Source organism: Anolis carolinensis, chromosome 1 (genome assembly GCF_035594765.1).
Source record: "Anolis carolinensis isolate JA03-04 chromosome 1, rAnoCar3.1.pri, whole genome shotgun sequence".
NCBI classification, from domain to species: Eukaryota; Metazoa; Chordata; class Lepidosauria; order Squamata; family Dactyloidae; genus Anolis; species Anolis carolinensis.
In genome coordinates this window covers 364,962,463-365,034,551 of record NC_085841.1, presented here as the reverse complement: position 1 = coordinate 365,034,551, position 72,089 = coordinate 364,962,463, and the positions used below count along the sequence as shown (strand labels likewise).

The window sequence follows — 72,089 nt, the reverse complement described above, 5'->3', positions numbered from 1 at the left end:
GCAAATAGTCAACATGGATTTATCAAAAACAAATCATGCCAGACTAACCTGATCTCTTTTTTTGATAAAGTCACAAGCTGGGTAGATGGATGTAGCGTATCTGGATTTCAGTAAGGCCTTCGACAAGGTCCCCCATGACCTTCTGGCAAACAAGTTAGTCAAATGTGGGCTAGGCAAAACTACGGTTAGGTGGATCTGTAATTGGCTAAGCGAACGAATGAAAGAAGTCACGAGTGGAGTGCCGCAGGGTTCCATCCTGGGCCCGGTTCTGTTCAACATCTTTATTAACGACTTAGACGAAGGGTTAGAAGGCACGATCATCAAGTTTGCAGACGACACCAAACTGGGAGGGATAGCTAACACTCCAGAAGACAGGAGCAGAATTCAAAATGATCTTGACAGACTAGAGAGATGGGCCAAAACTAACAAAATGAAGTTCAACAGGGACAAATGCAGGATACTTCACTTTGGCAGAAATGGGGGACGATGCCTGGCTCGACAGCAGTACGCGTGAAAAAGATCTTGGAGTCCTCATGGACAACAAGTTAAACATAAGCCAGCAATGTGATGTGGTTGCTAAGAAAGCCAACGGGATTCTGTCCTGCATCCATAGGGGAATAGCGTCTAGATCCAGGGAAGTCCTGCTCCCCCTTATTCTATTCTGCCTTGGTCAGACCACTTTACCTGGAATCACACTGTGTCCAATTCTGGGCACCGCAGTTGAAGGGAGATGTTGACAAGCTGGAAAGCGTTCAGAGGAGGGCGACTAAAATGATCAAAGGTCTGGAGAACAAACCCTATGAGGAGTGGCTTAAAGAGCTGTGTATGTTTAGCCTGCAGAAGAGAAGGCTGAGAGGAGACACGATAGCCACGTGAGGGGAAGTCATAGGGAAGTCATAGGGAGGAGGGAGCAAGCTTGTTTTCCGCTGCCCTGCAGACTAGGACACAATGGAACAAGGGCTTCAAACTACAGGAAAGGAGATTCCACCTGAACATCAGGAAGAACTTCCTCACTGTGTGAGAGAGAGCTGTTCAGCAGTGGAACTCTCTCCCCTGGACTGTGGTGGAGGCTCCTTCTTTGGAGGCTTTAAAGCAGAGGCTGGATGGCCATCTGTGGGGGTGCTTTGAATGCGATTTCCTGCTTCTTGGCAGGGGGTTGGACTGGATAGCCCATGAGGTCTCTTCCAACTCTACTATTCTATGATTCTATGATTCTAAGTCAAACTCTCTCAGCCAAGAAAACCCCATAATAGTTCATCTTGGGGGGTCACCATAAGTTCCAAATGACTTGAAGGTGTTGTCAAACAACACCCCTCTGAGATGTATAGTTCACCAAGGACACCTAGGTCAAATTACATGAAGTGATTTCTTTTCTGGGTTGTGAGTTTTTTGAGCTGTATGGCCATGTTCCAGTAGCATTCTCTCCTGATGTTTTGCCTACATCCAGCAGAGGCTGGATGGCCATCTGTCGGGGGTGCTTTGAATGAGATTTTCCTGCTTCTTGGCAGGGGGCTGGACTGGATGGCCCATGTGGTCTCTTCCAACTCTGCGATTCTATGATTCTATGATTCTAGAAGTTAAGAGTGACATCTGAAGATGGTCCATGTTTTGCAGGCAAACAACAGAGTTGGGAAGTCAAGCATCTTAGTATCCCTAATAACATTCCAATCCTCAAACACTCTCCGCTTTATTTGAGAAAATGCTGCACTTGCAGAGCTCAGATGATGTTGCATTTTGGTGTCAATGTCAACTTTTGTGGAGAGGTGGCTGCCTAAGTAGTGGAAAGGGTCGGAATTTTCTAGCACTACACTATAAAGCTTTCTTTCTGGCATTGCAGAGGGCTGAATTTGTGGATATCTTGTGGCTCATCCATGGCAACATGATGACAACAGTCTTGGAGAGCAAAGGGTCCCAAAGTGACCCATTGAAGGTGCAATCAGGTGTCAAACAGGGATGATATGTTATTGCCCCAACCTTATTCTCCATCTTCATTGCTATGATACTGCACATTGTTGATAGGAAGCTTCCCACCAGTGTGGAAATCATCTATCAGACAGATGGCAAACTATCTAACCTTAGCAGATTGAAAACCATAGAACTGTTATAGAACTCCAATACGCCGATGATAGTGTAGTCTGTGCTCATTCAGAAGAAGACCTGTAAGCCACTTTAAAGACCTTTGCAGAAGCATACTAAAAGCTTGGCCTCTCATTGAACATTGAGAAAACCAAAGTACTCTACTAGCAAAGGGCACAAACCAATCTTCCACACAACACAATTATAACAATATGATTCCATTTTAACTGCCATAAGCGCATGTTATGGAATCCTGGGATGCATAATTAGGGTATGCACTACAGCAGTGGTTCTCAACTTGTGAGTCCCCGGGTATTTTGGCCTACAACTCCCAGAAATCCCAGCCAGTTTACCAGCTGTTAGCAATTCAAGGCTTCTTACACCAAAGTACAACAACCAAGACTCCATAGGAGGGAGCTATGGCAGTCAAAGTGATATCAAACTGCTATAACTTTGCTGTGTAGATGCCTCCCTGTTTGCACCGTTCCTCTTATAAGCCAAATCCGTCACTACTGCTAACTAGGTGATTCCCGATTGTCAAGTTTGTCCTTGTTTATCTTCGGCACACTTTCCCCTGGCAGCTGCTGCTCAGCCGAATCATTGACTGTGACGGAAAATCAACCAGAGACATTTAAGGAAAATTGGGCAGACGCCGCTTGGTTGCCGCTGACCGGCCTGGAAAACAAGATATTCCTGCAGCCTCTTCATTGAACGGCTCCTAATTACGGTGTCACCCGGAGCCCATTTGTTCCCAAGCAGAATGACATCTGTTTCATCGACAGCCGCCGCTTCTCCTGCGTAATTGAAATTACTGTTTTTAGTGTACATTGTCAGAAACACACAAAAATGACATTCCTGCCACAGTGAAAGAAGCGGCTTAGATTCACTGCAAAGCTAAACAGGCATTGTCAGTCTCACTAAAAAGGCAAGCTGGGCCTCTTTTTTGTCCTTTGCAAATAGAAAAGGCTCATTATCAGTAACAGTAATGAATGGCTGTCTAACGTTGGAGAAGAGCAGCAGCAAATGGTTGTGCAGATACTGGGGAAATTTGTTAAGTATTTTAAGTTCACAGCAGGCAGGTCAAATGATTGTGTGTGTATACATGTGTGTGTGCAAGTGTATCCCTGTTGCATCCTTTCACTCAGACACCCTTTCACTCAGTACCTCACCACAGGCCAGTAATCCAGTAACAAAATGTTTATTGCAGAAATAATTTAAAAAGGGGGAAAATCCAAATAAGACAGTCAGGATATAATATGCAATATACAAAATAAGCCAGAATTCAATAAGCTGTAATTCAAAAGTGCCAGGAAAGATCTCAGAACCCAGAAATCCAAAAACATAGAAATAATCCAAGGTGATTTCCATGGACATGAACATAGGAATCTCTCTCAAGTAAATTCTTCAAAGGTACACAGGCAAAGACAGGAACACAAAACAAGAATCTTGACAATTCAAAAACCAGGAACTTGGAAAAAGGAACAGGCAACGCTGTCTCTTCTGAGATGCTTGAAGCCAAAGCAGTTAATTTAAGCCCATCCAGGCTCCCATGAGATCATGTCTAACGCACCTGGATCTCAGGACCTTATCTAGGACCAAGTTTGCCTGCTTTTCATGCCCTGCATTCTCAAATCTAATTTACACTCCCTTGAAACCTCCTCAACCTCTTCATCTTCCCAAGGGCTTTTCTCCAGGGAAACAATATTTTCAGTTTCCCCGGTTGCCTGGCAAAGCATCAATCAGGTCAACCTGACCTGTCTGCAATTCTCTCTGAACACTCTCAGACACTTCATTTTGAAACCCCTCATCCTTTGAATCCTCTGATGCTTGCCAGACTACACAATCTCACTCTTTAGCCACAAAGGCTGTGAAAGCAGCTTATAAATGACTAGCTGTGCCCGGCCACGCGTTGCTGTGGCGAAGTCTGGTGGTATGGAAAATAAGGTATTGAGGAATTGGTGGTAGTTAAGGTCAAGGGTAAAGGTTTTCCCCTGACATTAAGTCCAGTCATGTCTGACTCTGGGGGTTGGTGCTCATCTCCATTTCTAAGCCGAAGAGCCGGCGTTGTCCGTAGACTCCTCCAAGGTCATGTGGGATGACTGCATGGAGTGGCGTTACCTTCCCGCCGGAGCAGTACCTATTGATGCATGTTTTTGAACTTCTGGGTTGGCAGAAGCTGGGGCTAACAGTGGGGGCTGTCTCCGCTCCCCCAATTTAAACCTGTGGCCTTTCGGTCCAGAAGTTCAGCAGCTCAGCGCTTTAAGAGGCTGCGCCATCAGGGGATATTATTTCCTAAAGGTTGTGAATATACAATATTTCTGATTGTTTTGGGTTTTTTTTTTGTCTCTTGGAGGCAAGTATGAATGCTGCAATTAGGAAAAATGATTAGGATGTAATGGCCTTGCAGCTTTAAAGCCTGGCTGTTTCCTCCCTGAGTGATTTTTTTGTTGGGAGGTGTTAGCTGGCCCTGATATTTTCCTGTTTGGAATTCCCTTGTTTTCAGAGTGCTGGTGTTTGTGAGGGTCCTGGATCTGTCCCTGGGCCTAGGCATGAGGAAGCTGTGACTTCTTCTCTCTTTCCATGGCCAGGATAGTGGCAGTTGGGATGGAAAGAAGACTTTCCATCTGCTTCTGGGCCTTGGCATGATAGGACTGTCCCTGCCTCTTCTTCTCTCCTTCCAAAACAAGGGCAGTGGCAGTTGGGATGCAGGGAGGGTGTTTCATCTGTTTCTGGAAATGAATGAAAATGTTCCTGGTGGTGCCGGAAATTTCCAGAACAACAGAAATGACATTTGGTTGCTTTTTAAAACCCTGAAAACTACAAATCCCACAGCTTTGGCAACATGTACCTGGAGGATTCTAACGTTGCCTGAAAGCAGTCAGGATGCCGGTGTTCCCGTCCTCTTGCAAAGCGTGTGCATCCAAGCAGCCACCCGCACGCTTTTCCACATTTGTCACAGAACTGATTTATTAACCCTCTGCTGAGATCAATCAGCCTGTCAGCTTTCTGCAGCCGCTTTCCTCTGCATCCATTTATTACATCAAAACAGAAAGATAAACAAACCTTCTCTCTTCCTTCATGACAAGAGTCAGATCTCTGCAAATGAGCCCACTCCCCTCCTCGAGATTGAGGTGGCTTTGAAGACGGGAGGCTCTTTCTGCTGACAATTGCGATAAAAGTGCCGGGAAAAGAGAAAGGGGCCGGCTATTTCTCTCTTATTTATAGGCCCCTTTTTGAAACATGAGTCCTGGCCCATTCTAGTGTTTTTTCCCCCATGGTTTCTTGAAAAGGAATCCTATCTTCTCTTTCTCTTCCGGATGGCTCCGGCTCCAATGCGTCTTGACAAAGGCTTGACGGCTCCAAGACTTGAATCCATTTCAAACCCTGCACTCCAAAGCAATTGAGAAGGTGGGAGCCAGAACATTTGCATGACAATTTTTAATCATTTTTGATGAACGGAACCCCCTGGTGGTAATTTCTCTTCCATTCTTGGCCTCGTGCATTTGAGGGAAGGAGAGAAAAACTCTATAAAAATTGGTGATCAAATTGCTCCTGATAGCTGAAAAGGCGGCTGTTCTTCAATTTTGCATGATCTCATCCCCTTTGTAAAAGGAACGTCGGGCGTGATAGGCACCCAGAAGCCACACTTTCTGCCTCACTTTTCTTTTTCCATTTCTTTGATAGCTGTTAGAATAATTTCTTTGGAAATGGATGAATCTCCCCGTCTTCGTTGTTCCCATCTTTGGGTGAGATCGAACATAGGGCTGGGCGATTTTCCACACACTGAGATGTGCATGTGCAATGCAATACTTTGCTGAATGCTAATGAAGTATATCCAATGTGCAATCAAGGCACAACCATGTGCACATGTGCATCCATGTGCAATGCTTCCAGGAAGCATTGAATGCAGACATTCGCATCTAACCATATATATCTGTGAACTATCCAGGGTGCAAGAAGGAATCCTTGCCTTTGTGTAAAACAAGTGTGAATGTTGAAAGTAGCAAGATTGAATAGGATTGAGTTGCCATGAAGCTGCAAAGTCAATCAGTGAGGGAATCTGCATAGAGGTAGCCTGGCTGTTGTGGCCTGGAGGCATCCTCTGTTTGGGAGGTGTTATCAAACAAACAATCAATCAAGGGCGGGTTAACACCTCCCAAACAGAGAATGCCTCCATGCAACAGAGACCAGGCTACCTCTATGCAGATATCCTCACTGATTGACTTTGCAGCTGCAAGGCTACTCAATCCTATTCAAGCTTGCTCATTGCAAAATTCATATTTGCTTCAAACAGACAAGGGTTCTATCTCCCACTCTGGACATTATTACATAAGTATATATACAATCCACTTGCTATCTCTATGCAGATACCCTCACTGATTGACTTTGCAGCTGCAAGGCTACTCAATCCTGTTCAAGCTTGCTCATTGCAACATTCATAGTTGCTTCAAACAGACAAGGGTTCTTTCTCCCACCCTGGACATTATTCCACAGGTATATACACACTCCACTTGCTTCACTCCCAACAGACCTCTGAAGATGCCATTAGCCACACATGTGAGCAAAATATCAGGAGAGAATGCTGCTGACATATGGCCAGACAGCCTGGAAAACTCACAGCAACCCAGTGATCCTGGCCTTAAAAGCCTTCGACGACACGTTGAAGGTATTATGCTTTGGAAATAATTTAAGATGGCATGGTTCATTGCAAAAGATAATAATGCTGAATGGATCCATCCAAGTCCTTCTGACAGAAGGTCACCCAGTCTCTGCTTCAAAAACTCCAGAGAAGGAGATTCCACTCTACTCTCAGGCAGAAGAATATTCCACTGCCAAACATCTCTTACTGTCAGGAAATTCTTCCTGATGTTTTAATGTGATCTCTTTTTGTCCTGTTTTGTCTTTCAAGAACAGCCCTAAGACACTGTGGTAAGTAAATGAAAGCTGCTTTACTTCAGCAAAACATAATGTACAGCACACTCAGGGGAATGATGCAAAAGGAAGCAAGGAAGTCTTAGAGCAAATGCAGTTCCTAGTCTCTGATACAGTCCCAAATCAAATAGCAGTCTTACTTCAAACAAAGAAACAGCAATAAATCCAGATGCAGACTTGGAGCAGGCACACAGGGAGCAAAGGCATTAGAGTCAGTTTGTTACCAGCAAGAGCTGGCTGCTTCTGCTACTGCTTTATAGCCCTGAGTCCCCTCACAGCTGCTCACTTCTCCCAGACTCACTTCTCCCAGCAAATTAGAGATAAGGAGCGGGAAGGCAGGTGCGGAAGAAATGATGTCATGGGAGGAATTCTGGCTTTTTAAAAGTGGTTCATGCTGGTACAATCTTTGTGTGAGCAACACTGCATTCAGGTGAAGAGCGCTCAGTTTTTGGGGAGCTATGTTCTTGGAATTCATATATTCAAGTTTCAAACTGTTCTTTCTTTTAGTTCATGTGTGGCATAGTTTGCCTGCCTTGGATTCATGTTATCTTGCCTTTGGAAATCTTGGGAAATTGCTGCTGGGGACTTTCTTTGAATGGATTTTTGAACTCTTGGCTTTCATGGAAATAACTTTTTGAACTTTGATTTTCTCTTTTGCATTTGCTTGCTTTTTATATACTCTGCTTTTTATAAACTTTTACTTATTGGATTGCCTGGACAGTGTGTGGTTTGCGGTGAAAGGAGGTTTCAAGACCCTAGTGCAACTCATGATGAGAATTGTATCATTTCCTGTGGTTCCTGTCAGTATAAAAGTGAGTGGCAGGCATGTACATGATCTCCATGGTGATGTCTAGCTATGAGTTGTATTGTAGCTGTGAGTATATACTTGTATATAAGGTAAAGGTTTTCCCCTGATGTTAAGTCCAGTCATGTCTGACTCTGGGTGTTGGTGCTCATCTCCATTTCTAAGCCGAAGAGCCGGCGTTGTCCGTAGACACCTCCAAGGTCATGTGGCCGGCATGACTGCATGGAGCGCCGTTACCTTCCCGCCGGAGCGGTACCTATTGATCTACTCACATTGGCATGTTTTCCAACTGCTAGGTTGGCAGAAGCTGGTGCTAACAGCGGGCGCTCATTCCGCTCCTGGGATTTGAACCTGCGATGTTTTGGTCCGCAAGTTCAGCAGCTCAGTGCTTTAACACACTTTGCCACTGGGGCTCCTATATATTTGTATATACAGATGTGTAAATAGCTGTATATAAGCAATAATTGAAGATTAAAACTGCCAAAGGAGTTTGGATGAAAGCCAGAGCTCAAGTGTATTATTAATGAAGTGAGCTGCAAACAAGGTCAAAGGCTGTGCCATAAATCTCTGCTAACTACAGATAAAGACTCTGCTGTGTTTTGGTTTGACCTAACTGCTTGCCTTGAGACAATCAGTCCTATGCTCAGCTCAGGAAGGATGTGAGGGGAAGGAATTAATTCACGAACCTACACAGCAGGTGTTTTGACTGACACAGCTCAAGCCTTCCTGACAGATGGCCATAGGCAAACTTGGGCCCTCCCGGTGTTTTGGACTCCAACTCCCACAATTCCTAACAGCCTACCGGCTGTTAGGAATTGTGGGAGCTGAAGTCCAAAACACCTGGAGGGCTGAAGTTGGCCCAGGCCTGATCTACACTCAGCATCCTAATCAGTGAATCCGCTCTAGGTTCAATCCAAGGTCCTAAATAATTTCGCCTTTAATAAAACCTGGACTCGCTACCCTGCAAAGAGGAGAGCCGACAGCTAGCAATACTCTGGACTCATTCTGTGAGCAAAGCTTTGGTAAAAGTATTTTATCTTTCTCTCTCTCTTTTTCCCATTCTTTCCCCATGAAGGTACTACTCCCCCCCCCTTTTTCAATTCGTACCTGCCCGAAACGCTCTTTTGTGCTAATCTAGCTTTGATTTCTGCCAACGCCATTAATTGCAAATATCCTTTGGTCCCTTCTAAAGAATTGAATATGCATTTGCCCATAATTCAGCAATTTGGAGGAATTCAGACTACACTTGGGCTCATTCCGAGCCTGTCACTTTGACATTACTGCATCTATAATAATCTGGCCACCGATCAGATCTCGCCTGAATTGCTGAAATTGTTCGGGTAATTATGCAAGTGACTTCCCCCATTTTTTCCCCTTCTATCAGCAATTCTCCGGGGGAAGACTTCTCTTTAGAAGGGTAAATGCAAATGACGGTGGGGCTGAAGCTTGGCCTTGATCTTGTGCAATGCTATTAGACATTATGCCTTCCTTTTCCCACTTGGAAGTTGGTGGGTCCCTTGACATGCGGGCAATGCATTCCCTTAGGGTTTGTAGTGGAATATCTCTTTCAGGCTGATCTGATTTCATCACATCTGAAGAGTATTCATAGAATCATAGAAGCATATCATAGGGTCATGGGATCATAGACCTCTGACCCCGAGGAAGCTCTTCCTGATAATGGGGTGGAATCTCTTTTCCATCAGCTTGAATCCTTTGCTTCACTATGTCCTAGTTTTGAGAGCAGAAGGAAACAAGCTTGCCCCTTCCTTTCAACTATCTCAACACAGCTCTCGTTGCCCTTCTCAACCTTTTCTTCTTCAGGCTAAACATACTCACCTCCTTAAGCTACTCCTCAGAGGGATTCATAGTTTCCAGACCTTCCATCCCAAAGCAGAAGAGAGTGAGACTATGACTTGTTGTGGTTATCTCTGAGCGGTTAGACTCAATTTAACCCTCTCTGGGGGAGATTCCACCCAAAATCAGCAGAGTAGCAAAAGCAAAAGCTTTCAAATGCAGCAGTTACTTACACGGGGCGAGCAAGAGAAGCCTTTGACCATTTAGGATTGCAATGGTCTGCAGAGTCTCAGTAAAAGTTCAAAAAGTACTTATTCAGGTAAAAAGAACTCCATTGTAGATAGAAAGGCTTGGGAGCTGTCTAGTCTACTCTAGACTGGTTTCTAAGGAAAAATAACAAACATCTAAATAGTTACATCTTGTCACGAGAGACAAGATGCTTCTTATTAGTTAGAACAAACATTCTAACATTAGTTAGAACATCAATAACAGAACTCAAAAGCCTGCCGAAACAGGTGTGTCTTATATGGCATTGAATGTTTGCCTTATATGTGTACAATGTGATCCGCCCTGAGTCCCCTTCGGGGTGAGACGGGCAGAATATAAATATTGTAAATAATAATAATAATAATAATAATAATAATTATAATCTCTTGGCCCCAGAGGAATGCAAGGACAACCCCTTCGAAATAATTCTGCCAGTGATAAGTTTACCTTAAGGTCACCATAAATAAGAAATGTCTTGAAGGCATGCAACAACAAAGTATGGATGTGCAGATGATCTTTCCAAGGTGCTGAGCAATGAGTTCAGGACCTTGGATAGCTCCTAATCCCATAACGGGTTCAGGACATTGGATAGCACCTATTTCCACCATGCCGTGACTTCAGGATCTTGGATAGCTCCTAATGCCATGACGGGTTCGGGACATTGGATAGCACCTATTTCCACAGTGCCATGACTTCAGGACCTTGGATAGCTCCTAATGCCATAACGGGTTCAGGAAATTGGATAGCACCTATTTCCACCGTGCAGTGACTTCAGGACCTTGGATAGCTCCTAATGCCATGACGGGTTCGGGACATTGGATAGCACCTATTTCCACAGTGCCGTGACTTCAGGACCTTGGATAGCTCCTAATGCCATAACGGGTTCAGGAAATTGGATAGCACCTATTTCCACCGTGCAGTGACTTCAGGACCTTGGATAGCTCCTAATGCCATGACGGGTTCGGGACATTGGATAGCACCTATTTCCACAGTGCCGTGACTTCAGGACCTTGGATAGCTCCTAATCCCATAACGGGTTCAGGACATTGGATAGCACCTATTTCCACCATGCCGTGACTTCAGGATCTTGGATAGCTCCTAATGCCATAACGGGTTCGGGACATTGGATAGCACCTATTTCCACAGTGCCGTGACTTCAGGACCTTGGATAGCTCCTAATGCCATAACGGGTTCAGGAAATTGGATAGCACCTATTTCCACCGTGCAGTGACTTCAGGACCTTGGATAGCTCCTAATGCCATGACGGGTTCGGGACATTGGATAGCACCTATTTCCACAGTGCCGTGACTTCAGGACCTTGGATAGCTCCTAATGCCATAACGGGTTCAGGAAATTGGATAGCACCTATTTCCACCGTGCAGTGACTTCAGGACCTTGGATAGCTCCTAATGCCATAACGGGTTCAGGACATTGAATAGCACCTATTTCCACCGTGCAGTGACTTCAGGACCTTGGATAGCTCCTAATGCCATAACGGGTTCAGGAAATTGGATAGCACCTATTTCCACCGTGCAGTGACTTCAGGACCTTGGATAGCTCCTAATGCCATAACGGGTTCAGGACATTGGATAGCACCTATTTCCACAGTGCCGTGACTTCAGGACCTTGGATAGCTCCTGATGCCATACCGGGTTCAGGACATTGGATAGCACCTATTTCCACAGTGCAGTGACTTCAGGACCTTGGATAGCTCCTAATGCCATGACGGGTTCAGGACATTGAATAGCACCTATTTCCACAGTGCCATGACTTCAGGATCTTGGATAGCTCCTAATGCCATAACGGGTTCAGGACATTGGATAGCACCTATTTCCACAGTGCAACGACTTCAGGACCTTGGATAGCTCCAATTTCCAGAGAGTTCAGGAGCCTCCACGTTTCCCAGCGTGGCCTGGCTGGAGCGGCGGCAGAATCCGGACCTGGCTGCCTCTTCCAGACTCTTGCTGCCTCCAACGGCCTTCACGCTCTCACCCACCCTCCCTCGCTCACTCATCCAGCTGGAGCAGCATTCCTTCTTCCTTGGCTGCAGGAGCAGAGGCAGCCAAGCAACATGGCAGGCCCAGAGCAAGGGCCCAGCCAGCGCTGGTAGGGAAGGGTTCACTAGCTCCCCAGGGCTTGTAAGGGGGAGAAAGGCCACATAATTAAAATAATGTATAAATATTAAAATTAAAATAGTGCCCCTATTTTGCAGATTTCCACTTATTGCGGGAGGTCCTGGAACAGAACTCCCGCAATAAGTGAGGGAACACTGTACAGTTAAAATCCAAAAAAAGCATAGTCTAGCTCAGGGGTCCCCAAACTAAGGCCCGGGGGCCGGATGCGGCCCTCCGAGGTCATTTACCGAGGTCATTTACCCTCAGTTTTATAACATAATATATTGTATATACATATACTATTGATAATAATATTATAATGTAATACAATATAACACTAATAATAATACCATATAATAATATTAATTATATGTTCTATATTACATATAATATTACTAATAATATTGCAGTATAGTGGTATAGTTCAATATAGCAATATATAATGCTAATGCTAATAATATAATATATTGTATGTACATATAATTTGTAAGCCACTCTGAGTCCCCTTTGGGGTCAGAAGGGTGTGATACAAATGTAGTAAATAAATGCAGCAAATAAATAAATAAATAAATTTTAGACTTAGACATTTCGCCCAAAGTCTGAAATGACTTGAAGGCACACAACAACAACAACAACAACAACAACAACAACAACAATCCTAATTAACTTGACTATCTCATTGGCCAGAAGCAGGACCACACTTCCCATTGAAATCCTGATCAATGTATGTTGGTTAAAATTGTTTTTATTTTTAAATATTGTATTGTTCTTTCATTGTTCTTGTTCTTGTTGTTGTTGTTGTTGTTGTTGTTGTTTTTGCACTACAAATAAGACATGTGCAGTGTGCATCGGAATTTGTTTTTGTTTTGTTTTTTTCAAATGATAATCCGGCCCCTCAACAGTCTGAAGGATTGTGGACCGGCCCTCGGCTTAAAAAGTTTGAGGACCCCTGGTCTAGCTGTTAGGAATTGCGAGAGTTGAAGTCCAAAACACCTGGAAGGCCGAAGTTGGCCCAAGCCTGCACTACAACCTTGGAGTTGGTGGAGATTTTTCAACAGAGGCTTATTATTATTATTATTATTATTATTATTATTATTATTATTATTAAACTTTATTTGTACCCCGCTAGCATCTCCCGAAGGACTCGATGCGGCTTACAAAGGCCAAGGCCTCAACACACAATATAACAATACAAACAAAGGCAAATTAAAAGAATTAAAACAGTATAAACCACAAGCAATAACAATACGCTAAAACGCAATAGAACTGGGCCGGGCCAGAGTAATGGGTACAAGATTAAAAGTGCTGATGTGACAGGTGATATATAAGGCTTCTAGGGCAAGTGCAGAGTGCGATATACGATCTAGTTCTAATAAAGTGCTTATGGGACTTGGTGTTGGAGATTTCCTATTAATCTGGGAAGGCACATTGGAACAGCCAGGTCTTCAAGTTCTTCTGAAGACTGCCAATGTAGGGGCCTGTCTGAGATCCTTGGGGAGGGTTTTCCAGAGTCGGGGGGCCACCACGGAGAAGGCCCTGTCTCGTGTTCCCACCAACCGCGCTTGCAACGCAGGTGGGATCACGAGCAGGGCCTCTCCAGATGACCGAAGTGAACGCGTGGGTTCGTAGACGGAGATGCGGTCACGGAGGTAGGATGCTCCCAAACCGTTCAGGGCTTTGTAGGTAAGCACCTGCACCTTAAATTGGGCTCGGAAAATAAATGGCAGCCAGTGGAGCTCCTTGGACAGGAGGGTTGACCTCTCTCTGTAAGGGGCCCCAGTTAACATCCTGGCTGCCGCTCGTTGGACCAGTTGGAACTTCCGAGCCGTTTTCAAGGGCAGCCCCACATAGAGCGCATTACAGTAGTCCAGTCTGGAGGTGACCAAGGCATGGACCAGATCAGCCTTCGCGAGGTACGGTCGCAGTTGGCGCACGAGTCTCAATTGTGCGAAGGCCCTCCCAGACACCGCCGACGCCTGTCAGGAGTGCTTTGATTGTCTGTTTCTTGGAATCTGTGAAAGGTAATCACCTTTTCCTTTATAGGGGAATTTTTACTTGGTACATAGGGACCTCTGGTCTCTCTGGAGTGGGATGTTGTTTTGGCACAAAGATGGAGCTGGACAAAGGAGGAGGACAGGAGGACTTCACTCAGTTCTCAGGACACCTACCAAGTCCTGATAGCCATTTCTCCTGGGGCTTTTCTTCCTTTCTGCTTCTGACAACCATGTGCCCATTGTACCATCAACTTCGCCATCATTATCTTCTCTGTTCCAGGTCTTACTTCTGGATGTTTTGGTCCATAAACGATTTGAATTCAACCCAAGATGCTAAGCATCCGTAAGTAAACTTTGTATAATTGCAAGCAGCTTCCCCTTTCAACAATTGAGTTTTTAAGAGGCACCGGGAGCCCAAAAGCGCAATTGCGGAAAGTTGGCGACGATGGTTGCACAGACTGATGACTGTCATTGTTGTCATGGGTCAACCTTGCAGCAAAACTCCCCCGGTCTTCATGGTTTCACAACAGTCATTCATGGAGGAGGAGTGTGCCTTTTTTGTCTCTATCTCTCTCTTTCTTTTTTTCCCCCTTTCTCTCTCTCTCTCTCTTTCTCTCTTTAATTAAAAAAAAGTGAACTGTTCCCCAGCCAGCAGCACCTCGCAGCCATCTGCTGGAGTGCTTCGTTTCTCAAAGCAAATAGCTTATTACCAACGCGCACAAAAGGGGTTTTTATTTGAGGCAATTAAATAACAACCAAAAAAAATTATACAGCTGTGGGCTGCGAAATGTGGTTAATTAAATGACTTTTTTTCTCCCTCCCTCCTCCTGTAAATGGAGGGGGAAATCTGGCTGAAATGATACAGGAATAAGCTCATCTTGCAGCTCCGAAAAGTTTGCAGCCGTTCCTGGGTTCTCTTTTTGGAACAAGAGAAAGTCCCACTTTTACCACAGCATCAGTTTAATGTGCTGTCGAAGGCTTTCATGGCCGGAATCACTGGGTTGCTGTGAGTTTTCCAGGCTGTATGGCCATGTTTCAGAAGCATTCTCTCTGACATTTCTCCCACAACTATGGCAGGCATCCTTAGAGCTTGTAGGGTCTGTTGGACACAAGGCAAGTGGGGTTTATATGTCTGTGGAATAATGTCCAGGGTGGGAGAAAGAACTCTTGTCTGCCTGAGATAAGTGTGAAATGTTGCACTTGGCCACCTTGATTAGCATTGAATAGCCTTGCAGCTTCAAGGCCTGGCTGCTTCCTGCCTGGGGGGATCCTTGGGTGGGAGGTGTTAGCTGGCCCTGATTGTTTCATGTCTGGAATTGCCCTGTCTTCTGAGTGTTGTTTTTTATTATTATTATTATTTACTGTCCTAATTTTAGAATTTTTTAAGTACTCCAGACAGGCATCTCCAAAGGTTGTGAGGTCTTACAATATATTGCTAAGAGTCACTGGAGTGTTGTGTGGTTTCCAAGTTATATAGCCAATGTGTTCTAGCAGCATTTTCTCCTGACGTTTCACCTGCATCTGTGGTTAGTTGCATCTTCAGAAGATCTGATGGTGGTGAAACAAGTGGAGTCTATACATCTATTGAATGTCCAGGTGGGAGGATAGATCCATTGTCTGTTAAACTAGTGTGAGGGATGCAATTAGCAAGCTTGGAAGTAGCCTGGCCTTGGTTCCCTTTGCGTTGCTTGTTGTTGCCTGGAGGCATCCTTTGTCTAGGCAAAACCTTGATTGCTTACTGTTTGGAGACTTTCTAAGTCTGGGTGGTGTTGCTTATTTACTGTCTTGATTCTGGTGTTTCTCAATACAGGTGGCTAAATTTTGTTCATTTTCATGGTTTCTTCCTTTTATTTTCCATGTGCTTGTAGATTCCAATGGCTTTTGTGAGTTGTCTGTGTGATCCAGAATTTCTGTGTTTTCAAATAATATTCTGTGTCCAGCTTGGAAAACAAACAAATTTTGTCTACCTGTATTGAAAAATAGAAGAAGAACATATAAAACCTTGCTCAGATTTAGTCTTGAGAGATAGTGATGCATAGTGGGTTGGTATGTGGACCCCCTCAAACTAATTCTCCCCAGTGATAAGTTTGCCTTAAGGTCACCATAAATCAGAAGTGTCTTGAAGGGACGCAACAAAAAAGTATGGATGTGCAGAGTAGCTTTCCAATGTGCTGAACAATGAGTTTAGGCCCTTGGATAACTCCTATTTCCACAATGAGCTCAGGACCTTGTTGTTGGGTATTCCTCTTCTTCAGAAGAGGAAGGGGAGCAGGAAAGTGTTCATGAATCTGAAGGTGACTTGGAATCTGAGGAGGAGACTTTGCAAGTACCCTCATTTCAGGAGAGGTGATAGGAAACGGAGCAGAGATGTCGTTCAGCTATATTAACTGCCAGAAATGCAACTGAGTAATTAGGAACTGCCCTAGCAGCTGTGAGGGGACTCAGGGCTATAAAGCAGAAGCAGGTGCAGTCAGCTCTTGCTGGTAACAAACTGACTCTAATGCCTTCGCTTCCTGTGTGCCTGCTCCGAGTCTGCATCTGGATTTATTGCTGTTTCTTTGTCTGAAGTAAGACTGCTATTGGATTTCGGAGTTTTTCAGAGACTATGAACTGTGCTTGCCCTATTACTTCCTTGCTTCCTTTTGCATTATTCCACTGAGTGTGCTGTACTTTATGTTTTGCTGAAGTAAAGCAGTTTTACTTACTTACCACAGTGTTTTAAGGCTGTTCTTGAAAGACAAAACAGGACACTTGTTCATTTTCCAAGCTGGATGTGCAGAGGAGCTTTCCAAGGTGCTGAACAATGAGCTTAGGCCCTTGGATAGCTCCTATTTACACAGTGAGCTCAGGACCTCGGATAGTTCCTATTTCCACAATGAGCTCAGGACCTTGGGTAGCTCCTGTTTCCACAGTGAGCTCAAGGCCTCAGATAGCTCCTATTTCCACAATGAGCTCAGGACTTTGGGTAGCTCCTGTTTCCACAGTGAGCTCAGGACCTTGGGTAGCTCCTGTTTCCACAGTGAGCTCAGGACCTCGGATAGTTCCTATTTCCACAATGAGCTCAGGACCTTGGATAGTTCCTATTTCCACAATGAGCTCAGGACCTTGGGTAGCTCCTATTTCCACAGTGAGCTCAGGACCTCGGATAGTTCCTATTTCCACAATGAGCTCAGGACCTTGGGTAGCTCCTGTTTCCACAATGAGCTCAGGACCTCGGATAGTTCCTATTTCCACAATGAGCTCAGGACCTTGGGTAGCTCCTGTTTCCACAGTGAGCTGAGGACCTTGGATAGCTTCTATTTCCACAATGATTTCAGGGCCTTGTTCATTTTCCAAGCTGGGCACAGAATATTGTTTGAAAACACATAAATGCCCGACCACTCTCACAACCATCATGTCAGACTACACAGAAAATCCATTGGAATGCACAATCACGTGGATAATTTCAACAAAAAGGAAGAAACCATGGAAAATGAACAAAATTAAGCTACCTAGCACTAGAATCAAGACCGTGAATAAGGAACACCACCCAGACTCAGGAAGTCTCCATACAGTAAGCAATCAAGGTCTTACCCAGACAAGGGATGCCTCCAGGCAACAAACAATTCAAAGGGAACAAAGGCCAGGCTACTCCCAAGATTGCTAATGGCAACCTTCTCACTAGTTTAACAGACAAAATTTCCTTCCTCCCACCCTGGACATTATTCCACAGGAGTATTGTATTATATTACTTCTGATGAGACCAATTGGTTACTGGATAGTGTCTCAAAGCATGGGGAAATCAAATGTATTCCATGGGTTTATTTCAGTTAAGGAACAAGTAGGAAATTATCTCCTTCTTTGGAGATAGCAGGCATGGGAAAACTTGGGCCATCCAGGTGTTTTGGACTTCAACTCCCACCATTCCTAACAGCCTCAGGACCTTTCCTTTCCACCCGCAGCCGCTTAAGCGGCTGCGGGTGGAAAGGAAGGGTCCTGAGGCTGTTAGGAATGGTGGGAGTTGAAGTCCAAAACACCTGGACGGCCCAAGTTTGCCCATGCCTGTTGCATATCACTGAGCCATGTCAATGAAGATGGTATCAAACTGCATTAATTTCTCCAGTGTAGGCGCACCCTAGGATTCCATGATTTTGAGAGAGTCAGAGAGTGACTGCTAGTGGTAAAGCCCCTCCCATAAGAATGTCAGAGAGTGACTGCTAGTGGTAAAGCCCCTCCCATAAGATTACCAGCCGAACAAAATATTGCATTCCCGTGCCTATCCATGCAAAGAAATACATTACGGATTGCAAACAGATCGCAGAAGTAAGACAGGGAGGGAGGGCGGAGAGAAAACTGCAGGTTCTCTGTGATACTTACCTGTCGTAGCGCTTCCACCGCACAGCATGCAGTGGGTTTTTTTTTTGCCGGCCGTGAACGGAATCCCATTTTGCAGCCAGGCAAGCGTTAAATCTGCAATTTCACAGCCAAGGCCCCGATCGCATCCAAATCGCATGTTTGAGCGGGGCTTCTAAATTGCGCTCTGGAGCTGATACATTTGTTCAGCAAAGGTCAGCCGGCATCGGGGAATGTCTCCTCTCGCCGAGATTTAACAAAGTGAGAAATTAATCTGTCAATGAGCGAGAGTGGGATATGGAGGGAACAAAAGGGGGGAAAGGGAGAAAGCTCACACTCGCGAGGCCAGGATCAGATTCCATCAGTGAAGTCGATAAGGGTGCATCTACACTGCAGAATAAATGCAGCTTGACCCCACTTTAAGGCCGTGGTTCAGGCTGTGGCATCCAGGGAGTCATACTTTGGTGAGGCACCAACACTCTTTGGCAGAGAAAGCTAAGGACCTTGTAAGACTACAGCTCCCAGGGTTCCATAGTATTGAGCCATGGCTGCTAAAGTGGTGTCAAACTGTATTAATTCTACAGTGTAGATGCACCCCTAGAGTCAGAGGGGCTTCATAGGCCATGGAGTCCAACTCTCTACTCAATGCACCTAAAATATATCCCGACTCTTCTTGAAGACCTTTAAAAAATGAGATCCCATCACCTTCCAAAGCAATTTCCATTCCCCAATTGCTCTGATTGTCAAGATGTTCCTTCTAATGATATTCTACTCATAGTCACCAAAGATCACACATTTTAATGAGTTCCATGTGACTTTATGAGTTAGATTATGGCCAACAAGAAGGTCACAGAATCATATAATTTTAGAACTCTATATCTCTTGGGCTCTGCCTTCCAACCCCTTTCTACTAGGAAGGAAAACAGTCCTAAAGCACTCCTGGGAGATGGCCATCTGGCTCCAAGGAAGGAAAGTCAATCTCTGCTCTACACTTGAACAGATCTTCGCTGCAGTCTAATCTTTTGACACCTTTTCGCCCAGCACCACATTAGAGTCCAGTAGTACTACCCACAGCAGTTTATTAAGAAAGGCATGTACAAAAGGGAAAAGGGCATTTCCCAAAATAGCAGCAGAAAAGGAACTATAAAATAGTAGTAGTCCATATACAGAAGAGCAGTAGTCCAAAAATAGCAAAGTACATGAAGTCAAGGAAATCAAATTCACAGGCATCAATCCATAAGCATGAAAGCAGGAACTTTTTCCAAGGCAAAACTCTTTCAGGAACATAGGCAGGCACCGGAAACTTGAATCATGAACTTTAGAGTTGAGACAGGAACCTGAATCTTTGGGCAATATAGTCTCCTTTGAGAGAAATCAAGTAAACACCACTAATTTAAGCCCAAACCTGACCAAGAAGCCATGAGATCATGTCTCACACACCTGGGTTTCAAGGATTTCTCATAGTCTCTCTGAATGCCTAATTAATCTATCCTTCACTCCCTCCATCCAGAGACCTAATCTGATATCACGGGAAAACTCCACATCAGCTGAAGGCAGATTCCCAAGAGAAATGGACATTTCACCAGTTTCCCTTTCCCTTGTTGATAAGGAACGAACATTGGCACCCCAAACATTCTCCATCTCATCTTCAACTGCTTGCACTTCTCTCTGATATTAGGCCTTCAATTCACCCCGATCACACACAGACTCCTCAGTTGGAAACCCATTATCCCCTCATCCTCTGAGAAATCCCCAGCCTCTTGCTGAGCCCCAATAATCTTACTATCAAGATGTTCTTTCTAACGTTCAGTAGAACCTTCTTGCCTAGTAATATGAATTCATTGCTTTGTGTTCAGTTTCTTAAACAATTGAAAACAAGCTCGTGTCCCTTCTCAGTCTTTTTTTCTCCAACCAAACTAAATCCAACCTCCTTGTACAACCTTCTTCCCCTCTCAGGACACATTCAGATACAAATGAGAGGATCTGAGTGTATCTAGATTTGTTTAGTTCCTATTGATCTAGGTTAGCTCTAGCTGGGACTAGGAATTTAGGCCAAACATATTAGAATTCATGGATTTCCAATCTATGGTAAGAAGTAACATAACAGAATCAGTAACAAGGAAGGCATCCAATCATTTCCCATTTTCTCCAGCCTGTTATCCTTGTTAACGGGATGATAGGCTGGGAAACCTAGAGTTATGGATGAATGAGGGACCTCCAGCTCACCTTGTCCTCCATTGCCTTGTCCTCTATTGGTCTTGCAGATTCAGCCTGCTTCCTCTTCCTTATGGCATCCTTTCACAGATTTATACATGGCGATCATGTCTTCTCTCAACCTCAACCTCTCAAGACACTCCTCAGAGGACAGTTCCAGAAAACTCCATGATAGGGTTGCCTTAGAATCACAGAATCATAGAGTTGGAAGAGACCACATGAGCCATCTAGTCCATCCCCCTGCCATGCAGGAAAGCATAATCAAAGCATCCCTGACAGATGGCCATCCAGCCTTGGCATTTTCATTAACAAGAAATGTCTTGAAGACATGCAGCATCAACATGTCTTTCCACGGCATGGCCAAAGTATGCCTGTCTCAATGTAGACATCCAATGCAGCCTGAATTTGCAAAATCTGGGTGGAGACTGGAGCTCTTGGAGCGCTCTCTTTCAGAAGGTCACCATAAGTCTTGATGGTTTACTTATTTAGTGTGTCAGAAGCGAATTGAGTTATAATTTGTAGAAAATTGTCAACACAGATAAAACTCTCTGTCCCTTCTGGCAGTGGCTGGTCATGTGTGTAAATGTTGAACATTGATGGAGCAAGCTCATAAGAACTAGATTTAATAACAAAATTTGGGGAAAAAATCTGTTTCTGGTTTGTAGGTGTTATTTCCTGTTTCAATGTGCAGGATTTACTTTGAAAACAGTTCGACTCCAGAAACTTTGCTGTTTTTGTGGATGCCACAAACTAGGTTGAATTGGTTGAAACTCGATGGTGAGGTATTCATTGAAAAACTAGAGCAAAATGTGCTGCTGCAGGATGTCCCACCAAAACAAACTTTTTGCAGTTCAATAAACTTTTTCCATGTTTGCGTGATAGCACCAATTAGGAAATGACATTTCCCAGGAAGAAAAATCATGTAAGCAGTCACATTATACAGTGAGTCAGCCACAGTTTTTATCTTCACCATGTATTCGGATCTGTTCTTCTGCTCTCTTTCCTCCACCCTTCCTCCCTTTCTAACTCCATCTGTTTTCTCTTTTCTCTCTGTTCTCTTCCAGTGGTTCTTAGGTCAGTCTGAGACTCACCCAATGGCTTGGGTGACCTACATCGTATCTTCAAGAAATGAGTTGTCCACCGCATCCCCACGTAGGTGCTTGAGAAGAAAGGTGGCGAAGACTCCCGTGAAGTCCATCCTCGCTGCTCTTGGCCTTTGAAAATGCCCGTCCCGTCTCTCTTCCTTCCATCGCCTTGGAGATCTTACCCAATTAGCCGTGGCGGCTGGTTCCTCCGCCTGAAGGCCGTAAATGTTCTGGGCCACGCTCCATTATCCGCGCCTGATTGAAGCCACTTCCCAGTGGTCTGCCTGGATGACCTGGTTTGCATCTCAGCACGGTTCTTCTCCTGCCAACCTAAGGAGCCTTTTTTCCCTTTGCAGGAAGAGAGTTTTGAAACAGCAGGAAAATATCCCTGCTTTTGAAGACCCATAAGCCCATCTGAGATGGTAAATGAGTCAGATGTTCTGGGTTGCTATAAATTTTTCGGGCTGCATGGCCACGTTCCAGTAACATTCTCTCCTGATGTTTCACCTGAATCTGTGGCTAATGGCATATTAGGTTCTGTTGGCAGTGAGTCAAGTGGAGTGTATATATCATATAACATTCACACTTGCTTTCAACAGACAAGGGTTCTTTCTCCCACCCTGGACATTATTCCACAGGGATATGTACACTCCACTTGACTCACTGCCAACAGAACCTCTGAAAATGCCATTCGCCACAGATGCAGGTGAAACGTCAGGAGAGAATGCTACTGGAACAAGGCCATGCAGCCTAGAAAAACCCACAGCAACCAAGTGATTCTGGCCATGAAAGCTTTTGACAACACACTGCCAAATACTTAGGAGTCTTCCGGGAATGGTCCAAGGTGTGCCTGGAATCCTGTTGGTTACGATCATTGAATTGGATCAGCAAATGAACATGCAGTTAAATCTGACTAATCCAATGGCTATAAATTGGATGGGACCTACAACTGGATTTAGACCAACGTGAACTAGAACATCATTTGTACAACCATGCACAACAACCACCCATATGGGTATATGTCACCAACAGGATTCCAAGTATGTACTGTGTCTAAGTCAGTCTCATGTATAAGTCAAGGGCAGGTTTTGGGGGGAAAGCTATGGATTTTGATATTATCCATGGATAAGTTGCAAGTCATTCTGCAGAGAAGGGAAATTGGTGCTTCCAATGGAACTGGTGAGATCCAGAATGACCTCTGGAGAGATGACTTAGAGAAGTATGGATGAACTTCGTTCCACCCTCCGGGTGTTTTGGACTTCAGCTCCCACCATTCCCAACAGTCTCAGGCCCTTGCCTAAGGCTATTAGGAATGGTGGGAGTTGAAGTCCAAAACATCTGGAGGGCTGAAGTTCACCCACGCTTGACTTAGAGGGATCTCGATACTTCAAAAGTTTTGAAAATTTGAAAAAAAATTGCAGCTCCAAAAACATGGTGAGCATGCACTCATTTAGGGGCAAAACTTTTATTTATTTCTTCGTTTTCACATACATATTTTGCCAAACCAGATGCAGTAAAAGAAGGTGGTCATTCAAAGTTGCCTAGAAGGTTAATGTAGTTGTTATGATTGCTCTGTTGTTGCCAACTCTCAAATTAGAATTATGCCTCCCCTCAAATAAAGGAAACTCTCCTTCACTAGCCCAATTTTTCTTACATTAAGATATTAACCCTACTCCATCGTTTTCTGCCTGTTCCACAAGAAAACAACTCCAAACTGTGAGCAACAAGTGTATCACTGGCTCTCCCATTGATAGCAGCAAATAATAATCTTAAACTTAATTATGATATCAATACAAACAAAGTGTAATACAGTATAGGTAACCTGTGTGTGTGTGTGTGTGTGTGTGTGTGTATGTATGTGTGTGTGTATGTGTGTGTGTGTGTGTATGTATGTGTGTGTGTGTGTGTGTGTGTGTGTGTGTATATATATATATATATATATATATATATATATATATATATAGTGTCCAGGTGGATTTATTTAACCCTCAGTCTGTATATATACAATATAGTAATAAGGAATAGTGTTAACATCACATCGGATTTGAATTCGGATTAAAGCGAAATCAGTCTTTAGTCTTAAATCCAGTATAAACTCATATATTTGCTTATTATCTACATACAAGGGATTACATTACAGTAGAAGTGTATAACAACATAATTTACTTTGTATTATATTATATACCATACTTTTCCTTTTTTTTTTGCTGTGTATAATAGACATCTGTGTGCTCTCCCATTGATAAAGCAATGGCTGCTAAACCAATGCCACTTTCAGGATCTCAGACAATTGCAAAAGGAAGCGATACACTTGCGAAACACACTCCTTCCAGGCTTTAAAGAAGTAACACATGGTTTTGTGCAGCTGCCAAAAACTTGCACAGACTGTTTGCAGAGAATGACTAACATGACAGAGTATATGTATAGAGAAAAGCTAAATGCTTCTGCGTCCGATTCCGGTTTTCTTTCCTAGCAAGTGCTGTCTGTTCCTGGTATCAAATAGCAAGGCTATCCTAATACAAATGTATTTTCGGAAATAATGTTCACATTTCGCTCTGCGGACATTACGTCTTCAGCTGTCAAAAGGAAGCAGAAAATGAGAACATCAAGTTTCCCGAAAGACAAACAAGCATTGGGGGAGAATGGCAGGATTTGCTGTGTCTCCTTTTTCCTTTATTGAATTTACAGTTCAGGCATTCAAAGCAATTGCCGTTGAGTAGGCCTTACAGTATTTGATGAGTCTCTGATTCTCTTTGCGCCACAAATGGGCCATTACCGAGCATCTTCCGGAAAAACACTGACTTTGCAAAATGAGACATAATGAAAGCGGCAATTCCGTCCCCGATGTTGTTATTTCCGCCGGTACCTTTGCATTCGCGGTTGTCAGGAAGAATGAAATAAACCAGAATTTGTGGTGGGCAAAACGCAGCTTCGGAGGAGGAATGATGACATACAATATTCATCATATTGCTAAAATTGTTAAGTTCTGAAAATGTTAAGCAGATATTGGTACATCTCTAAACATGAGAGAGTTTGTGCTCCATTTGGGTCGTTTTCAAAGACGTAGCCATTTTAGGGTGCATCTACACTGCAGAATTAATGCAGTTTGGAACCACTTGAATGCTACTGAATCCTGAGAGTTGTAGTTTCACAAGGTGTTTTACTTTTTCTGCCAAGAAACACTGGTTCCTCAGAAAACCATGATTCTCAGAATTCCATAGCAAGCCATGGTTGTTCAAGTGGTTCCAAACTGCATTAATTCTACAGAGTAGATGCAACCTACCGAAATAGTAGAGTGAGAGATTCTCAATCCAGAAATTATATTATTCTATGAGTTTGTGGGTAGTTTGCATGACCAGTGAAAAAGCTCTGTTCCTACTTTATATTTCTGGCAAATGAGAAACTGATTTCCTAAAATTTACTTTTTCTGTGAGTTTTTAGCATTGCTACCATTATTTAAAAGTTCTGGCTTTCCAAAATAACCATCAAGAAAAGTTCACAATAGAATTCAGATAATATCAAACAACTTGTGTGGGTACAGATGGGCACTAATTCTGCAGTGTAGCGCTCGTAACAACAACAACAACAACAACAACAACAACAACAACAACAACAACAACAACAACAACAACAGAAGATCCTGAGTTTGCTCACCGATGCCTTTTGGAGAAACCAGCCACCTTTGCTGGCCACGTTGACTCATTACAAGTTTTAAAGGCCCAGTTCAAGCACCAAAACAACTAGTAAGGAATGAAAGAAGGACGAGCTACACAAACGCAAGCCTTTATCCATTTGGAAAATGTGAATATTCTTGGGATCTGGGTGGAACGCTTTGGCATCTTCCAACGCGCCCTGTGCCGCCTGAGTCATGTTGGCATCGCCAGACACCATCACATCAAAGACGCACGACTGGAAATAAACATCATCCACTTCCAGCTTCTCTTTGCAAAGCCGGCGAGCCACCTCTGGGGTTACGTTGCCCCGTTGGGGACAGCAGGCGCTCCGGGAGACACGCTGGTCCGAAGGGCACCCGAAAACACAAAGCTGCAAGTCTTGTTCATCCGTGAAAGAGAAGGCCACCTGCTCAGCTGCTTGGATGGAGAAAGAGAGGTGCCTGGCTGCCTGGCGCACGGCGATGGTGGTGCCGATGTATGCCGCATGGATCTCCACGTGCCGCCCGGAGGTGCGTTCATGGAGGGTCAAGCTGCTCCCGCCAGGCCTCTCCCCTCCATTCACGGAGCCATCAATGAAAGCAGCTGGAAGGTCTCCTGCTTCTGCCTGGTAGATCTTCTCATCCACACACTCTTTCATGTTCTTAAATATGACGGTGAGCTGAAATGGAAGAAGTGGTGCTAAGATCACGTCTATAAGGTCCCCCTTCACTTCTTCTCCAAGCTAACCATGCCCAACTAATAATAATAATAATAATAATAATAATAATAATAATTGCTGTAAGAAAATTGCACAGACAGACTACAAACAGAGGCACAACTATATGGCCCAAATGATTCATTGGAACCTATGCCTCAAGTATCACCTCCCTGCAGTTAAGAACTGGTGGGATCACAAACCTGCAAAGGTTGCGGAAAATGAACACGCAAAGATACTGTGGGACTTCCGAATCCAGACTGACAAAGTTCTGGAACACAACACACCAGACATCACAGTTGTGGAAAAGAACAAGATTTGGATCATTGATGTTGCCATCCCAGGTGACAGTCGCATTGAAGAAAAACAACAGGAAAAACTCAGCCGCTATCAGGACCTCAAGATTGAACTTCAAAGACTCTGGCAGAAACCAGTACAGGTGGTCCCAGTGGTGATGGGAACACTGAGTGCCGTGCCAAAAGATCTCAGCCGGCATTTGGAAACAATAGACATTGACAAAATTACGATCTGCCAACTGCAAAAGGCCACCTTACTGGGATCTGCACGCATCATCCGAAAATACATCACACAGTCCTAGACACTTGGGAAGTGTTCGACTTGTGATTTTGTGAAACGAAATCCAGCATATCTATCTTGTTTGCTGTGTCATACAACGTCGTTGTGTCAATAATAATAATAATAATAATAATAATAAGTTTATTTGTATCCCGCCTCCATCTCCCCCAAAGGGGACTCGGGGCAGCTTACAGCAAAATCAAAATACAAACAATGATAAAATATAAAACATCAGGACAAAAACAAAACCAATAAAAAATATACACAATAAGTTAAAAACACAACGTAGAATTAAAACATCAGGTTAAAAACAATGAGGTTGCAATAGTGGATAAGCAAAGTGTACGGTGCACATTATGGGTAACAAATTCATAAATAGATAAAGTGCATTAGAATCATTTAAGGTCACATTTGGTACGGTAGGGAGGAGTCCTGAGTAATATCAATCAATCAGGAATCGGGAAGAGCGACCAGTGCAAAAGGCCGAGGAGCATAATAATTGTGATGGAAAAAAGATGATCTTAACCAAAGGCTTGAGTGAAAAGCCAAGTTTTCAGACTCAACTCCCCAAACCACTCCTCCAAATCTTTGACCATTATATTGTCTCTTCAAGGAGGAGATGGACACGTTGAAATATGTCCTTCTCTGGACATATTTCAACTTGTCCATCTCCTCCTTGAGTTGTTTTGCCCAGAACTGGACACAAGAGTTGTTATTTCAAGTGAGGTCTGACCAAAACAAAAGTGACCTGGACTCCTGTAGATTCAAGCCTAGCCTTATTTTTGCTGCTGCGACATACTATGGCTTTTGTTCAGCTTGTGATCTACTAAGACTCCTAGATCCCTTTCTCATGGACTGCCAGGTCTCACCCAGCCAATATCTGTACATTTCATTTTTATTCCCAAACTATAGGTAAAAGGTAAAGGTTTCCCCTGACATTAAGTCCAGTTGTGTCCAACTCTGGGGGTTGGTGCTCATCTCCATTTCTAAGCCGAAGAGCCGGCGTTGTCCATAGACACCTCCAAGGTCATGTGGCCACTGGCATGGCTGCATGGAGTGCCATTACCTTCCCGCCGGAGCGGTACCTATTGATCTACTCACATTGGCATGTTTTCGAACTGCTAGGTTGGTAGGAGCTGGGGCTAACAGCGGGCGCTCATTCCGCTCCTGGGATTTGAACCTGGGACCTTTTGGTCCGCAAGTTCAGCAGCTCAGTGCTTTAACACACTGAGCCACGGGGGGCCCCTGTCCCAAACTGTAGGATCGTACATTTCTCCTGTTGATGTCAATTTTGTTACTTTTGGCCAATCAGCTCTCTCATCTGTGAAGGTCATTTTGGATCCTGATCCTGCTCTCCGGGGTATTCGTTCCCCCTCCGAATTTGGTACCATCTGCACATTTGATCGGCATGTCCTCTATTTCATTGTCCGTCATTAATAAAGATATTGAATAGCCCTGAAAGGCCCAGGGCTGAACCCCGAGCCACCCCACTTGTCCCTTTTCTCCAAAATGAAGAAGAGGAGCCATTGGATAGAATCACACCTAGAAGTAGCATTGTCCTTCTTTTTATTAGCTTATTTGGTCAGCGGGAATTGGACCTAGAACAATATTGTGCTCATATACCACAAAATTATTTTATGGGGACTGGGCTGTGGTGCAAGCTGGTTAGTAGCCAGCTGCAATAAATCACTATGACCAAGAGGTCATGAGTTTGAGGCCAGCCTGTGTCAGAGTGAGCACCCAACCATTAAAATTTAAAAAAAAAATAGCCCTGCTCGTTGTTGACCTAAGCAACCTGAAAGATAGTTGCATTTATCAAGTAGGAAATTTAGGTACCACTTTTGTGGGGAGGCTAATTTAACTAATTTACGACACCATGAAAATCGTCCAGCAGCGTTTGGAATGAGGAAGTACCCAAGGACTCGGTGACACAGTGGATGATGAAGCAGCAGCTCCCGCTGTGGCCGGAATCGAGCATACTCTCAGGAAGCTGGAAGCTGGAAAAGGTTAAATTGCCTCTGTGTCTGTCTCTGTCTCTATGTATTGAATGTTTGCCATGAATGAGTACATTGTGATCCGCCCTGAGTCCTCTTCGGGGTGAGAAAGAAGGGCGGAATATAAATATTGCAAATAAATAAATACCGTATATACTTGAGTATAAGCCAACCCGAATATAAGCCGAGGCACCTAATTTTACCACAAAAAACTGGGATAACTTATTGACTTGAGTATAAGCCGAGGGTAGGAAATGCAGCAGCTACGGGTACATTTCAAAATAAAAATAGATACCAATAAAATTTCATTAATCGAGGCATCAGTAGGTTAAATGTTTTTTTAATATTTACCGTACTTCAAAGGAAAACAATAAACTAGCTCTATAAGTGGAAAAGTAGGGGCAACAAAACAATATGGTATCAACAATAACCTAATAATAATAATAATAATAATAATAATAATAACAACAACAACAACAACAACAACAACAACAACAACAACTTCATTTGGATCCCACCCTATCTCCTCATGGGGACTCAGGCCGGCTTCCAACATAGTAACAGGCAAACATTCAATGCTTATATAAACAATGCAGACCTAGATATAGATCTATAATTATAGATACTAATTTCATATATGCATTTCCCCCTGAAACATTTGCAAATCCCGTGTGTGTGTGTGTGTGTGTGCATTTCCCCTACAATATTTGCAAGCCCTATAAATTCATATCTATCTAGACATATCTATATATATTTGTGTGTTCATTTTCCCCCTGCAATATTTCCAAACCCTATATATAGGTAGGTAAGAATATATTCATATCTATCCAGACATCTCTCTTTATATAGATATTTGCAGAGACTTGCAAACATATGAGGGTAAATTCATATATAAAAATAATGTATATGTATGGCTACAGATACAGGTACATGGATCTATATGTATAAAGGATTTGCAAACATATGAGGGGAAATTCATATATAAAATTAATGTACAGTAGAGTCTCACTTATCCAAGCTAAACGGGCCGGCAGAAGCTTGGATAAGCGAATATCTTGGATAACAAAGAGAGATTAAGGAAAAGCCTATTAAACATCAAATTAGGTTATGATTTTACAAATTAAGCACCAAAACTTCATGTTATACAACAAATTTGACAGAAAAAGTAGTTCAATATGCAGTAATGTTATGTTGTAATTACTGTATTTACGAATTTAGCACCAAAATACCACGATATATTGAAAACATTGACTACAAAAATGGCTTGGATTATCCAGAGGCTTGGATAAGCGAGGTTTGGATTAGTGAGACTCTACTGTATATAGATAGATACACATAAAAGTACATAGAGATGGCAAAAGCTTGCAAGGGGTTAATATCTATATATCTGTAGGAGAGTTTAACAAGTATTTCAGGGGGAAATGCTTTCATAAGATTAATGAATATATATTTTTCTTCTTCCTGACTTGCAAGGGTGTCTTTCTCTTTGCAAAACTTGATTAAGAGCAGGGAGGCTTTGCAAAAGAAAACACACTGATAAGGGAGGAGAAGAGAGAAATAGATCACCTATTGCAAGCAATAGCCTGCAGGCTCTGTTGCTGGCCTTGGCCTTGACCCGATTATAAGCCGGGGGAGGCTTTTTCAGCTCATAAATAAGGGCTGAAAATCTCAGCTTATCTTCAAGTATATACGGTAACTAAATTAGAGTCACCAATGTGCTATGTACTGATGGTTACTAGGTGATGCAGATCATCCCCATCATCTTCTTTACCTACCAAAGCCAAGAATAGGAAACTTAACAGAAGACCTTTGAAAGGATTCCTTCTTACCTGGGTAATGCCAGTGGCATAGGATCCTTCCATAATGGGAGAACTGGTGGCCTGGACGAAGAGATAATGGTTGTCCAGGAGAGGCCAAGAGCCTTCCACTCGGCAGGTGTGGAACTCATCGCTGAAGGTCCGGACGTGGGGGTCTCCGAAGGCGGCACAATGCCGGTAAGCTGGGGACCCCCCGTGCAAACGGGCAAAGCTCTTCTCATAGTCGCAGATGTCCGGGGAGGCAAAGCCCGGCTGGTTGGGACCCGGCTGGATGGGCCGTGGCGGCAAAGTGGGACCTTCCTTGGAGCAGTTGTTCTGAATCATGAGGTCTTCGATGCCGTAGACGGCCGAGTGGTAGGCGAGGTTGCCTCGGCAGGTGCGGGCCGTTCTTCGGGTGCAGACCGAGTAGGAACGCAGAGCTTCACACAGAGAAGCGTTCTGCTTGGGGCCTTGTATATTCTCTGTGGCGGCCAGGTAGGCCGAGTTGCACCGGGAGATCTTGCAGTGGGAGACGACTGTGGGAGGATAAACAACAGGAGCCATCAATAGCTGACCACGGATAGGTAAGAACCAAGGCAATTCTAATCTGAATCAATAGGAATATAAGAGGCATGGGCCAACTTTGGCCCTCCCTCCAGGTGTTTTGGACTTCAACTTCCACAATTCCTAACAGCCTACCAGCTGTTAGGAATTGTGGAAGTTGAAGTCCAAAACACCTGGAGGGAGGGCCAAAGTTGGCCCATGCCAGGAGTATAGTATCTACAATGAAGAAAGCAACAGTCCTAATCTATTTTGCCTTGGATGGGGCCTCATCCGGAAATACCATGTGTCCATTTCTGGGCAGCATCACTAATCTATATATATAAAAGAGTGATGGCATCAGGGAAGCGGACAAAACAACAAAACTACAGGCCCCCCAAACTCGAAATTTGACAACACAACCCATCATTCACGGCTCTAGGCTGATACAACAAAAAGAAAAGAAAAATAAAGTCCTAATTACAGGGAGAGGAATAATAGTTTTTATCCAATTGCTGCCAGTTAGAAAGCTAAGCTCTGCCCACTTGGTCTTCTAGCAACCTACTCAGCCCAGGGGACAGGCAGTTGTCATGGGGCCAATTCCCAGAGCTGAGTCTGCAAGCTCTGGAATTGGAGCCATAACAAAGAGCACTCCTCGACGGCTCATGAAAACACCTGGCAGCAGAGCATGGGAACTTGTGGAGTGAAAATCAAAACAATTATAATGAGTAGTTTGTGTGGAAATGGTAGAAATGTGATACAGGGGGTGGGGTTTGGTGATGATATTTACGTGTGATGTGACGTAGTAGCAAAGGTAATAAAATTGATTGTATGTAAACATTATGTCATTCTCGACTTTTCCCAAGTCGTGTGTTCTTCAATAAAGATTGGTTTTGATAACAGCTACCTTTGGTCTGTGTTCATGCTGGTCGTTTGAAGTAAGCGTGACACACAGTTAGGCCTCACTTAGGCCTCTTCCACAGATTATCAGACTTGAACTGGATTATATGGCAGTGTAGACTCAAGGCCCTTCCACACAGCTATATAACCCATTTAGAATCTTATATTATCTGCTTTGAACTGGATTATCTTGACTCCACACTGCCATAGAAACCACTTCAGTGTGCATACTTAACATAAAGACTACCATACAACAGACATTCAATACCACCACTAGCTCAACAATTTTCACCAACACCACCAGAAAATGCCACAGCAACGCGTGGCTGGGCACAGCTAGTGGAAGTTAAGTAAAGAATCAGAGCATAATAGAGTTGGTAGAGACCACGTAGGCAATCTAGTCCAACACTTTCTGCCATGCAGGAGAAGCACAATCAAAGTACCATCCAGCCTCTGTTTCAAAGCTTCCAAGGAAGGAGCTTCCAATGCACACCGGAGGACTACTGAACAGCTCTTCTTATACTCAGGAAGTTCTGTAAGAGTATTTGCAGCGCAGCAGTAGTTGGATGGAAGCAGTGGAATGCAGAACGAAGAGACACTCGGAGACGTTGATAAAACTATTTACAAAGTTTTACTGTATGCAGCAGTAATCAACACAAACAGCCTTGCAGACAATAAGAACTTGACTCGAACTCTAGGCAGACAGAACTCAACTGAACTGACGCAATCGTTATGCACAAACACTTGTGTCTGGATACTCCCTAGTTCCAGCCACACATCAAGGCCATCATAGCTTCTTGGCAATTAACTCTTTCCACACTATGGTACATTCTGGATGATGCAATCAGTTGCCATACAAGCATGGCACAAATTGCATTTAAACACTATCAATACACAAATCCCACATTAACAAGTTCTTCCTCATGTTCAGGTAGAATCTCCTCTCCTGTCATTTGAACCAATGCCTCCGTTGAGTCCTAGTTTCCAGTGCAGCAAAAAAACAAGCCTGCTCCCCCTTCCTTATGACACCCTTTCACATATTTAATCATGACTCTCATGTCTTCTCTCAACCTTCTCTTCTGCAGTCTAAACAGATCCACTTCTTTAGATGCTCCTCAGAAGGATTCATGGTCTCTAGATCTTTGATCGTTTTAGTCATCCTCTTCCTCTGGACACTTTCCAGCTTAGAGTCATTATCTTTTGATAAAAGATATTTTACCAAAATTGAACACTATATTCCAAACAAAGAGGTCTAACCTAAGCAGAACAGAGAGGCACCATGACTTTCCTCCATAGACACCAGACTCCTTTGGATGAAGCCCAAAATCCCATTGGCTGTTTTAGCTGCTTTCCTTTCAAGAAGGATAGAGAGAAGCTGGGTTGTGTCCAAAGAAGGACCACCAAATAGTCAAAGCCCTGAAAGCCAAGCCCTATGAGGAATGGTTTGGAAACCTTGGTATGTTGAGCTTGGAAAAGAGAAGGTTGAGAGAGGACTTGAGAAATATGTGAAAGGATGTCCCATCGAGGAGAAGGGACCAGGCTTGTTTTCTGCTTCTTCAAAGACTAGGACACAATGGAGCAGTGGAGTCAGATTGTGGAGAAAGATATTCTACCTAAACATGAGGAAGAACTTCCTGGTGGTAAGAGCTGTTTAGCAGAACATAGAACATAGTGGAGCCTCCTTAAGATTTAAGTTGCATCTACACCAGGCATGGGCCAACTTGGGTCCTCCAGGTGTTTTGGACTTCAACTCCCACCATTCCTAACAGCCGGTAGGCTGTTAGGAATGGTGGGAGTTGAAGTCCAAAACACCTGGAGGACCCAAGTTGGCCCAGGCCTGATCTACACTGTGTATTAATACAGGTTTAAGTGCCATGACTCAATGTTATGACATCCTGGGAGTTGTCGTTCTCCAAGACATTGAGTCTTCTCTACCCAAGAGAGTTCTGGCGCATCTCCGAACTACAGCTCCCAGCATTGAGCCATGATACTTCAAGTGGTATGACTGAAACTGCATCCATTCTACAATCCGGACGCTCATGTAGAGATGCCAGCTCTGCCACATTCCTTCCCCACCAACCACCGAATCAGACTTTCCCCCAGGTAGACAACCTTGACGTTGCATCTCCTACCGTTTCTACCCAACAGGAGAAGGATGAAGATTTTCATGAAGAAAGGCAGGTTTGCCAGGTAGGGTGGCCTCCTTGAGCCAATGGGTTCCACCATTCTGATCCATCCAGCAACTCCAGAGATCGGTCACGGAGATTTCTAGTCCTCAACCATTGGCCTTCTGTGTTGCTGTGAAGGAAGCAAAGGGAAATCCTTGTTGAAAGCCACGTTAGTACATCAACCAGGCATGGGCAAACTTCAGCTCTCCAGCTTTGGCCCTCCAGTTGTTTTGGACTGCAACTCCCACAATTCCTAACAGCCGGTAGGCTGTTAGGAATTGTGGGAGTTGAAGTCCAAAACACCTGGAGGGCCGAGGTTTGCCCATGCCTGTTCTAGTCGTCACTCTGAATCTTTTGCTTTCAGCAACATTTTGGTGACCGCTATACCTTGGTTCAAAATCAAATGATGCTGATGCAAGTACTTAGAAAGAAACATTGCCTTTTTGGGCTACATCTCCCAGAATCCTGAGCCTATGGCTCCAAAGAAATAAGCTCTGGCCTAAAGTGTGCCTACAGTGTACAACTCTACGAGGGTTGAATGAAAAGTAATGCCTCCACCTTCGTTACTTGGGTTTGGATGGGAATATTTTAATAAATCAAACGCAGAAATAATCCTTAGAATGTGCTCTTTAACGACCACTCTTCACATTTCCACATAATCACCAGACAATTGGATACATTTCTGCCAACAATGAACAAGTCTTCTGAAGCCGTCACAGAAAAAGTCGACACTCTGTTTACGCAATCGGCGTCTCACAGGACCCGTCGTGCACAGATCTTCCGATAGGCAAGAAAAGCAATAATGTGACCCACACATTCTTGTGAAATGCCGATGATGCTTGAAATTTCTCTCTGAGTGATACAACTACCGTCCTAAATCCATCTGTCAACCTTTTTGCTTGTGAAACTCGGTGGTTGCTGTCACAGTATGTCCAACTCTTTGTTTGTCATGCAAGTCAGATGTTCCCACCTCAACAACTTTAAACTTATTCACCCAACGATGCACAGGACTCACATCAACACAATCCCCATGAACAGCCTGCATTCTCTGATGGATCTCCTTTGGGGTGACACCTCCCACTGTCAAGAATTCAGTGACTGCACATTGCTTAAGTCGCATTGACCGACCATCTGTACAGGGTTCCATACTTGGCACTTTAACAACACAACCGTTCAATGCTAAGGCTTCCCGCCAAATGGAACTGTAGAGGAGAGTCTACTGAACAAGCCAGGACCTGCCGCAGACCAGGACTGCCATCTGTTACGAAGGTGGAGGCATTACTTTTCATTCAACCCTCATACTTTAATCATCATACTCCAATGCTATGGAATCATTGTAGTTGTTATTATATTCATGTATATCCTGCTTTCCTCTTTTGGAAAAAAAATGTTATTTTTTATTCAGTGAGACAAACATACCTTCATACAAACAAAGACACCATCGAACACATGCAAATTATACCATCAAACACACAAAACAAGTGGTTTTTTCTTGATTTAAAACACCAATATACAAGAGCTAATAAAACTACTAAGGACCCTTCTATACTACCATATAATCCAGATTATCATAAAATATACTCCACATTATCTGCTTTGAACTGGATTATCTGAATCTACATTGCCATATTATCCAGTTCAAAGCAGGTAATCTAGATTTGAGCCTCTCCCATCCCAACCTGATCTCCAACGAATTTGCAGCACTTTATTCTGTTATCTTGAATTTACAACTTTTATAACGTGCACTTTACTTAGTCTATTATCATAACCTCACTGTTTTTAATTCCATGTTTTATTAAGTATGTTTTTTATTTCTATAGGTTAATTTTTAAAATTTTATAATTTGCATATTTTTTATTGATGTATTGTATATTGTATATTGTTATTGTTTTTATCTTGTATTATCTGTAAGCCACCCCGAGTTGCCTTCGGGGGAGATGGAGGCGGGGTATAAATAAACTTATTATTATTATTTTATTATGACACAGAAAACAAGATGTATATGCTGGATTTCATATCACAAAACCACAAGTCGAACACTTCCCAAGTGTCTAGGACTGTGTGATGTATTTTCGGATGATGTGTGCAGATCCCAGTAGGGTGGCCTTTTGCAGTTGGCAGATCGTAATTTTGTCAATGTCTATTGTTTCCAAATGCCGGCTGAGATCTTTTGGCACGGCACCCAATGTGCCGATCACCACCAGGACCACCTGCATCATTATTATTATTATTATTATTATTATTATTATTATTATTATTATTAATATATTATTATTATTATTTATATAGCAGTGTAGAAGGGGCTCAATACACAAAATGTACATACAAAAGCAAAACTATCCAAAGTCTCTTAAAAGAGACTCAAAGTAGCTAAGCAGAATTGTAGTTTTGCAAGGTCTTTAGCCTTCTCTGATCAACCAAACTACAAATCTCAGGACTCCACAGCACTGAACCAGCACAGTTTAAGGTCCCTTCTACACTGCCACATAATCCAGATTATCAAAACAGATAATCCACATCATCATATCTGAACTAGATTATATGAGTCTATACTGCCATATAATCGAGTTCAAAGCAGATTATCTGGATTTTATATGGCAGTGTCGAATTTATTTATTTACAATTTATTTACAACATTTTTACCCTGCCTTTCTCACCCGAGGGGACTCAAGGCGAGGCCAAAGTGGTGCAAAACCGCATTAATACTACAATGTAGAACAGTGGTTCCCAACCTCTGGGTCTCCAGGTGTTTTGGACTTCAACTCTTACCAGAAATCCCAACAGAAATGTGGCAAATGTGGGAGCTGAAGTCCAAAACACCTGGAGGCCCAAAGGTTGGGAACCACTCCAAGATTGCAACTCTACACAATTCTAGCTCTGTAGTTTTCATTTCAACTGCCTTCTCTATGACTTCCTAGGATGTGTAGTCTGGCAAAGCACTGGAGCTCTTTGGTTTTCAATCCCTCCCAAAACTATAGATCCCAGGATTCCATGGATGGAGCCATTAATACTAAAACTGGGCATTTCTTCTTGCCCTCCCTTTGCAAAGGCAACGCTTACCTGAAAGTAGAAGAGGGCCAGTTTTGCCCAAAATGGGAATATTTCCAGTTTAACAATAAAACAGCTTTTGCAGGACGGTTTTGGAGAGGATAGTCCCATAATAATTCTGTGCCGAGTCAAGAAGATGTTTTCCCAAACGGAAAGCCATCCGCAAAGGGCTTTCCCACAGAGATGAAAAGCTTTTGGTTTTCCCAGCGACCAAGGATTCTCTCCAGATTTGGATCTTCCACTCTCAGAACGAAGCCAAGCAAAAGGACAACAAGCAAACGCTTATTGCGTTGGGCACAACCAACATTTTCTGCTTTGTCATCTAGAGACGCAAACGATCCTCGTCCAGAGTGACTTCTCCTTCCAATCTTCTCTTCATTCCAAGATGTCTAAGGGTCTCTCCATTCCTCATCGACATTTGCCGGATTTGGGATAATTGAGTGTCCCAAGAGTCGTTGTGTGTGCGCTTGGTGCGCAGCCATGACCTTTCAGTAAAGTCAGCAAACAGTGGCACAAACTTTGTCCCAGCTTTTTTTGGGAAACACAACAGGAGCTAATGATCAACTCATAGATTCCCCTGGCGATGCCCGAGATGCCAGTTGGCTTGCAAGTCCATTCTCTCATCTAAGAGTCCACCAATGTACTGTATATACTCAAGTATTAGCCGACCCGAATATAAGCCAAGGCACCTAATTTCACCACAAAAAAAACTGGGAAAACATTGACTCCAGTATAAGCCGAGAGTGGTAAATTTCAGAAATAAAGGTACCAATAAAATTACATGAATTGAGGCACCGGTAGGTTAAATGTTTTTGAATATTTACGTAAAGCTCTAATTTAAGGTAAGATTGCCCAACTCTGATTAGATCATTATTCTCATCTTCTTCAATGTAAATGTGCTTATGTATCCTTTTACTAATAATAGAGTAAAATAATACATGTAATAATAATAATAATAATAATAATAATAATAATAATAATAATAATAATGGACACAGATGGAACTGGACAATTTGGACAGAAAAACAAGAAAACTCATGACCATTCATCACTCACTGCACCCTCGCAGTGATGTTGACCGGCTATATCTGCCTAGAAGATCAGGGGGCAGAGGACTCTTACAAGTAAAACAAGCAGTCAAAGAAGAAGAACATGCCCTGGCAGAATATGTAAAGCAAAGTGAAGGACCTGCTTTGATTGAAGTCAAAAATCAGAAACTCCTCAAAGCACAGCAGACAAAAAACCAGTACAAGAAAACCGCACTACAAACTAGAGGTGACAGCTGGCACAACAAAACACTGCATGGAAAGTTCCTTGACAAAATTGAAGGAAAAGCTGACAAGGAGAAGACCTGGCTCTGGCTCACGAATGGGACCCTGAAGAAGGAGACAGAAGGCCTGATCCTTGCAGCCCAGGAGCAAGACATCAGGACAAAGGCAATTAAGGCCAAGATTGAAAAATCAGCTGATGACCCAAAATGCAGACTGTGCAAGGAAGCTGATGAAACCATTGTTCATCTCCTCAGCTGCTGTAAGAAAATTGCACAGACAGACTACAAACAGAGGCATAACTGTGTGGCCCAAATGATCCATTGGAACTTATGCATCAAGTACCACCTCCCAGCAGCAAAGAACTGGTGGGATCACAAACCAGCAAAGGTTGTGGAAAATGAACACGCAAAGATACTGTGGGACTTCCGAATCCAGACTGACAAAGTTCTGGAACACAACACACCAGACATCACAGTTGTGGAAAAGAACAAGGTTTGGATAATTGATGTCGCCATCCCAGGTGACAGTCGCATTGATGAAAAACAACAGGAAAAACTCAGCCGCTATCAGGACCTCAAGATTGAACTTCAAAGACTCTGGCAGAAACCAGTGCAGGTGGTCCCGGTGGTGATGGGCACATTGGGTGCCGTGCCAAAAGATCTCAGCCGGCATTTGGAAACAATAGACATTGACAAAATTACGATCTGCCAACTGCAAAAGGCCACCCTGCTGGGATCTGCACGCATCATCCGAAAATACATCACACAGTCCTAGACACTTGGGAAGTGTTCGACTTGTGATTTTGTGAAACGAAACCCAGCATGTCTATCTTGTTTGCTGTGTCATACAACATCGTTGTGTCAATAATAATAATAATAATAATAATAATAATAATAATAATAATAATAATAATAATAAATACAGGAAAATAATACATGTAGTAATGAATAGAGTCAAATAATAAAGATAATAATAATAAGATCAGAGTGAAATAATAAATGTATTAATAATAATAATAAAGTAAAATTAATGTAATACAGTAGAGTCTCACTTATCAACACTCGCTTATCCAACATTCTAGATTATCCAATGCAATTTTGTAGTCAATGTTTTCAATATATTGTGATATTTTGGTGCTAAATTCATAAACACAGTAATTACAACATAACATTATTGTGTATTGAACTACTTTCTCTGTCAAATTTGTTGTATAACATGATGTTTTGGTGCTTAATTTGTAAAACCATAACCTAATTTGATGTGTAATAGGTTTTTCCTTAATGCCCCCTTATTATCCAACATATTCACTCATCCAACGTTCCGCAGGCCCGTTTATGTTGGACAAGTGAGATTCTACTGTAGTAGCAACAATAATAGAGAAAAATAATAAATGTAATAATACCAATAATAATAGAGAAAAATAATAAATGTACCATATATTCTCGAGTATAAGCTGACCCAAATATAAGCCAACCAGGACCCTCACCCGAGTATAAGCTGAGGGGGGCTTTTTCAGTCTTAAAAAAAGGGCTGAAAAACTAGGCTTATATTTGAGTATATACAGTATTTATTTTATTTCCTGGTCTTATCTTGTTTCTGCCTTTTTCTCCATATAGGGACTTTTGGATAGACCCTCCACGCTGCCCTTCTATCCCAGGATCTGATCTCAGATTATCTACTTATCCTAGATTATACGGCAGTGTAGACTCATATGTAATCCAATTTACAGCAGATAACCTGAGTTCAGATCCTGGGATATAGGGCAGTGTAGAAGGAGGCCAGATCTGTTCGGATTCGCAGATTAGAGAGCTGACTGGACCAAAATTAACAAAATGAATTTCAATGTGGAACAAAATTTAAGGCACAGTAGAGTCTCACTTATCCAACATTCGCTTATCCAACATTCTGGATTATCCAACGCATTTTTGTAGTCAATGTTTTCAATACATCGTGATATTTTGGTGCTAAATTTGTAAATACAGTAATTTACTACATAGCATTACTGTGTATTGAACTACGTTTTCTGTCAATTTTGTTGTATAACATGATGTTTTGGTGCGTAATTTGTAAAATCATAACCTAATTTGATGTTTAATAGGCTTTTCCTTAATCTCTCCTTATTATCCAACATATTCGCTTATCCAACATTCTGCCGGCCTGTTTACGTTGGATAAGCGAGACTCTACTGTACATTGTGATATTTTGGTGCTAAATTTGTAAATGCAGTAATTACTACATAGCATTACTGTGTATTGAACTATTGAACATTTGTTGTATAACATGTTGTTTTGGTGCTTAATTTGTAAAATCATAACCAAATTTGATGTTTAATAGGCTTTTCCTTAATTCCTCCTTATTATCCAACATATTCACTTATCCAATGGCCCGTTTATGTTGGATAAGTGAGACGCTACTGTAATAAATACACTGCCATGGAATCCAGTTCAAAGCAGATAATCTGGATTGTATATGGCAGCGTAGAAGGGGCCATAGAGGTGACACCTTGCTTGGAAAATGTCAATGCGATCTAAGACTCTTCTTCCAGCCGTCATGCATAGCCCTTATGGATCATCGCAAGCAAGAACCCATTTCTCCAAGAAGGCAATGAGGTTTACCACCACCCTGAATATATGGCAAGCATGGATCTATATCAGGCATGGGCAAACTTGGGCCCTCCCTCCAGGTGTTTTGGGCTTCAACTGAGTCAAGTCCAAAACACCTGAAAAGAGGGCCGAAATTGGCCCATGCCTGATCTATATCTTCTCCAACTCACCCACCTTCAAGCTTCACTCAACTCTGATCCTTCCCTCCTAGCCAACATCTTGCAAAAGGCCTTCACATTTGCAAAAAGCCCAAAGGAGTTGGTATCATGGCCCCAGAAAACAGGAGAAGGTCCAATGCTACCTACCTTCTTCAAGTCTTGGAAAAGGGATCAGAATTGCCTTACCTTCTGAAGAAGCTCTTGAAACACAGCTTGTTAAAAAGAATAGGAAAGTGAAACCCACCAGATCCCTGGCTGCTGCTGTTGGGAGAGCTTTCTCCTGGACTTTGCAATACAGCCTCTCTTTTAAACAGGGAAGGAATCATAGAATCGTAGAATAGTAGAGTTGGAAGAGACCTCATGGGCCATCCAGTCCAACCCCATTCTGCCAAGAAGCAGGAAATCGCATTCAAAGCACCCCCGACAGATGGCCATCCAGCCTCTGCTTAAAAGCCTCCAAAGAAGGAGCCTCCACCACGGCCCTGGGGAGAGAGTTCCACTGTCGAACAGCCCTTCTCACAGTGAGGAAGTTCTTCCTGATGTTCAGGTGGAATTTCCTTTCCAGTCGTTTGAAGCCATTGTTCCGTGTCCTAGTCTGCAGGGCAGCAGAAAACAAGCTTGCTCCCTCTTCCCTATGACTTCCCTTCACGTCTTTGTACATGGCTATCATGTCTCCTCTCAGCCTTCTCTTCTGCAGGCTAAACATGCCAAGCTCCTTAAGCCGCTCCTCATAGGGCTTGTTCTCCAGACCCTTAATCATTTTAGTCGCTCTCCTCTGGACGCTTTCCAGCTTGTCAACATCTCCCTTCAACTGTGGTGCCCAAAATTGGACACAGTGTGATTCCAGGTGTGGTCTGACCAAGGCAGAATAGAATAAGGGGGAGCATAACTTCCCTGGATCTAGACGCTATTCCCCTATTGATGCAGGCCAGAATCCCGTTGGCTTTTTTAGCAGCCGTATCACATTGTTGGCTCATGTTTAACTTGTTGTCCACGAGGACTCCAAGGTCTTTTTCGCACACACTGCTGTCAAGCCAGGCATCGTCCCCCATTCTGTATCTTTGATTTCCATTTTTTCTGCCGAAGTGAAGTATCTTGCATTTGTCCCTGTTGAACTTCATTTTGTTAGTTTCGGCCCATCTCTCTAGTCTGTCAAGATCGTTTTGAATTCTGCTCCTGTCTTCTGGAGTGTTAGCTCTCCCTCCCAGTTTGGTGTCGTCTGCAAACTTGATGATCGTGCCTTCTAACCCTTCGTCTAAGTCGTTAATAAAGATGTTGAACAGAACCGGGCCCAGGACGGAGCCCTGCGGCACTCCACTTGTCACTTCTTTCCATGATGAAGACGACGCATTGGTGAGCACCCTTTGGGTTCGTTCGCTTAGCCAATTACAGATCCACCTAACCGTAGTTTTGTCTAGCCCACATTTTACTAGTTTGTTTGCCAGAAGGTCGTGGGGGACTTTGTCGAAGGCCTTACTGAAATCCAGGTACGCTACATCCACAGCATTCCCTGTATCGACCCAACTCGTAACTCTGTCGAAAAAAGAGATCAGATTAGTCTGGCATGACTTGTTTTTGGTAAATCCGTGTTGACTAGTAGCAATGACCGCATTTGTTTCTAAGTGTTTGCAGACCACTTCCTTAATGATCTTTTCCAGAATTTTGCCTGGTATCGACGTGAGGCTGACCGGACGGTAATTGTTTGGGTCGTTCTTTTTTCCCTTCTTGAAGATAGGGACCACATTCGCCCTCCTCCAATCTGCTGGGACTTCTCCCGTTCTCCAAGAACTCTCGAAGATAATTGCCAGTGGTTCTGAAATAACTTCCGCTAGTTCCTTCAATACTCTTGGATGTAGCTGATCTGGCCCTGGCGACTTGAATTCGTTTAGAGCGGCCAGGTGTTCCTGGACAGCTTGTTTCCCTATTTGGGGTTGGATTTCCCCCAATCCTTCGTCCATTCCATGTTGCTGAGGTTGAAGATGGCTTTCTTTTTGTGAGAAGACCGAGGCAAAGAAGTCAAAGAAGAATGGGGCAACACTATCTGTAAAGAGAGCCATCGTGGTCTAGTAGTTTGAATGCTCACTATGGATGCGTCTACACTGGAAAATGAATGCAGTTCAACCCCACTTTAATGCCATGGAATCCTGTGAATTGAGGCTAAAGACCTTATAAACCCCTCAATGACCTATCCCACTGAGCCATGGCGGTTCAAATACTGTAGCACGGAACTGGATAAAGTCTACAGTGTAGATACACCCCAGCTTCATCAATACATGAAACTGGATTCAACAATACATGAAACTGGATTACTTTTTTTCCCCCCAACCATCCTACCCCTTGACCCATTCTTACCCTTCTATCTTTTCCACCACCTACCATACCTGAAACTTCTACCCACACTTATAGGTTTTTCCTACTATCCTATAATTTTATTGTTCTCCCACTTTACTTGTAGAAGAAAAATACCCCCCCCCCTTTTCTTTTTTTTCATTTTCCCTAATAAAAATATATTTTTTAAAAAATGTATTTATTGATGACTTGGATGAAGGTTGAGAGGGTGTGCTGATCAAGTTTGCAGACAGGACTTAATTGGGAGGGAGGGAGGGGCCGGGCTGTGGCGCAGCTGGCTAATAACCAGCTTCTATAAATCACTACTGACCAAGAGGTCATGAGTTCGAAGCCCGGGTCGGGTTAAGCCTCCGACCATTAAAAAAAAAAAATAGCCCCGGCTTGCTGTTGACCTATGCAGCCCTGAAAGACAGTTGCATCTGTCAAGTAGGGAAAATTTAGGTACGCTTTATGCGGGAGGCTAATTTAATTTAATTTAATTTAATTTACAACACCATAAAACTGCCAGCAAAACACGAGGAAAAGAATGAGGAAGAACAGCCACCAGTGGACGGTGAAGCAACAGCTCCCCCTGTAGCCGGAAGCGTGAAGCTGGAAAGATGTCAAAATGCCTCTGTGTCTATCTAAAACTGAATGTTCTTTGTCTGTGGCATTGAATGTTTGCCATATATGTGTTCATTGTAATCCGCCCTGAGTCCCCTTCGGGGTGAGAAGGGCGGAATATAAATACTATAAATAATAATAATAATAATAATACTCCAGAGGATAGGATCAGGATTCAAAAGGACCTCAACAGATTAGAGCAGGGGTCCCCAAACTAAGGCCCGGGGGCCGGATGCGGCCCTCCAAGGTCATTTACCTGGCCCGCGGCCTCCGTTTTATAATATAATATTTTTATATCATTTTAATAATATATTGTATTTACATATAATATTGATAATAATATTATAATGTTATACAATATAATACTAATACCATATTATAATATTAATTATATGTTATATATTACATATAATATTACAGTATAGTACAGGGGTCTCCAAACTAAGGCCTGGGGGCCGGATGCAGCCCTCCAAGTCATTTACCTGGCCTCCGCCCTCAGTTTTATAATATAATATTTTATATCATTTTAAATCATATACTATATTGTATATACATGTAATATTGATAATAATATTATGTTATACAATATAATACTAATAATAATACCATATCATAATATTAATTATATGTTGTATATTACATATAATATTACAGTATAGTGGTATAGTTCGATATAGTAATATATAATGCTAATATTGTGCTATGCTAATAATATAATATATTGTATGTGCATACAGCTGCTCAGAGTCCCCTTCAGGGTGAGAAGGGCAGGATATAAATGTAATACATAAATGTAGTAAATGAATAAATAAATAATGTTAGACTTAGGCTCGCCCAAAGTCTAAAATGACTTGAAGGCACACAACAACAATCCTAATTCACTTGACTATCTCATTGGCCAGAAGCAGGCCCACACTTCCTATTGAAATCCTGATAGGTTTATGCTGGTTACAATTATTTTCATTTTTAAATATTGTATTGTTCTTTCATTGTTGTTGTTTTGCACTACAAATAAGACATGTGCAGTGTACATAGGAATTTGTCCGTTTTTTTTCCAAATGATAATTCGGCCCCTCCACAGTCTGAAGGATTGTGGACCGGCCCTCTGTTTCAAAAGTTTGGGGACCCCTGGATTAGAGAGCTGATTGGCCCAAACCAACACGAGGAATTTCAACAGGGACAAATGTAAAATATGACACTTAGGCAGGGAAAAAAAATGAAATGCAAAGGTACAGGATGGGTGATGCCTGGTTCCACAACAGTCCATGTGGGAAACATCATCATGGACAACAAGTTGAACAAGAATGTGATGCAGCAGCTAAAAAAGTCAATGGGATTTTGTTCTGCATCCAAAGGAGTCTAGTGTCCAAATCAAGGGAAGTCATGCTGTCTCTCTCTTCTGCTTTGGTCAGATCTCTTCACCTGGAATTACACTGTGTCCAATTCTGGACATCACAGTTCAAAGGAGATATTGACTCTAAGCTGGAAGGCATCCAGAGGAAGAGGGAGACTCAAAGGATCCGAGGTCTGGAGACCATGAATAATCCCTCTAAGGAGGTTCTTAAAGAGCTGGGCATGTTTAGCCTGCAGAAGAGAAGGTTGAGAGGAGACATGATGAGAGCCATGAAAGGGTGTCATAAGGAAGAGGGAGCAGAATTGTTTTCTGCTGCCCTGGAGACTAGGACTCAATGGAGCCATGGATTCAAATGGCAAGAAAGGAGATTCCACCTGAAGATGAGGAAGAACTTCCTGAGTGTAAGAAGAACTGTTCAGCTGTGGAACTCTCTGCCCTGGAGTGTAACAGAGGCTTCTTCCTTTGAGGCTTTTAAACAGAGGCTGGATGGCCATCTGTCAGGTATATTTTCTGATTAATGTGTAAATACTACAATTGGAGCATGTTATTGTTTATTGATGTATTGTACATTGTTATTGTTTTGTATCTGATTTTTCTGTGAGCTGCCCCGAGTCAGTCCCCTTTGGGGGAGATGGAGGCGGGATACAAATAAACTTATTATTATTATTATTGACACAACGACATTGTATGACACAGCAAACAAGATAGATATGCTGGATTTCGTTTCACAAAATCACAAGTCGAACACTTCCCAAGTGTCTAGGACTGTGCGATGTATTTTCGGATGATGCGTGCAGATCCCAGTAAGGTGGCCTTTTGCAGTTGGCAGATCGTAATTTTGTCAATGTCTATTGTTTCCAAATGCTGGCTGAGATCTTTTGGCACGGCACCCAGTGTGCCCATCACCACCGGGACCACCTGCACTGGTTTCTGCCAGAGTCTTTGAAGTTCAATCTTGAGGTCCTGATAGCGGCTGAGTTTTTCCTGTTGTTTTTCTTCAATGCAACTGTCACCTGGGATGGCAACATCAATGATCCAAACCTTGTTCTTTTCCACAACTGTGATGTCTGGTGTGTTGTGTTCCAGAACTTTGTCAGTCTGGATTCGGAAGTCCCACAGTATCTTTGCGTGTTCATTTTCCACAACCTTTGCAGGTTTGTGATCCCACCAGTTCTTAACTGCAGGGAGGTGATACTTGAGGCATACGTTCCAATGAATCATTTGGGCCACATAGTTGTGCCTCTGTTTGTAGTCTGTCTGTGCAATTTTCTTACAGCAGCTGAGGATATGATCAATGGTTTCATCGGTTTCCTTGCACAGTCTGCACTTTGGGTCATCAGTTGATTTTTCGATCTTGGCCTTAATTGCCTTTGTCCTGATGTCTTGCTCCTGGGCCGCAAGGATCAGGCCTTCTGTCTCCTTCTTCAGGGTCCCATTCGTGAGCCATAGCCAGGTCTTCTCCTTGTCAGCTTTTCCTTCAATTTTGTCAAGGAACTTTCCATGCAGTGTTTTGTTGTGCCAGCTGTCAGCTCTAGTTTGTAGTGCGGTTTTCTTGTACTGGTTTTTTGTCTGCTGTGCTTTGAGGAGTTTCTGATTGTTGACTTCAATCAAAGCAGGTTCTTCACTTTGCTTTACATATTCTGCCAGGGCATGTTCTTCTTCTTTGACTGCTTGTTTTACTTGTAAGAGTCCTCTGCCCCCTGATCTTCTAGGCAGATACAGCCGGTCAACATCACTGCGAGGGTGCAGTGAATGATGAATGGTCATGAGTTTTCTTGTTTTTCTGTCCAAATTGTCCAGTTCCATCTGTGTCCAGTTTATAATGCCAGCAGTATATCTTATGACAGGCATGGCCCAGGTGTTTATGGCCTTGATGGTGTTGCCTCCATTGAGCTTGCTTTTGAGAATTTTTCTGACCCTTTGTGTGTATTCTTTACTGACCACAGTTTTCACATGTTCATGCTTGATGTTGTCCAGCTGTAATATGCCCAGATATTTATAGGCCTCTGGCTGGTGACACCTTATTGTTTGGCCATTGGGCATATTGATGCCCTCACTTTCAATTATTTTTTTCCTTCTTCAATGCTACTGTCGAACATTTGTCCAAACCAAACTCCATGTTGATATCAGTGCTAAAAATTCGGACAGTGTTGGTCAGAGATTGGATTTCAGTTTCCGTTTTCCCAAATGAACAGTCACAGAAGCGGCAGAAATACACAATGCCAGAAAACCGCACTATTATTATTATTATTATTATTATTATTATTATTATTATTATTATTGTATGACACAGCAAACAAGATAGACATGCTGGATTTCGTATCACAAAATCACAAGTCGAACACTTCCCAAGTGTCTAGAACTGTGTGATGTATTTTCGGATGATGCTGCAGATCTCAGTAGGGTGGCCTTTTGCAGTTGGCAGATCGTGATTTTGTCAATGTCTATTGTTTCCAAATGCCGGCTGAGATCTTTTGGCATGGCACCCAGTGTGCCCATCACCACCAGGACCACCTGCACTGGTTTCTGCCAGAGTCTTTGAAGTTCAATCTTGAGGTCCTGATAGCGGCTGAGTTTTTCCTGTTGTTTTTCATCAATGCGACTGTCACCTGGGATGGCAACATCAATGATCCAGAGCTTTTTCCTTTCCACAACTGTAATGTCTGGTGTGTTGTGTTCCAGAACTATTCCAGAATAATAATAATAATAATTATTATTATTATTATTATTATTATTATTATTATTCTTTGATTGTGCTTTTCCTGCATAGCATGGGGTTGGACTAGGTGGCCCACATGGTCTCTTCCAACTCTATTATTCTATAATTCTATAATTCTTTATTGAGAAGCCAGTATATTTCTTTATTCATTCCCATTCACTATCCTTCCCAACCTGACATAACGGAGCGTGGCTGCCCAGCCATCCATTGTGATGTGAAAGAAGAATGGAAGGCATGGCTGGTTCGTGGGCCACCTGCTCTCTCCAGGTGAGCCAAAAGAAACAGTTGCAGAGCCTGCCTGCACCTAGCAGAGCCAAAGGCACCAGGCACCTGGTAAAACTGCCCTGGCTGACCTTGGTGCTGGGCTTGGCTCAAAGGACAAGAGAGCCTCCCAAAGGCTCGATCCTCCTGGGCCAAAGACAAGGCTGCATTTCATCCCCCTGTCTTTCTCATTTGTATGTCGAACCTATCCTCCATAAGGCAAAATTAGATTTGGAGGAAGGAGGTGTGAAAATTGAAGGAAGCGGGAGAATATTAGCCCAAAATAGCAAAGACTTGAAGGCAGTCGAGGCAGACAGTGCAAAGGCAGGTTTACAGCTGAACATCAAGGAAACAACCACAGATGATTTACTCAGCTTTATAAGGTACGAGCTTGGGGACCCGGTGGTGCCCGGGTCATTTGAAAAAGGCATGATTTGTCTTTAAATGTTATGTATTCTGTTTGGAGTGGGCAGAGCCGGCCCTAGGTATTTTTCAAGTGTAGGCGAACAGAATTTTGGCGCCCCCCCCCCCCCCAAACCAATCACTGAAAAATAAAAGCGTTGGATAAGCGAAAATGTTGGATAATAAGGAAGTATAAAGGAAAAGCCTATAAAACATCAAATTACATTATGATTTTCAAAATTAAGCACCAAAACATCATGTTTTACAACAAATCAATAGAAAAAGCAGTTCAATACATGGTAATGTTATGTAGGAATTACTATATTTGCAAATTTAGCACTAAACATTGAACAGGGATATAGGGCAGTGTGGACTTAGATAACCCAGATAGCCCTCAGTATTAAAAAAAAATTCGAAAATCAGGACAATAAATAAAGAACAACACTCTGAAAACAGAAGAAATCCAGACAGTAAACAATCAGGGACAGCTAACTCCTCCCCAAAAAAGATTCTCCCAGGCAAGAAGAAGCCAGGCCTTGAAGCCACAGGGCCATTAAATGCTAATCAAGGTGATTAATTACAACATTCACACCTGCTTCAAAGAAAAGTTCTTTCTCCCACCCTGGACCTTCTACAGATATATAAACCCCACATACCTAGCTTCCAAGTTCCTACAGACCTCACAATCTCTGAAGGCCCCAAAGGTGGGCTCCCGTGGTGCGAAGGTGGGTCTGCGCTGGCCGGAAGGCCCGAAAGAGAAGGAAGGAGGTGGAGAGTGGTGCCCTCCTCCCAGGACGATGGTGCCCCCGGGGCAATGGCGCCACAGGCAAATGCCTATTTCGCCTTATGGTTGGACCGACCGCCTCTGGGAGTGGGTGAACTACAATCCCATCCTCCCCAAACCTGCCAGTATTCAAAGTTGGCTATTTTGGGTCTGTGTACCAAGTGTGGTCCAGATCCGTCATTGGCTGGGTTCAGTGCTCTTTGGATGGGGGTGAACGACAACTCCCAGAATCAAGGCCCATTCCCACAAACCCCTGCAGTATGTTCAGTTGGTCATGAGGCTTCTCTGTGCGAAGTTTGGTCCCAGTCAATTGTCGGTGTGGGCCAGTTTCTCTGGATGCAGGTGAACTATAACTCTCTTTTTTCCCAAACTTGTCCAATATGTTCTATTGGTTATGGGGGCTCTGTGTGCCAAGTGTGGTCCTGGTCCATCATCGGTGGGATTCGAAGTGCTCATTCATTGCAGGTGAACTATAAATCCCAGTACCTACAACTCCAGGCCAATTCCCCTCCAAACCCACCAGTATTCAAATCTGGGCAAATCAGGTCTGCATGGCAAGTTTGGCCTAGAGCCATCATTGCTTGGGTTCATAGCATTCTGGGTGTAGGTGAACTACAACTCCTATAAGTTCCCCAGTAGGAGTCACAGGGCTCTGACTTGATGCAGGGTGAACTACAACTTCCACCATGTGGAGTCAAGCCCCCAAACTCCTCCAGGAAGTGTAGTTGTGCTGTGTTTGTTCTGCAGACAGATTGGAAAGGGAAGGGCAGTGGGCGGGGCCATGCAAATTCCACACCAATGGAGAACCCTGGGATGCCTGCCTGTGGTGGAGAACAAGGCAAAATCTGGGATGAAATGGTCCCCAAACGAAAGCATTCCTTGGGTGGTGGGGTGTAGTGTTTGGTGAGGACATTGGCAGGGGTTGGGCTACGTGTTCATGGCGCTTGCTGTAACCAAAATGTCAGTGGAAAAGAGTGACTTGCTGGCTCCTCAGCACTGGGAACTAGAGCCTGTTTGTGGAGGCCGGAGGCTGTCTGTGTGAGCAGACACCCATGCTACATACACACATATGGGTTTTCTCTTTTATTATGGATATGGATATGGATATGGATATGGATATGGATATGGATATGGATAGATATAGATATAGATATAGATATAGATATAGATATAGATATATAGATAGATATAGATAGATGGATATAGACTAGTTTAGATACCCGCGATGCCCAGGTTAGGTGTTTTGTATGGATAAACATTAAAAACAGTCATTGTTCGGTTTTGTATTTTATGAATGGTCTCATTCAAAAAATCCATAAGAAGGTGGGTAAACTACAACCCCCATCATCATATGTCAATGCACCCCAATACCCACCAGTATGTAAAGTTGGTCATGATGGTTATATGTGCCAAATTTGGTCCAGATCCATTGTCAAGGGAGTTCACAATGCATCTCACATGTGGGTGAACAACAACTCCCATCCTGCAAGGCCAATGACCCCCAAGCCTCACCAGTATTCAAAGCTGGCCATGTTGGGTCTGTGTGCCAAGTTTGTCCCAGATCCATCTTCGTTTAGGCTCACAGTGATCTCTGGATGTGTGTGAACTATAACTCCACAATCTGATTTTGGCAAGAGTCACAGGGCTCTCTGGATGTGGGAACCATGTTGAAAAATGCATACATACAGGCAGTCCCTGAGTTACAAACATCCGAACTACAAATGACTCATTTGTAAGAACAGGAGTGAGAAAAATCTTCCCCTTGGAAGGAAAGTCTACTCCTGGAAGAGTTATTATCATGGGGAAAAGGATACTTCAATGGAGCTTTATCGCCATTCTGGTTTCCACAATAAGCCATTTCTTTCAAAATCTGTTTCTCTTTAGCACCTTTTCACCCAGCACCACTCCGGAGTCCAATAATTCTATCTAAAAAAATTTATTAAAAAAGCAGGTAAAAAGGGGCGAAAGGGCAATTCCAAAAGGGTCAGTAGAATAGAAAGTACAAATAACAGTAATCCAAAAACGTCAAAGTACATAAAGTCAAGACAACCAAAATCCACAGCGGTTCTTCATACATAAATCCATAAACATGAAAACAGGAACTTTTCCAAGGTAAACACTTTCAGGAAACAAAGGCATGAACCAGAGCAGGAAACTTGAGAATACTTGAATCGAAGACTTGAGGGCAGAGACAGGAAAGCCATCTCTTATGGAAACGTTGTCTCCTCTGAAGTCCACACCACTTCATTTAACCCCGTCCAGGTGCCCATGAAATCATGCCAAACACCCCTGGCCTTCAAGGTCTTATCTCGGATTCTCTATGAATATCTCGTTCATCTATTTTTCACTCTTTGTGTTCTCAGCCCTAATCTAGTTTCCCAAGAAAACTCCCAAGGAAAAGGAAGGGGCCTGAGGCTGTTAGGAATGGTGAGAGTTGAAGTCCAAAACATCTGGAGGGCCCAAGTTTGCCCATGCCTGAGCCTGAGCACCTACTCCCATGAGTCTTTTAAAACATCTGGCCATGGACCATGAATAACCCCAGCACTGCATGGTTGCGATAAGTCAGTTTTCTACAGGAGGAACTAGATGGCACTTCATTCTGGTTTGGTTCGGAAACTGCAGCTGGATGCAAAGAACGAAGCCATTCAACTTGTAATGCACCTCACACCACAGCTGTAATGGACAAGCGTCGGGTTCTTTGCCGCTAATGAATTTCCCTCGAAATATTTCCATGAGGCTGATCGCAGGCCATCTGTTCGGCTCCATTCTGGTGGCTGGAAAAATGGTTCTGAATAAAACAGAAACTTAGCCAGGGAGCCTTGTAATGCCATTGGCAAAAGTAAATGTGCAAGTGTGCATGTCTGTGCTTTGGGTTGGATTAAAGTGATGCATACTAGAGAGTTATGTCTTAGGCTTATGAAACTGGCACTACAAACTGGAATTACATCTACACTGTAGAATTAATGCAGTTTGATACTACTTTAACTGCTTTGGCTCAATGCTATGAAACCCTAGGAGTTTCATGCACTCTTAGGCATAAAAGGCTCCAGACCAAGTAATACTAGAACTCCCACAATTCCATAGCATTGAGACATGGCAGTTAAAGTGGAGTCAACGTGCATTAATTCTGGTGTAGATGCATTTCATGTTGATAACTGTATCGCTTCTTTGGTCAGGCCTCACCTGGAATGATCTTGGGTCCATTTCTGGACAAGTTCTCAGATCTCAGGACATGAGCCCTCTTCTCTTGTATCGCTGTTAGAATAATTTCTTTGGAAATTGATGAATCTCTCCATTTTAATTGTTCCCATTGTTAGGTGAAATCAAACATAGGGCTGGGCATTTTTTTGCACATTGAGATGGGCATGTGCAAAGAAATCTTTTGCTGAATGCTAATGCTATTCAACAGAACCAAAGCAAAACTACACATGCATGCACATTCATGTGCAATATGCTTCTTCATGCATCATATGTGCAACCCTGCTTCCAGAGCATTAAATGCAGACGTCCTATATCCAACCACTTCTCTTGGAGAATTTGCAAAAATATAGATACAATGGACTGTTTTGTTTCTGCTGCTCGAAAGACTAGGACGCCATGGAGCCATGGATTCATACTGCAGGTAAAGAGATTCATTCTCAACATTAGGGAGAACATCCTAACAGAAAGAGCTGTTCAATAGGAGAATATATTCAATATATTCAATAGGAGAATATATGGCTCTCTTTGAATCTGGGACAGACTCCTTCTCTGGAGGTATTTCAACAGGGGCTGTGTGGCCTTCTATCAGGAGGGCTTAGATTGCATATGTTGGGTGAGTGGGCTTATTAATAAAAGACCCTCCCCATAAACATATAGCAGAGTAACTTATTAGCAGCAGCATGACCCAGCACCAGTAGCCAAAAGTGATAAAAAAGAACAAAAACACACAGACCATTGTTATCTCTTCCTTTGACAGCTTTTATTTGTAACAAAATAACATGGTTGCACTATTTACAAAAATAAGTTTTCCATAACACAAATGAAGTTGTTTATACTTTCTTCTTTGTTTCCATGCTGGGCTTCTTTTTCATGTAGATAAACAGCTTCACTCTCACAAAGCCTCCTCTCACACCAAACTTACACAGGAGCTTCACACAGTAGCTTTACACACAGCAGCCTTCACACTGGACCTTCACACACGAGGCCATCAACCTGGGGCTTCTCTCACTGAAGCTTCTCAGCTTGAAGCCTTCTAACACTGAGGCCCTCTCATACTGAGGCCTACTCACACTGAAGCCTTCTCATACTGAGGCCGTCTCATACTGAGGCCTACTCACACTGACGCCTTCTCATACTGAAGCCTTCTAACACTGAGGCCCACTCATACTGAGGCCTACTCACACTGAAGCCTTCTCATACTGAGGCCCTCTCATACTGAGGCCTACTCACACTGAAGCCTTCTCATACTGAGGCCCTCTCATACTGAGGCCTACTCACACTGAAGCCTTCTCATACTGAAGCCTTCTAACACTGAGGCCCTCTCATACTGAGGCCTATTCACACTGAAGCCTTCTCATACTGAGGCCCTCTCATACCGAGGCCTACTCACACTGAAGCCTTCTCATACTGAGGCCCTCTCATACTGAGGCCTACTCACACTGAAGCCTTCTCATACTGAAGCCTTCTCATACTGAGGCCTACTCACACTGAAGCCTTCTCATACTGAGGCCCTCTCATACTGAGGCCTACTCACACTGAAGCCTTCTCATACTGAGGCCCTCTCATACTGAGGCCTACTCACACTGAAGCCTTCTCATACTGAGGCCCTCTCATACTGAGGCCTACTCACACTGCAGCCTTCTCATGCTGAGGCCTACTCACACTGAGGCCTACCTCACACAGAGGCCTTCTCACACTGAGGCTTCTATCACACTGAGGCCTTCTCACACTGTGGTGTTCTCACACTGAGGCCTCTCTCACACTGAGGCCTTCTCATACTGAGGCCTTCTCACATTGAGGCCTCTCTCACACTGAGGCCTACTAAGACAGAACCCTACTGACACTGAGGCCTTCTCCTACTGTGGTGTTCTCACACTGAGGCCTCTCTCACACTGAGGCCTACTAATACTGAGGCCTTCTCATACTTTTTTTTCGTGTCAGGAGCAACCGGAGTTGCTTCTGGAGTTGCTTCTCATACTGAGGCATTCTCACATTGAGGCCTCTCGCACACTGAGACCTACTAAGACTGAAGCCTACTAACACTGAGGCCTCATACTGTGGCTTTCTCACACTGAGGTCTCTGTCACACTGAGGTCTACTAAGCTATAGGCACACCTGCTTATATTGAACTGCAGCTTTTGCTGAATCATTGCATCAATTTATCCCTTTCAATGCTTGACTCACATTTTTGTAATTAAAAATACCTAGTTAATTTTTAGTATTTCTGACAGCATATGCGTTTATGGCTGAAAGTGGTTGGACTAGATGGTCCTTGGAGTCCCTTCCAACACTATGATCCTATGACTCTGTGATTCACTGCATTGCAATGAGACAAGCAACTGAAATCCAGCCAATGCCTCCAAGGCAGCATCAACCACTGTGAATATCTGGCACAGGGTTTTGACTCTTCTTGAATATTTGATGCAGGATTTTGCACCATTTTCCTGAGAGATGGCAACTCTGTAAATGCTGTTTTGTTTGGCTGTGATACATTTTGAAACAAGCGCCCAGTCCTCCTGCCCTTCTGTTCAGAATCTGTCCAGCAAATGCTCTGAAAATGATCCATGCGGCTGAAACGAAGGGGAATCGCAGAACACCTTCCTCCACAAAGTGAACATTAGATTTATTTTTTTACATATATGTATATACATACCTTAATTCTTATCCTGTCGTATAAGATACCATTTGAGACCCTACCAGGGCATAATGGCTTTAGGGGATTTAAACTATTTGTTTCAAATATTCAAATGTTTCATTGTCTTTCAATGTTTATATGTTGTTGATTTTAATTTGTGATTTGTACTGGTTTAAGTATTGCAAGTTGCTTTGAAACTTTTCTAAGAAACAAAATAGTAATAGGGATAGAAATTAGCATAATACAGTAGAGTCTCGCTTATCCAAGCTTTGCTTATCCAAGCTTCTGGATTATCCAAGCCATTTTTGTAGTCAATGTTTTCAATATATCGTGATATTTTGCTGCTAAATTCGTAAATACAGTAATTACAACATAACATTACTGCGTATTGAACTACTTTTTCTGTCAAATTTGTTGTATAACATGATGTTTTGGTGCTTAATTTGTAAAAACATAACCGAATTTGATGTTTAATAGGCTTTTCCTTAATCTTTCTTTATTATCCAAGATATTCACTTCTCCAAGCTTCTGCCGGCCCATTTAGCTTGGATAAGTGAGGCTCTACTGTAATGGCAATAATGTCAATCTTAAAATGTGAAGTTACACATCAAACGTTCTCTGTAATCTTTACATTGAATGGCAACCTTGTGCTCATATGCACTTTGACTTTAAATACCATGGGGATCTTGGTAGCTGTAGTTTGATGAGATACCAGCACTCCTTAGAGGTGAAGGCTAAAGGTTTTTAAAACTACATCTCCCAGGATTCCATAGCCTTGAGCCTGGGCAATTCAAGTGGTGTCAAACTGCATTCATTCTACAGTGTAGATGCAGCCATGTTGGAGGAATGTGTTGTGTATCCTGACCTTCTTCTCTCGTTGCCATCAATCCCGTCGGAGGCTTAGAAGTTACGATCCGGATCCGGCCGAGCTATGTAAATACTGTAATTACTTCAATAAATATGAGAACCGCCAGCTTCAGCCGACAGCAGAGAAGTGTGGATTTATGTCTGTGCATCTAAGCAGATTGCTAGATCGCCAGAGAAGAAGGGAAACTGAGATGTGTCTCAGTTTAACCCTTTCCTGACAAGTTCATCTCTAGGGTGTTACAAGCTGCTTTGGCATCCTGATGTTCCAGTCCAACATGGCTATGCCTTTGAACTCCTTTTGTTTGTTTGCTTCTGCACTGGACAACCCTGTCAGAGCGCGCGCTTGGAGAAACACACATGCAGCGGAAGATCAACGAAGAAACACTGGCACCAATGAAGAGGCTGAAGCCTGTTTGGCTATCTACAAAAAGTTTACTAACAAACGGAAAACTCTCAAGACGATATATACAGGCAGAGTGCAGAGAGGCAGAGAGCAGAGGGCAGAGAGAGAGAAAGAGATAAGACAAGGAGCTATTTATAACCACCTCTGCTGTCTGATGCAATACACAGTTAACTCTTTACACACTCGCATAGTGGACAGCAGACAGAGCATGATGCAATCTCCAGCTCACATTGCAACACTATAACTCAATTACATTTAAACAACTCTATATACCAGGGGTCCTCAAACTTTTAAAGCAAAGGGCCGGTCCACAATCTTTCAGACTGTGGAGGGGCCGAATTATCATTTGGGGGGGAAAAAACGGACAAATTCCTATGCACACTGCACATATCTTATTTGTAGTGCAAAACAACAACAATGAAAGAACAATACAATATTTAAAAATGAAAACAATTGTAACCAGCAGAAACCTATCAGGATTTCAATAGGAAGTGTGGGCCTGCTTCTGGCCAATGAGATAGTCAAGTGAATTAGGATTGTTGTTGTTGTGTGCCTTCAAGTCATTTCAGACTTTGGGCAAGCCTCAGTCTAAAATTATTTATTTATTCATTTACTACATTTATTTATTACATTTATATCCCGCCCTTCTCACCCTGAAGGGGACTCAGAGCAGCTGTATGCACATACAATATATTATATTATTAGCATAGCACAATATTAGCATTATATATTACTATATTGAACAATACCACTATACTGTAATATTATATGTAATATATAACATATAATTAATATTATTATATAGTATTAATATTATATGTATATACAATATATTATATTATTAAACATGATATAAAATATTATATTATAAAACTGAGGGCGGGGGCCAGGTAAATGACTTTGGAGGGCTGCATCCGGCCCCCAGGCCTTAGTTTGGAGACCCCTGCACTATACTGTAATATTATATGTAATATATAGATTGGTAAAGGTTTTCCCCTGATGTTAAGTCCAGTCATGTCTGACTCTGGGGGTTGGTGCTCATCTCCCTTTCTAAGCCAAAGAGCTGGCGTTGTCCGTAGACACCTCCAAGGTCATGTGGCCAATGGCATGACTGCATGGAGCGCCATTACCTTCCCGCCAGAGTGGTGCCTATTGATCTATTCACATTGGCATGTTTTCGAACTGCTAGGTTGGCAGGAGCTGGGGCTAACAGCGGGTGCTCATTCCGCTCCCGGGATCCGAACCTGGGACCTTTTGGTCCGCAAGTTCAGCGACTCAACGCTTTAACACACTGTGCCACCAGGGGCCCCTATGTAATATATAACATATAATTATTATTATTATATGGTATTAGTATTATATTGTATCTATATATATAAAAGAGTGATGGCATCAGGGCAGCGGACAAAACAACAAAACTACAGGCCCCCCAACCTCGAAATTTGACAACACAACCCATCATTCATGGCTCTAGGTTGATACAACAAAAAGAAAAGAAAAATAAAGTCCTAATTACAGGGAGAGGAATAATAGTTTTTATCCAATTGCTGCCAGTTTGAAGGCTAAGCTCTGCCCACTTGGTCTCCTAGCAACCTACTCAGCCCAGGGGACAGGCAGTTAGGCCTCTCTTATGCCTCTTCCACAGATTATCAGATTTTAACTGGATTATATGGCAGTGTAGACTCAAGGCCCTTCCACACAGATATATAACCCATTTATAATCTTATATTATCTGCTTTGAACTGGATTATCTTGACTCCACACTGCCATATAATCCACTTCAGTGTGCATACTAAACATAAAGACAACCATACAACAGACATTCAATACCACCACCACCTCAACAATTTCTCACCAACACCACCAGACAACGCCACAGCAACGCGTGGCCGGGCACAGCTAGTAACATTATAATATTATTATCAATATTATATGTAAATACAATATATTATTAAAATGATATAAAAATATTATATTATAAAACTGAGGGCGGGGGCCAGGTAAATGACCTTGGAGGGCCGCATCCGGCCCCCGGGCCTTAGTTTGGGGACCCCTGCTATATACAATCATTCCCACTTCAACAAACCCTTGGGCATCCATCCTGAGAGATGATGTGCATCATTCCAGGAACCCAGTTAGGCAACAATGGCAACATTGAATTAGTCTACCTGCCAGGGATAGTCTTGGAGGATGGGTTATTTAAGGATCCAGTTATTCCACTGCATATTTGGGGGTGTTAGACTCCATTAGCCAAAGGGCTGGAACATGCCTAGGCCAAGAATGGACAAAATTGGACCTTCCAGGTGTTTTGGACTTCAACTCCCACTATTCCTAACAGCTGATGGGAGCTGAAGTCCAAAACACCTGGAGGGCCGAAGTTTGACCATGCCTGGTCTATACACCATCCTCCTCTTTTTTTTAAAAAAAAATTATTTTTATTGAAGTTTCAAATGTTAGATACAGCGAAAGTGTGAGAACATTTTTTTTAAAAGGTGGGTGAAACAATAGTATAGATCAAGAATAAGAAAAAAGAGAGAGAGAAATACCCACACCCATAGTTCATCCTAATCCAAAAAGAAAAGAAAAAATAAAAAGTAAAAAATAAGATAAAATAATAATAATTTTTAAAAAATTAAAAAAAGGTCTTTGACTTCCGTTCTTCCTCCTTGTGCCCTTGATGGTTTGGATATGAGTCCATAACCCAGTATAGTTCAGTAAAAATTACCCTATATTATTGTTACTTCCCCCCCCCTTTTTAACACTCTTGTTATATTTCTAAAATCTTTTATTAACTCACGTTTATATAATCTTCAAAAATTGACCTATCCATCATTTTTATGCCTTTACCGTTACTCTGTTTTAGTAAAAAGGTTAGTTTGTTCATATTCTTTATTTCCAAAATTTTGTCTAACCATTGTGTCTTTGTGGGAATTATTTCTTGTTTCCACAATTTTGCGAAAACCATTCTAGCTGCCGTAGAAAAAAAAGTGAACATTTTGTCTTTGTTGGGATCCTTAAAGAGCTGGAAGTCGAACATTCCTAACAAGTAAGTTTCTGGTTTCAATGGGAAGTCAATCTGTAATATCTTTTTACATTCACTATGAACCATTTTCCAATATTTCTTTGTTTTTTTTTTCACAAGTCCACCATGAGTGATAGTATGTCCCTTCTTGCTTTTGGCATTTCCAACCATCCTCCTCTTAATTAAACCTAGAATTGAAATATATTCCGTTCCTGGTTTGAAAGTGTTATTTCCTGTTTGATTGTGTGGTCCTTACTTAGAAAGTAGTTGTTCTACTCCAGGAACTTTGTTTTTGTGGCTGCCACAAAATAGGTTGAATTAGTTGAGACTCAATGGGCCGGGCTGTGGCGCAGGCTGGTTAGCAGCCAGCTGCATTAAATCACTATGAGTTCGAGGCCAGCCCGTGTCGGAGTGAGCACCCGACCATTAAAATAAAAAATAGCCCTACTCATTGTTGACCTAAGCAACCTGAAAGATAGTTGCATCTCTCAAGTATGAAATTTAGGTACTACTTATGTGGGGAGGCTAATTTAACTAATTTACTACACCATAAAAATCATCCAGCGGCGTTTGAAATGAGGAAGTATCCAAGGACTTGGCATCACAGTGGATGATGAAGCAGCTGCTCCCCCTGTGGCCGGAATCGAGCATACCCTCAGGAAGCTGGAAGCTGGAGAAGGTTAAATTGCCTCTGTGTCTCTGTCTTTGTCTCTGTCTCTATGTTCATATGGCACTGAATGTTTGCCATGTATGTGTGCATTGTGATCTGCCCTGAGTCCCCTTTAGATTGAGAAAGAAGAACGGGATATAAATACTGCAAATAAAGACATAAATAAATAAATAAATAAATTGAAAAACTAGAGCAAAATGTACTGCAGTATGTCCCACCAAGACAACATTTTTGCAGTTTGATTAACCTTTTCCTGTTTTTGTGATAGAACTAATTAGAAAAGGACATTTATAACCCGGGAAAAAAATCGTGCTACATCGTGTACGAGTTAAGATACAATACTTGCATTGAGCAGTGTATAAGCTGACTCAGTTTTGTGGGACAGGTTTCTGGAGTGAACTTTCTAGACTTATATATGACTATACACAGTATTTCTTCCTTAAGAAAGCAGCTGGCCGAATTGTTTCATAAACTCTCTCATCTTCATTCCTTATGCCCTCCCTAAAATATATATATATATATATATTATGGTGCAGAACCAGCGGATGCACAGTGGTAGGGTAATGGCCAGGGCTCAAAGCTTTTCATTCCCCTCCATAACAGACAAGACAAAGATGAAACGGCAGCTGTCAGGGGCTCCCGAGGCACCGTCATTATGAAAATATTATTTTGTATTTCTGTGACTATATTTTCCACCGGAGATCCTGCGCTCCCAGCTCCCAAATCTCATCAAACGTAGGAACCGGTGGCCCCAAAAAACATGATCGATGGCGAGAGATGGATTACATGAAGCTTCCCATAATGTTGCATCTTAAGTATCCTTCGCAAGCTTCCTTTTGAGGTAGTTATGGAACATTAAAATGGAAGCATCATTATGCACCGTGCAAATCTCCCAGACCCATTTTTCTCTGTGACATGGTGAGATGTTACATTAAGTCTGGAAAACAATTCTCTCCGTTGCCCAGCAAATGAGGGTTTTGAAGTATGGCTGAATGACGGCGGGCGAGGAAGAACTCTTGGTGAAATGCCCGCTCTTTGCCCAACTCTGCGTTTCGCTTTATGGCCTGAAATATTGAGAACACAAACTGGAGAGACTCAGAGACTCTCTGGAGGATCAGCCACAGAGCCCTCGTCTCTGCCAAAAGCACACTCGGTCCTCAATCTTATTGCTTATTTCAGGTACAGGAGACCCATTGAGGCAACAGTGTTCACTTTTAGGTTGATCAACAATCAATACAATGCATTTCTCCTGGATGGGATTTATGAAGATAATCAATCATCCCAAATCAGATGTTTGGTATGATTCATTATTTATTGCAGGAGAGGAATACTTTTGTTCTGTCAAAACCCACATTTGGACAACTTTGTTTTTGCGAGAGGGACATTATCCTGCAGCGTATTTTGGTATAGTTTTTCATGGAATATTTTATAGAGTCTCAACCAGTTCAACATAGTTTGTGCCACAAAAATGAAGTTTTTGGAAAAGATCAATTACTTTCAAAGTAAGTACTGCACAATCAAACAGGAAATAAATCTTTCAAATGTATCATTGATGCATTGCTTCTTAGTGTTGCGAATGGAAGAGCCATTAAGCTCTAATCACCCTCTTTATGAGGTAAATTCCCATTAAAATAGCAGAGTAAAAAACTGCAGCAGCGTGAGACTTACACGGTGTGAGTTTTGGAAGGCCTCTGTGTCATCAGGAAGGAAAAGGGATGCAAAGTTAGCTTTAAAGTTTAAAAGCATTTATTGAGGTAAAAAGAAATCCATTGATGGATAGAAAAGGTTTGGACCTAACTATCTAATCTATCCTGTTCTAATACACATAGCCGGATTAAAATAACAAAGCTCTAGATAAGCTACATCTTGACTAATAGAGGACAGAGGTGCGTCCTCTCTGGAACAAAGCAGGAATCTGGGATGGTGACCAAGCCTCATGGGTTGCTTCTTCTCTAGGGCCATAAACATTTCAAAAGACCAAATTGGGGAAGTTACGTCAAAGCCCTAGGAGAGATCACATTTCTAAAGCATCAAAGGGTGGGCTGACCTAAATAGGACGGGAAGCAGGAAACAATGGTGAATCCTATCTAGGCATGCTTTGGAAATGGGGAAAGGATTCCCTCAGCCTAACTCTATCATCTATCAGACTACATTTAGACTTGAGTAGTCCAGGATGAATCCCAACACTTAGCACTTTATTTCCTTCCTACTTTACCCTATCCCATATTATCCCAGTTGGCTCTCTGACACTTGATCATGCACTTTATTAAAAAGCTTTGAAATCATGTATATAAAAATATGCCCGACCCCTTTTTATCTTTAGTGGTTGATGTTCGTATCATTACCTCATTTTGTTTGGTTATCATGTGTTTTATTGTATGTTATGTTTTAATTGCTTATTTTATTTGATTGTTGTATCATTGTTTTTAACTCTATATATTCGTTGTAATTGTTCTATTTTGGTTTGGGTTTTGGACTTGGCCCCATGTTAGCCACCCGGAGTCCCTTCGGGGAGATGGTGGTGGGATAGAAAAATAAAGTATTACTATATTATTATTATTATTATTATTATTTCCCTGACATATCAGAGGACGAGGCTGTCAGTGTCAACAACCAGAAGGGGCTGATGTTTGGGATTCCACAGGGAAAAGTGAAAGTCCCGGATCCTTTAAAAAAAGGCCTTCAGCTGAAGGGGAGTTTTCACAAGAAGCTAGATTAGGCTTGAGAACAGAGGGTGTGAAAAAGAGATTAATTGGATGCTCTGAGCGACTTCATGAGAAGACCTTAAAGTCCAGGTGCATTCGACATGATCTCATGGCTACGTGGTTGGGCTTACATTAAGGAGCACTGGTTTCATGCCTTTCAGAGGAGACAAAATTGCCATAGGGATGGCTTTCCGTCTCTGCTCTCAAGTTCATGATTCAAGTATTCTTAAGTTACCTGGTTTCCTGGAAGGGTTTACCATGTAAAAGTTCTTGCTTTCTGGTTTATGGATTTATAGTTAGAGTACCGCTGTGGATTTTGGTTCTCTTGATTTTATGTACTTTGGCATTTTTGGATTTCTACTATTTTGTATTTCCTATTCTACTGACCCTTTTGGAAATGTCCCTTTTCCCTACTTTTTTCAATAAACATTTTAGATAATTGCTGATGTGGTGTTGGGTGAAAAGGTGTTTTCAGTGCTGGAGTGCAACACCTATCTTTTTCTGAAATTAACTAACACAGTTGAGAGCGTGAAGAACCTAACCAACAGAAGACACTCAGCCCATTTATAGGCAAGGCCTGGCTTGAAAACCACCCATGGGAAAGGGATGTAGGAGCCTTTGCGGACCACAAGCTGAACGTGAGTCAAGAGTGCAATGCGTTGGTTCTCTTCCAACTCTAGCATTCAATGATTCTATTCCTCCCGACCGGGATGCAAAAGGAAGGGTGTGTAATTAATGTCCCAGCCTAACAACGGGCCTGTTTCATAAAGAAATTATGGACTACGGAATTAGGTGACGTGCCGCGAAAGGCAGCCTGTAATGGCCGGGCTGACGTTTTAAGTGATCCGTAAATCACACAAGTATTAAGACCTTTCCGAAGGAGGATAATAAAGCCAGGCATTTGGAATCAGGAGTCGAGCTGCTCCTTACAATTATCCCCCAAATCAAGCAGTTTTATTGTGAGAGTAACTTTAATTGCCATGTAGAAGAGACAGGCAATCAAACTTCGGAGGGGAGGGGAGGCCAGGGCGGAACATTTGTTTCTTTGGAAAGGATTCATGCGAAGGGAAGGCTTTTTTTAAAAAAAGGTCAAGAATAGAAAAAAAAAGTGAAGGGGAAGTAAATCCTGTTGTCCGTTTCCAGGATTGTGGGCGCAGTGAACACAAGTTGGTTCCTTTGAACACACTTGTGAGGCGGCTGCAGCAAAGTCTCCCTCGGCTCCCCTGGTAGCACTGAACGCGTCTTCCGATCCAAGCCTGGAAAGTGATTGATGGGCCTTGCTCTGAAGTATTTCAAGCAGCACTTTGCAAATGCTCTCCCATGGCCACCACATACTCAATCCGTGCCAGGCCGAGATGGCTTTTTGCTTTTGCCAGCAAAGGAGACCGCTCCACAAAAGGCCACACTCATGTGAAGTGCTGGATGGAGACCAGGAGAAGAAAAGCCGGTGAAGAGAGGAAGGAAGTACAACTACTTATTCTCTTCCAACATGCAAAACCAACTGATGTGATTTAGCTTCATTTCAAAGAGTTGGAGGGGACCCCTAAGGCCATCTAGCCACTTTGAGACTCCTTGTAGAGAGAAAATGTGGGGTATAAACAAACATAATCATAAACATAAACATAATAATAATAGTCTAACCCAGGCATGGACAAACTTGGGCCCTCCAGGTGTTTTGGACTTCAACTCCCACAATTCCTAACAGCCGGTATTGTGGGAGTTGTAGTCCAAAACACCTGGAGGGCCCAAGTTTGCCCATGCCTGTACTAAAAGAATATAATCCTATATATTCTAACTTAAATAAAAAAAAGAACTTACATAAGCATATCCTTATCACCGGATTATTTTTCCATTCTGTCACCACTCTAAATATCAACTTAAAGATAAATAAATCCATACTTATATCGGTTTAGCAAAACAAAAGATAATCGCTGTATCCGCTCAAGCCTATAATCAGGTGACTTAGTTTTCCATCATCAAAACCCCTTATCATGAAATCCTCTTTGCCTTCTTTACCAGATATTCCACAAATAAATTCCAATCTCTCAGAAAGTTTTCTCAGATCGATTCCTTTAAAATGTGTTAACTTGGTCATTTCCACAGCTTCTGGTGTTTTCATGCTCGCTTGGAAGACTGTCAGCATGGATTTAGCACAAACTATTTGTGGTGCCGTCACCATGAGGATGACTAGATATTTTCTAAAGTGGAATAAACTTCCTCAAGCTGCGTCTACACTGTCGAATGAAGGCTGTTTGAAATTGAAAATATTGACATTGGGTTGATGTGTTCCATGTTCCAGTAGCAGTCTCTCCTGATGTTTCACTTGCATCTGTGGCAGTGAGGCAAGTGGAGTACTTATGGAATACTTATGGAATAATGTCCAGGGTGGGAGAAAGAACCCTTGTCTGTTTGAAGCAAGTGTGAAGCTTGAATAGCATTGAGTCGCCATGAAGCAGCAAAGTCAATCAGTGAGGGTGTCTGCATAGAAGTAGCCTGGCTATTGTTGCCTGGAGGCATCCTTTGTTTGGGTGGTGTTCACTGGCACTTCGTTGTTTGCAGTCTGGAGTTCTCCTGTTTCAGAGGCGGCAAATAAAGAACACAACTCAGAAACAGAAGAACTCCAGACAGCAAACAATCAAATAGAGAGTGCCTTCAGGCAAGAACAGCCAGGCTACCTCTATGCAGATACCCTCACTGATTGACTTTGCAAGCTTCGTGGCTACTCAATGCTATTCAAGCTTGGTAATTGCAACAGTCACACTTGCTTTAAACGGACAAGGGTTCTTTCTCCCACCCTGGACATTATTCCACAGGTAGATATACACTCCACTTGCCTCAGGGACAGTAGGAAGACCTTCCTGTTGGTTGGAGTCCAGTGGAGACTTCATCCCAGTAGGTTCTGCAACTAAGACTGGATAGGACCACTATATTTCAGTCAGGTTAGCCTCTAAGGTGCTACGAGAGCCCTTTGCATAGAAATGTGTTGCTGTTGTTGTGCTGGGTTGCAACTCCCATCATCCCCAGATGGTATACTGATTGGCGCTAACAGGATTAGTCCAATCCTTCTAAGGGGAACGCATGTTGGAGAAGTCTCAGTGTGAAGATGAGCTGCACTTGGTTAAAGAAAGCCTGTCTTTCTGTTCTGTGCAACAGGACCTCAATTTGCAACCTGAGTTGTTTTGCCAGAAGTGCTGGGAAATGATATTAACTACTTTCTGAAGAGTGACTCCGAGGCAGTTAAGTCAGCTGGAAAACTCCTTTTGACACCCAGAAGGGCATCTTTACTCATTCATTTACTCAATAGCTGCATGCAGGCACATGCCTCGTGTAGCTACCCAAAAGCAGTCCCCATGCACCATGCGTCAAATGCATTCCTTGGCTGCAGCAATGTTCTTTGGGATTCCTGAGTTAGGAAATGGTGACTTTGTGTGCAAACGGAGAGCATGAATAGTATTGGGGGCTCAGGGCTCACACTATCAGGGAGCTAAGAATGCTTGAGAAGTATTACTCAGGTTTTATTGGGGGTGCCGGAAAACTGGGAGAAGGCCCTGTGGACCTATGGAACAGAACAGAATGACACCTTTGAGCAGTACATAAACTCCACAACTGCTGCTTGCTGTTGGAAGAGAAGGCAGAGGTTATTGCGCCAAATTGCTATGTGTGTGTGTGTAAAGAAATCCTTGCAAAGTTGCTTGCAAAAGATCTTTGCAATAAGGGAGCCGAGCTTTTTGCAGAGACAAGCCACGCCTCAAACAATGTATCGGTTTGCTGGCAGATGGCTGGGTTTTGTCAGTTGGGAATCTGGGCTTGCAGGGAGAGCACAGAAAAGACAGGCTCTCTAGCTACGGTCAAGTAGCAGTTTAAAATATGCTATGCTGGGTATATTGAATGCTGATTGATTAGTTATTGATCCTATGCAACTACAAGGACATTGTATGATTGCTGATCTGTTTATTTGACTTCAACTCAACAAGTAAAGTTCTCTTTGTTCTTTTAATTCCTCTGCCTGGTCTGAGTCTTTTGCACATGGTGTTAACTGGACGCTGCTGGTTCCGCTATATACACTCCCTAATAGAGGTTTCTTGACTTGTATCTTTTGGCTTCTGGAACGAGTCAAGAATGCACATCTGTGGTTGCAGGGAGTGATAAGACCTTGGTCAGGTATGTGGCAATTGAATAGTATGTGCCAGCAACAAAGTTGGATGCATCCAACAACTCTATATCCCAGTGTATCCAATTTGGTAGCGGTCCTCTAAAACTCAGCTTTGCATCTATAAAATGAAGCATGGACACACCATCTCAATATCTCAATGGATATAGAGCAGGAATGGGCAAACTTTGGCCCTCCAGGTGTTTTGGACTTCAACTCCCACAATTCCTAACAGCCAATAGGTAGAGGTAGTGAATCCATGCACTGTTTTACTGGAGCAACTCTGGGTTTTAGAGGATCTATCCAAGGTGCTGAATGTATTTCAACCATGGATTCCAGTACCTTGGATAGCTCCCATAAAACGGAAAAACTCCTGTGAAAACCCAGATTTTGGGCAATGCTGTCCTAAATCCTCTTCTTGGTCCTGGTTAGAGTAGAGTAGAGCCACTGGAAACATTGTTGGGTGGTGAGCTAAGCCTATCAGCTCAATGGATCTACTTGGAACCTGAGAAAGGATTTAGATTGGCATAGACCTTAATCCCATTCACTGGAGTCAATCCATTGAGCCAACAGAATTTTCTAGCACAAGTAATGATGGAATAGGTCTACTCTAATTGCGGTAGACCCACTGAGTTCACTATTGAATAGGCAACACATAGGTAAATCCTATCAGCTGAATGGGTCTACTTGGGAATAATGAAAGGATTTAGATTGCCATTGACCTCAGTCTCATTCATTGGAATAGATCCATTGAGCCTATAAGATTTAACTAGCACTTTCTGACAGAAGGCAAGCTATTTAGCCTCAGCAGACTGAAAACCAAAACCAAGGCCACAACAATGTCTGTTATAGAACTCCAATATGCTGATGATAATGTAGTCTGTACTCATTCAGAAGAAGACCGACAAGGCACTCTAAACATCTTTGCGGAAGCATATTAAAAGCTTGGCCTCTCACTGAACATTGAGGAAACCAAAGTGCTCTTCCAGCAAAAGGCACCAGCCAATCCCTCTGCAATGCTGGAAATATTTTATTTATTTATTTACATCATTTTTATCCTGCCTTTCTCCCCGAGGGGACTCAAAGCAGCTTACAATAAATAGGCAAAAATTCAATGCCTAAAAACAATGTAAAAACAACAATTCATATAAAACAATCTACAAAGCAACAATTCATATAAAACAGATGCCATTACAAAATAAAATCACATTATATAAAATTTTAAGCATGTCCAAGATGTCCAAGGAAATACAATTTAATGGTGTAATGTTAGAAAATGTTGACCATTTCCACTATGTTGGAAGCCACCTCACCACAAAAGTCAACATCGACATTGAAATACAACATCGCCTGAGCTCTGCGAGTGCAGCAATTCTTCGAATGAAGCAGAGAGTGTTTGAGGATCGGGACATCCATAGGGAGACCAAGGTGCTTGTTTACAAAGCCATTGTCCGCCCAACCCTGTTAGAAGTGTGGAATGTGGATCATCGACAGATGTCACATCCATCTTCTGTAATGTTGCCTCCAAAAATCCTGCAAATATCTTGGGAAGACAGGCAGACAAATGCCAGTGTCTAGAAGAAGCAAAGACCACCAGCATTGTAGCCTTGATCCTGTCAAGGGGACAATGGGGTGAGACTCTGGTTGCCATGCAGAGTGGGCTCCAAAAATCATCATCCTGGTCTCACCGATCCCTCCTTCTCCAGGCTGCCTTCTCATACAGAGAATCAGCACTGGTCAACAAAACACCAGCAGTCGAAGGTTCAGTTGAAAATCCAACGGTACTTAATCTTTATTTACATAGCTATATACAGTAGCAGTCATTTGCAATAAGTCCCAGACACATGGCAGTGTCTCCTCGGCTGCGGAGCAAAACATTCTTAGTCCATCTTCAGTGAACACTCACGCCGAACTAACACAACTCGCCTGCATTCCACAGATCATGTAGGAAGTCCCGGTCAATCAGACTTGACCCCATTGGTCCTGTGTTACATCATTCAAAGCAGGTTCTTTTTAACTCCTCCGCTGCTGAACCACATATAGAAAACATTCCTAACAGCCTAGATTGATTTTAACATTTCACACAATTCACAATACACTGACAGATCCTCTGCCAATCAATTCTGCTGGACTGAGGGCCACATTGTCCGAATGCCCAAAGATCACCATCTCCCAAAGCTGTTACTCTACTCCCAACCCAAAAATGGAAAACAGAATATTGGTGGACAAGAAAAGAGATGGAAAGATGGGCTTAAACTGTGGCAGAGACACTGAGAGAGAACTGGGAAGCCCTGGCCCTTGAGTGTCTAACTGGAGGTCAGCTGTGACCAAGAGTGCTGTGGAATTCGAAGAGATATGAATGGAGGGTGAAAGGGAGAAATGGGTCAAGAGGAAGGAAGCTCGTCAAACTAATGCTTTTTGGGACTGCCTTCCACCTGGAAACTGATGTCCTGACTGAGGAAGAACATGCAGGTGAAGAGTAGGTCTCTACAGACACCTACGGACCCACCACCAAAGCCCTACATCTGTAAATCAATCAGACTCATGGGCCATGAAGGATTGCCTATGATGACTATCATGTTTGTTTACTATTCAACAAGTGGATGGGTCTACTCTAATTGTGGATCCTCTCCTGCCATAGACCCTCATCTCTTTGGATTGTGGCTGCGAGAAGGACTTTATTTTCTCTCTGCTGCAAAATGGGAGAAGAGTCACATCAATGTGGGATGAAGCGGAGGGGTGGCGAGAGGCGGCAGGAGGCTTCGGCTGGGCGGAAGGACCAAAAGGTTAACTGGTTGAGGCATAAATTAGCTCTTTCTCTGAGAGAGAAATCCTTCTCCGGGTGCCCATTGCTATGAGCAGCCCATCGCCGCCTTCCTCCGGGCCAGATGAGCTCCGTGCGGTGCTATTTCATGTGAATCCGTGGGGAGGGAAAGGCCACCGGAGTGACCTTTTGGGGGGACCGCTTGGCCCACCGCCTGACAGGCAGCCAGGCCTCATTAGCATACGTTACCATCTTGGTCGGAAGAGTTCCTTCATTAGCATCTCAGGGTCAGTTGCTATTTTAGCTCCGTCTTTACGGGCCGCAGACAGAATCGCAGATGAGAATGGCATCTCACGCTTGTCATTCCAACCGTGGAAATGCAGTGTCAACTACTAAGACGAGCAAAAAATAGACAGAAATCTAGGCATGGCTGCAATTCATGAGCAAAGGCAGCAGCCATGGGAACGGCCATTTCAGCAGGGCAGAGAATCCACTCCACGTTTTGGCTCAGACTTTAGAAGAACTTTTAGAAGGCTGTCCTAAGGAAGAGGAAGCAGGCTTGCTTTCGGCTGCCCTGGAGACTAGGAGTCAATGGAACCATGGGTACAAATCCCAAGAAAAGGAGATTCCACCTCAACATTAGGAACCGGGCTGGGTTCCTAATGTTGGGGGCCGGGCTGTGGCGCAGCTGGCTAGTAACCAGCTGCTATAAATCACTACTGACCGAGAGGTCATGAGTTCGAAGCCTGGGTCGGGTTAAGCCTCCGACCATTAATAGCCCCAGCTTGCTGTTGACCTATGCAGCCCCGAAAGACAGTTGTGCCTGTCAATTAGGGAAATTTAGGGACGCTTTATGTGGGAGGCTAATTTACAACACCATAAAACTGCCAGCAAAACACGAGGAAAGGAATGAGGAAGTACAGCCACTACTGGACGGTGAAGCAACAGCTCCCCCTGTGGCCGGAATCGTGAAGCTGGAAAAATGTTAAAAATGCCTCTGAGTCTGTCTAATGTATGTTGTTTGTCTGTTGGCATTGAATGTTTGCCATATATGTGTTCATTGTAATCCGCCCTGAGTCCCCTTCGGGGTGAGAAAGAAGGGCGGAATATAAATACTGTAAATAAATAAATAAATAAATAAACCGTAAGAACAGCTGTTCAACAGTGGAACTCTCTTACTCAGAGTCCGGTGGAAGCTCCTTCCTTGTAGGATTTTAAGCAGAGCCTGGATGGAATTGTTGTGTGTTTTCCAGGCTATATTGTTATATTCTGAGCGGGTCTGAGAATGCCTACCATAGATGTGGGCGAAACGTCAGGAGAGAATGCTTCTGGAACATGGCCATACAGCTTGGAAAACACACAACAACCCTGTGATTCCAGCCATGAAAGCCTTCGACAACACAGAGGCTTAATGGCCATCTGCTGGGGGTGCTTTGATTGTGCTTTTCCTGCATGGAAGAAAGGGGTTGGACTAGATGGCCCATGTGGTCTCTTCCAACTCTATTATTCTATGATTCTATGAGTCTATGATTCTCAAGGGTGCCCCGATTACTAGAGGAGCCTCTACACTGTAGAATTAACGTAGTTTGGCACCACTTAAACTGTCCTGGCTCAATGCTATGGAATCCTGTGAGCTGTTTTTTGGCAAAGGAACAATACTACTTGGCAAGGAAGCCTAAAAACCTTTATCTTCACCAGAGGAAGGCTCAAGACCTTGCAAAATGACAACTCCCATCATTCCACAGTATGGTGCCATGGCAGTTCAAGTGGTATCAAGTGTCTTGTCGAAGGCTTTCATGGCCGGAATCAATGGGTTGGGGTGAGTTTTTTGGGCTGTCTGGCCATGTTTCAGATGCATTCTCTCCTGACGTTTCACCTACATCTGTGGCTAATAGCATCTTCTGAAGTTCTGAGAAGCCTAAAGACCCAACTTCCATGATCCCATAGCATGGAGTCATGGCAGTTCAACTGGTGTCAAGTGGAGAAGAGCAAACCACAGACCACCGACTACAACGTGGTCTGAGCCCTGTCATGTACACAATGGAGGACCTTCTCACAATGACACCAGAGGCACTCCAAGTGGCCAGCTTCTGGTCAAAAGACATTTAGTATCATGCCAAGTTAAATAACTGTGGCGCTATAGCGCAGCTGGTTAGTAGCCAGCT

The 72,089-nt window shown here is 43.0% G+C and overlaps 1 protein-coding gene across 2 annotated transcripts; it reads right to left on the bottom strand.

Moving 5' to 3' along the window:
• Positions 1-23,062: 23,062 nt before the first annotated feature.
• Positions 23,063-41,294, bottom strand: LOC100554388 (hemojuvelin). Of its 2 annotated transcripts, none has more exons than XM_008121467.3 (4): positions 41,222-41,294; positions 33,920-34,085; positions 30,381-30,883; positions 23,063-25,945 (listed from the first exon to the last, which is right to left on the bottom strand). In XM_008121467.3, exons 2-4 carry the CDS (start codon positions 34,011-34,013, stop codon positions 25,325-25,327), a joined length of 1,218 nt encoding a protein of 405 aa, XP_008119674.2. In that variant the 5' UTR covers positions 34,014-34,085; positions 41,222-41,294; the 3' UTR covers positions 23,063-25,324. The 2 variants fall into 2 exon arrangements, with proteins under 2 accessions (XP_008119674.2, XP_003228045.2); XM_003227997.4 differs by lacking the exon at positions 41,222-41,294 and adding an exon at positions 37,016-37,488.
• Between the last annotated feature and the right edge of the window lie 30,795 nt (positions 41,295-72,089).

Coding starts and splice junctions, on each gene's coding strand:
- LOC100554388 (XM_008121467.3), bottom strand. CDS start 34,013: ATGGTGGAACCCATTGGCTCAAGGAGGCCACCCTACCTGGCAAACCTG. Junction 30,884..33,919: donor TCTCCTGTTGGGTAGAAACG/GTAGGAGATGCA, acceptor ATCCTCCCACAG/TCGTCTCCCACTGCAAGATC. Junction 25,946..30,380: donor ATGCCACTGGCATTACCCAG/GTAAGAAGGAAT, acceptor CTTCCATTTCAG/CTCACCGTCATATTTAAGAA.